General features: G+C 39.4%; 3 protein-coding genes across 6 annotated transcripts in view; 2 read left to right on the top strand and 1 right to left on the bottom strand.

Annotated features, from left to right (window-relative positions):
* Positions 1–941: 941 nt before the first annotated feature.
* On the top strand, positions 942–40,130 carry zbtb20 (zinc finger and BTB domain containing 20). 3 transcript variants are annotated; one of them, XM_061898385.1, is made up of 5 exons: positions 942–1,551; positions 34,209–34,279; positions 34,395–34,529; positions 35,832–37,349; positions 39,322–40,130. In XM_061898385.1, the coding sequence occupies exons 4-5, from the start codon at positions 35,852–35,854 to the stop codon at positions 39,882–39,884; spliced, it is 2,061 nt and encodes a 686-aa protein (XP_061754369.1). In that variant the 5' UTR covers positions 942–1,551; positions 34,209–34,279; positions 34,395–34,529; positions 35,832–35,851; the 3' UTR covers positions 39,885–40,130. The 3 variants fall into 3 exon arrangements, with proteins under 3 accessions (XP_061754369.1, XP_061754371.1, XP_061754368.1); XM_061898387.1 differs by lacking the exon at positions 34,209–34,279 and having other exon boundaries at positions 35,808–37,349; XM_061898384.1 differs by lacking the exon at positions 34,209–34,279.
* A 16,917-nt stretch (positions 40,131–57,047) lies between these two features.
* si:dkey-251i10.1 (uncharacterized protein LOC100038774 homolog) lies at positions 57,048–59,654 on the bottom strand. Its single transcript, XM_061898390.1, has 4 exons — positions 59,438–59,654; positions 58,282–58,768; positions 58,069–58,209; positions 57,048–57,981 (listed from the first exon to the last, which is right to left on the bottom strand). The coding sequence occupies exons 1-4, from the start codon at positions 59,546–59,548 to the stop codon at positions 57,824–57,826; spliced, it is 897 nt and encodes a 298-aa protein (XP_061754374.1). The 5' UTR covers positions 59,549–59,654; the 3' UTR covers positions 57,048–57,823.
* Positions 59,655–59,752: 98 nt separating this feature from the next.
* LOC133551560 (GDNF family receptor alpha-4-like) overlaps positions 59,753–72,089 on the top strand; it is a 90,372-nt gene continuing 78,035 nt past the window's right edge. Inside the window, exons 1-3 of one of the 2 annotated variants that reach the window (XM_061898388.1) lie at positions 59,753–60,362; positions 60,432–60,497; positions 64,594–64,652. The gene's annotated coding sequence lies outside the window, so the exon portion shown is untranslated. The remainder of the gene's footprint in view (positions 60,363–60,431; positions 60,498–64,593; positions 64,653–72,089) is intronic. The other variant, XM_061898389.1, reaches the window with a different exon arrangement.

The raw sequence follows: 72,089 nt of genomic DNA on the forward strand, positions 1-72,089 counted from the left end.
ACAGCCGCGTGCAAACACATCCCAAATTGGACCCCCCCCCCCATACTGTGGAGATGGCGATTGTCTCGAGCTCACCTCTTCTTACCTTTCTGTTGATTGTTAAAGTGGATTTTACTATTATATATATTTTTTGCACATCTAGACAGTGGCGCGCCTGGAGAGAAGGCGAGTAACCTCAGATGACCTCTGTCAGGAAGCCATTTATTTTTTATTTTTTTTTGCGTGCGAGCACAGTCTATATGGCACGTTTTTACACATATGCATATTGCATGGTCATTATTAACACCACCCATTATTCCGATGGCGACCACACACACACACACACACACACGCACACACACACACACACACACACACACACACACACACACACACACACACACCTGTCACTGTCTAGACAGCGAGGGAGGGGGGACATTAAGACGGGTGAGGGGGGAGGGGGGGGGGTTGGTCCCACATGACCCATTTGCTTCATTCTATGCCAGCCAAAATCTATCTCAAGGCGTTGGATAATAACGAGAAGTGGGCGAATCCCCCCCCCCCAAACAACAACACGAAAGGTGGGTAAAAAAATAAAATCAAATCAAATCCTTCCACTGAATCTGATTGGGCAGCCGAACCGGCACCGTTTGTTCCCCCCTGCTCCCAAACTCGAGGTCAGCTCGGGACGTTAAAAAATAAATAAATGAGAAAATAGAAATGCGTAGAAAGTGGAAGACACCGCAGACAATCTAGCTTGTTTGGTGCCCGCGGCGTGACGGGCGGGGGCACCGGCCAATAGGAAACCCGGGCGAGGGCGCCACGCGTGACTGACGGCCCTAGCGTCCAATAGGAAGTTAGAACGCGTGATGGACACATGACTCCGGGCTCCCTCCCGCCCACCGTCCTTGGTGATGTAGACGAGAGGAGGGCATAAGGAGAGTTCATTCACATTTGTGGACGCTATCGTTTCTATCGTTTTTTTACACCACGACGCCGGCCTACCTTCAGTATTTTGCTGACAACTATCCTAAAAAGTGCTTCTGTTTATTGGCGGCTTGCCGTGTCGCCGCGTCTATTTGTAAATAGTGCCTCGTGAAGAGAGTAGGAGGCACATTACTACTAGTAGTAGTAGTACTATAACAACTCCCACTGCTTGCACATAATGGAGCCCCTCTCTCTCTCTCTCCCTCCCTCTCGCTCGCCTCGCTCTCCCTTTCTTCCATGGGGGGCTCACTAATAATAAGTGCAAGACGGCGCACTGTTCTCCCCCAATGGCAGCTTTAAGTGAAAAGGCGTGCCTGCACCCCCCTCCTCCGGCTCCCCTCCTCTCCCAAACTACTCGATGTATAGTTAAAAAATGGGAGGGCACATTCGAAGCGAGCTGCTTCTATGAAGGTAGGCTGCAGCGTGTGTTTATTGATGAGATGAAAAGAAGATGGAAGTGAGAAATGAAACAAAGTGAAAGCGACACTTTGACATATTCCAGCTTCAGACCTTTTTTTCGTCTTGGGTAGGGGGGGGAGATCTACGACACTTTTTTTTCTCCCAAAGCCAAGCTTCGAAGTGGAGGTAAGACATTTTTTTTTTTTTGAAATGCATGTTATATTTAAAAAAAAAAAAAAAAAGTCGGGACGTGACGGTACTGTTTTGTGTCCGTTGAGTTGTGTGCTTCTTTTTGATGTGTGTGTTGATTCAATGGATGGCGGAACTGGAGCGTCCCTCCGTGCGAGGAGTGAAGCCCTCAGTCAGTCAGTCCACGCTGCCACGGCGCTTTCGTTGTCCATTTATATTGGGGGACAAAAAAAACAAGCTGGACATGACGCAAGTTTCCCATCCGTCATTATTGTCAACCTGCCCCCCCCCCCCCCCCCCCAGCACCACCACAACCCCCCCCCCCCCCCCCCAACGCCACCCCTACCGTCTTACTTTTTTCAGCATAATGGTGCGTTCAAGTGTCTTGTCAGCGATGCTCGTATTTTACAACACTGGAACAAGTGTCCGCGTGTCCGTCACTTTCCTTCTACTTTCTCCAATCGTCTATTACTTCTTCTTCTTTTCTTCTTCGTCTTCTGTAGTGGAACTTGCCTAAATCCCAACCAAGCACATGTTCAGCTCACTTTTTAAAATTGTTTTATTATAATCAATTGTACTTGTCAGTGCTACATGGCAACACTACTGGAAATACTCAATTTCTTTGAGTGTCACAAGTTCAATTGAGCACACTTTTATTATAAGCCAGCTATACGTTGCTGTTTTTTGGTGGGTTTTTTTTCGGCTGAGGGTGGCCTAGATTTGGAGCCGTGCATGATTAAAGTTGCAAGAGGAGCTTCTCAGTGGGCCCTTTTATTTCAGATCTAAAAGCCGTATTGATACATAAGATGTGACGTGTTATATAAGACGTGCTCAAATAGTCTGTTTTTCGGGCTTCATCCAGGAGAAAGACTGAGAGTGTGCGTGCGACTATGAGTTGCAAACAGATGTCGTCCCATACTGCAATTGTCTCGGCAGTTTAACGCACCACGCCATGTATTCCACACACCTTGTTTGTATTGGGGTCAGGTCAGGTTGTCACTGAAAAAACACAGGTTACAGTTGCGGCTTTGGTTCTAGTTTTGGATCAGAGCACATCATGCACACTCTTGTTCAGCAGTTGTGTGATTCTTCTTCTGTAATACGTCAACGCTAACATGAATGAGTTACAACCCCTCGTTGCAAATTGACACATGCGCTGGTCTGATGTGGCACATGTGATGTGAGGTCATCCCAAATGTGATTTTATTGATCGACTGGCTGGCATGTGGGGGAATGCATGTTGAAATGTTCAATGTGGGATGGAGGAGTCCTTTTATCGGCAAAGACTAAACTCAACACCTGTATTTTTGGACCTTTTATTGTTTGATGAATTGGAGGGTACTTGTGTTGTATGTTTGAGTGTGCATGTGTGAGTGTGTGAGAGCTCTCGCAGCAGCTTTATGTCCAAAACTGATTTCATCAGCCTAGAGGAGACGAGATAAGGCCTCAGTGTGACTTGTTTCATCTCGCTGAAATCACTATTTATTATATGCATATATTCCACATGTACATTAATATGCACAGTGTTTGTGCATCAGCCTGTGCCCGCTTTTTGTGTGACTGCTTAAATCCCACCCATGACTAATGAATATTTAAGAGCATGTCTGCAGACCAAGGAAACTCATTATTATATGAAGGAGAAACTGGAGAGCTAGGTGTGTGTGTGTGTGTGCGCGTGTGTATGTGTGTGCGTGTTTTTGCATGTGTGTGTGTGTGTGCGTGTGTGAAGAGCGTGCTAATCCACACCCAGCAATCAATCCCAATTTTCTTTTTGGTGACACAATTCTTCTCTTGTCCTCTTTAGCTTGTCAGCCATTTTTCACATCCTCAAATGTATTTTCACCCTCAAAAATACAAATCGTACCATACCCCCATTTTATAGCACATTTAATATTCCAACTTGTCTTGTGAATGTGTTTAATTAGTGCCATGCTGCACCCTACCACCCAAAATTCAGCTTTTATTAGACATGCACACAGAATGCGGGTCAATATTCATAATTATTTCAAGTCACTGCTGCCTAAAAAGAAAAAAAGATTAAGCCTACAGATTATGCACTCATTAAATAGTAGTTTTCTTTTTACCCAAATGTGTTCAAGATTGGTGCAAAGATGGAGAAGCAAAGGGTATAACTAAATAAAAATATATCAAAGTGGAGTACACATTTAAAAACAACATATTCTAATGTAGTCCATATATTGTCATATTTTCATTATTAAAAAGAATATCCAAATTTCAGCATACCTGCCGTACCGCATATATTACAATTAGACATTTCAAACGATTGCTTTCTGAAAAGAACATTGCAATGATGATAGTAATAATACCAATAACAGACCTTGTATTCAAATCACACTCCAGAGTCCAGTCTGGTTCTGAACCACCATTTTAGTAATGAAGTACAAATTTGTGAGTGGAACAAATGTTACACACCAAATATAATTTATTTTATTTGTCTTTATGCGCACATTTCTTCCATTTGTCTCGGTAGAATAAGAAATTTGTGGTTCAAGTTTTAAAACTCAGCAGAGCAAGGAAATGGCAACTTCAGTTAAAATGGACACCAAATGCATGCCACTATAAGGCTCTATAGCAGTGGTTCTCAACCTTTTTTCGGAGATGTACCCCCTGTAAAAATGTTTTTAATTCAACTACCTCCTAATCCGAGCAAAGCATTTTTGGTTGAAAAAAAGAGATAAAGAAGTAAAATACAGCACTATGTCATCAGTTTCTGATTTATTAAATTGTATTACAGTGCAAAATATTGCTGATTTGTAGTGGTGTTTCTTGAACTATATACTTATTCGGAAAAAAAGATATAAAAATAACTAAAACTTGTTGAAAAATAAACAAGTGATTCAATTGTAAATACAGATTTCTACACATAGAAGTAATCATCAACTTAAAGTGGGTGTGAGTTTTCCTTGCCCTTGTGTGGGCTCTACCGAGGATGTCGTTGTGGTTTGTGTTGTGGTTTGTGCAGCTCTTTGAGACACTAGTGATTTAGGGCTATATAAATAATCATTGATTGATTGATTGATTGATCCATCTGGATTCATGAACTTAATTCTAAACATTTCTTCACAAAAGAAGAAATCTTTAACATCAATATTTATGGAACATGTCCACAAAATATCCAGCTGTCAACACTGAATATTGCATTGTTGCATTTTTTTTTCACACTTTATGAACTTACATTCATATTTTGTTGAAGTATTATTCAATAAATATATTTATAAGAATCTTTGAATTGTTTCTATTTTTTATAATATTAAAAAAAAAATCTCACGTACTCTTTGGCATACCTTCAAGTACCCCCAGGGGTATGCGTACCCCCAGGGGTACGCGTACCCCCATTTGAGAACCACTGCTCTATAGGACCATGTGACCTCTTGTAGCCAATCGGTGAAGAAAGCCATCTGTAGTATTGGGAGAAGTCATAATACAAGTATTACTAACTGATTAACTCCATAATGACATAGGGTAAGGTGCATGTTTTTTTTTTTTTTAATTGAGCATCTTATCTATTTTTTCATTTTATCTGCCAATAGTATTTTACGGCAGTTACAGCTGTAAAAAAGCTTTCGTAGTTACTATAGCAACAAGGTCAAAACATCCTATTTCAAACAATGTTATGCTCTCTGGCATTATAGTATGACAACAAACGCGTTTTTTATACAAAATAAATGACTGTAAAATATTCTTAAAATTTTCGATTAAAAGTCAATGTTTTCCAACATTCAATAATAATCTGGTTTGATGCCATGACACGATTTTAGATTTTAGTGTACTTTGTTGGACACGCAGCTTTGTCCCATACCAGTAACACAACTGGTGAATGTGGTGCCCCATCATGTAATTAATGAGAGTTGTTTCCAGCGCATGCTTTCATGCAACAGAAAAATGCCGTTACATGAATTTTTGGTGATTTTCCTCGCAGCAGCAGCAATAAATTAATCTGCCTGATTTTGAGAGGGTGCGGGGAGTTATTTTTTGTAATTTCAATCAAGATCAAATCTAATTTTGCACCACTTTTACGCATACTACAGTACCTTGGTTAAAGTTTTGTAACTAGTATTCTAAGAATTGAAATATCTCCCCGCCCCCAGCTCCCAATCCTTTGCCTTCCAGAGCAAAAATGTCTTGATCCGAAACTAAAAGGCATATTTTTCAGTTTCTTTTTGCTTTGGAATCTCCCCTCCTTGCTCGTATCACAGGAATGCATGAAAGCACACATTGAGGCCCAATTTGTGAACGTTGTTGTCAAAAGGCTTTTGTCCCCATGCAATACTGTCTAAATGTCAGTCTTATGAAGCACAATGTAATTTCCAAGGCTCCGTGTGACAATAAATGCCGTGTTTCTTAGATTGTATTGTTTGACATTTTCTAAAATGATGAATACAAAGCCAACATTCCAACATGGGACGGGATGCGGACATGCTCTCCTGTGTTGCACGTCCTAAATTAACACAGCAGAAGACTCTGCTAGGTTTACAGCTCTGCCTATAATAAAAACATGGAAGTCAAGGGAAAACACATGTATTTATTATTATATAATCAAAATACCATCCATAAATATTGTATGCCGGAAGGGGCGAGGAGTGGGTGGGGTCCAAAGTGCGGCCCGGGTTCCACTCGTTTTGTATGGCTGAGTATGTTACTATTCAAAAGTTGTATAGGAGAAAAAGCGAAAATGTTGAATGTTACCAGGACTGGAATGTATTTAGAGGCTGCGCTAAATTATATCATGGTTTCATTTGCGTAATTGGCCATGACACAAAACTCAGTGTTGGTGTGTGGAAAGTTTTATCTTGGAAGAAATTGCAATGTTATATCGTTTTACAAACACAAAATTAAGATAATGACTTAGAGGTATTGGTTTAATTTTGTGTAATGGTAAACGCTTTTGTGTGCGTCTTATGATAAGCACAAATATATTAATTATGTTTCCAAGGCTACATGTACTGTTAGTGTGCAATTATTTTAAAAATACATTTATCACTATGTTGATGAACTCATGATGTAAGTCAGCTGTGGTATGTGCATGTGAGGTGTGTTAAGAAGCAGCTACAATGCCATATACTGTACAGAGTTGGAGCAACAAGCTACATGTACAGTCCTATTATAATGTGGTAATAAATCTAAAAAATAACCAGAATTGTTTGTGGTGGTCAAAGTTTTTTATAAGTTAATTTAATTCCAATAAATTAATAGCTATCTAAATATTAGTAAGGTGATTTGCATATTTAGGCATACTTACTTAAAAAAAATAAAGTTGCCTCCTCATTAATACATTTTTCTGTATGCAACCTTTGACAATCTTTCTCTACAGCTTGTTATATGTAATAATATTTCATCTTAAAAACAAGGACCAATCAGCGGAGACAGTACAAAGAAACACAGTAGTATTTAAATAATAAAAAAAACAACATATTTTTTTGTTTATTCACACCAAAGCAATGTCACGCTCAATGAAAAGATTTTACATCATGTGTTCCAGTCATTAATGCCTTCATGTCCAATAATGTCTGTATTTTTCTCATGGTTTTGTAATACTTTTCAACGTCAAACACAGTGACTCATTTTACAGTTATTAAGAGTGTTTATCAGATTCTATTGAAGTGTGTGACCGGTGTTTTTTTTTACATTACCTTGACTAAAACGTGTTTGCATTTTATTACCATGGTTTGACTATAAAAAAATAAAATGAATATATTTTACAAAAATAAAAGATCTTTATAAAATGCAGCTAGGGCTAATAATGTGAGTTTTTGCCCCCCACCCAGAAAAAAAACAAGTGTTTTTTTTTGCATGTGTAAGAAAGATGAGCATTTTTACTACATTTGTGTTTTCCCTATTTGAACACACAAGCAGGTCCTGGCATTCATATCATGTAAAAAATGTATCCTGGATTCTAATAGTGAAGTGGTGTGTTTGCCAAGAGGCATGTGTGTCCTCAGTTCACCCTGCTACCCATATGGTTTGCTACAAGTCATGGTGAGCTGAGCCTGGCTGCATGGGAAAAGAATCTAAGCAGAGGTTGAGAATTTTTTTTTCCAAGTACAAGAGAATTTGGTAACTTTTCAAACTAATATACTGTCTTCTTTTTGTTGTATTTCATGCTTCTATCTTGGCTCGAAAAATTGCTTTTTTTTTTGTTCTCCAATTGCCTTGAGCCAGTAAACAGAAGCCAGAGCAGCCAAAATGTGAAGGTTCTGCACAGCCTTGGTGTGCAGGTTTGCTTGTATGCACTGTGAAATGACTAAGCTATATCCACACTCGTGTTTACATTGTGGCACCGTCTTAAAATGAAGACTTTTTCGGACGTGTTTACATTGAATTTGAACCATTTTTTCTCTATTCACCCTGAATACAGCCAAAAGAAGACATGTGATCTTTTGAAAGAAGTTCTTTGGCAGATATGTTTCTTTTTTTTATTGGGACTGCAATGTAATCTCTCTCCAAATGTCTTTCTTGGATACTGCCTCGAATGTTTATTGCCCCAAAGTCAACCTTGATAAAGACACAGGAAAAACTAGATCCCTCCCTCCTGGAGACTCTTTGTTAATTTGGCTGCATTTAACGGCAAACTGCAAACTGAAAGTTTTTTTTTTTCTCTTCCTGGTGTTTCTTGCCAACGTGTTAGGCAAATGATAAAAGGAAAGGTATGCAGTACCTGTTTCTCAACTACCAAATGGTAAAATCTATTTAAAGTTGCGTCCAAGGCAATGAGTGTTTTGCAGTACTGTTTGACTTTGTTGATAGATGCAATACAAAGAAACCGATCTGATCATACTGGTAGCTTCAGGATAGTGGAAGATTTTCCGCTCCTGCTGCACATACGCTTTTTATTTTCTCCTGGAAGTACACGCAAAACATATGGTTGCCATGTAAATATACATAAGCTTGTCTCTTCACAAATCCAACGGTACATTTTTAGAGAAACTTTTACAAAAACTTTTAAAACACAATATTTTAAATAGTGAGCATGCACTACATAACATTAAATTGACAAGAAGCCACTTGCCAAACGTCCTTGCCATTGTTCTTTTCTCTTTCAGGCAAAGTCCACACCTACACAGGTGCACGTTTTCTGGCTCCCAATCACTTATTTGCCATCAGAATTTTGGGGAAAAAAGCAGTAATAACATGCACATTCAGTGTTTCTCATTCATTTATTTACTTGTGGCGGATCCCCACAAGTAAAAAATAAATAAATCGAGAAATATTTTCGTTAACAGGATGGTAATCATGTTCTACAAAATCCTTGACTACATTAGTTGTGTTATATTAAGAGTTTTAGGTTTGAGCAACAGGCGTTGTAAGTTAGTCAGCACACACAAACAGAGACCAGCAGACTGGCCAGGTAATAGAAAATTAGCGCTCAATGTTCGTTTTCATGGAGTTTGATGAATATATGCCTGTATGTAGAAATGTATGTTTTATCAATCTGTTTAGTTAAAATCTCATTTGTTAAATTCCAACATTCATGGACACCAAAATAACATATATAATTAAAACAGGGGTGTACAAAGTGCAAATTGTTACAACGTAGTAATAAAATAAGCAGCAACATTTGAAAAATAGAGCAAAACAATATATTTTAATAAGAAAAAAGGAGTAAGGTAAAAATAACCAAGGGTACACATAAAAGGTGTGATAAAACAGAAAATGCAGACATAAGGTGCGGAGAGGACACAGTTAACACTAAACAGCAGAGGCAGAAATCGCAGAAATCACAGAAAATCATGAAGCGTGAGTGGAGCCAAAGCAGAGGAGATGTACACGACTGGAAGGGTGAAACATGAGGAAACTACTGGTGCCGAGTAAAAGAATTGGAGAGCTTAAGTAGCAAGGAGAAATTGAGTATCAGGTGTGTGCGCAGGTGGCTCTGCCTTGTGACCCAGAAACCAGGCACTGCAACAAAAGGCAGACAGGCGGCAGCAAAACTGCCAAATGATGAAAGAAACACTGACATTGAGATCTCCCTCTACAGTGGACATTTATGTATGGGCTATTTCATTTGTCAGAGTTACACATTTCAGGGGAGAAAATCCTGGTTTTGCGAAACATCCACATTCGCCGCAGAGGATAATATACATATGGTATAACGATTATAATTGTAACTCTTCTACTTATAAATTGGTGCACACAAAACAGCACTAATTTGTCAATCCATGCACCCCAACTCTGTTTCCTGTGCTGGGTTTTTTCGGACAATACGCCACAAGGTAGCGGTAATATAAAAGGCCCAAAGTTTGATCCCATTAGTCCAAGTGACTTGAAATTTCTCACACAGCTCAGCACACTCTATAAAGCATATTTTTGCAAAAAATTTGCAAGGTTAGTTGGAAATGGAACATCTTTGCAGTAATATTGTCCACAATTAATTGTGGACAATGATTATACAACGGAAGATATGTAGTGTACATATACTAGTACGTCTTTCAAAGCAGTGTTCTGACTGTTGTATGTTGAACGTTCTCTAAGCATGTTTGAAATCCCTTCAAAAACGGATTTAATAATTAATAATATGATAAAGAATTGTTTCATATTTTTGAAGAATCGCGCCTATAGCAGCAAAATGAAACGCACTACTCGGTGTCCTTTTGATTAGGCTCAACCTGTTTACTAAAACATGATCTCAGTTATTGGAAGTTGATCTTCCTACACGTAGACATCCAATGTGACACATTAGTCTGCTAAATATGAAGCTGCCATAGAAACAGGAGTTCACAACATCCAGAGATCCTATTGCATTGAAACAAACATTTTGGTGAATTAAATTATCCCTCAAAATTCTATTATGGAAATGCATCCCGAAATTGTATGTCTGATGTTGGTGATATTTTTATGGTAATAGTTGTACATTTTCTTCAGTCAAAGTTAAATATCTAATTCATTCCAGTTAAATGATAAACAGTTGTGACATTATTTGTTGCGGCTTGGCAGTATTAGCTGTTGTCAACATTTACCGTACGTGCATATTCTTAGTTTTTAGCAAGTCTCCACCCTTTCCAAGCATTTTCTCTTTTCTCTCTGCACAAAAGTCTTAACAAAAATATTGTTTTGAAATATGTTTTTTGTGTTTCTCATGTGAAGAAATCTTCAGCTAAACTTGCGACTGTTGCTTCTCACTTCTGGCACCTTCCAATATTACAGAGGTCAGACTTGGTTTGTCCAAAGTGCAGCTTATTTGTTGTTTTTGTTGTTGTTGTTTTTTATCAGCTCACAATAACATTACACAAAAAAATAAAATACACATTTTGCCATAGTTTCTGTGTCTTGTCATCGTAAACATATGTACACATTTCTTTGAGGTATTGTAGGTTTTTGAGTGTGCTAAAGCCAATAAACAGTTTTAATAGGCGGAATAACAATAATATTAGCAGTGTTTCCCACAGGTCAGGCATCTATTTGTGGTGGTGTGGTCGGGCGGCGGGTGGGTGTGGTGGGGTGGTTCGGGGTAGAGGCAGCGGCGGCGGCGATGACCAAGAAGAACGCGGAGTTGGAATATAATTACAACACTTTATGTACATATTTATATAATATTTACATATTTATATGATATGTAACTACAAGCTCCATTCACAGACAGAGTCCCATTGCTTTTATGAGTGGTCGAGCGAGTCAAAAGCCGAAAAAAAAAAAATATATATATTTTTTTCTTTTTATTTGTGGCGGCCGTAATTCTTTCGTGGCGGGCCGCCACAAATAAATGAATGTGTGGGAAACCCTGATTAGTAAAGAATAACAATAAAAATATACTTTAAAGAGGCAAGATTAGATATTACACTAATTTTCTTTGTTACCTATTACACACACAGTAGAGGAGGGATTCATATGGTCCCATTCTTGAGTGGATCTTGTGTGAAAGGAAGAGTGGCGGTTAATCATTTTGCAATGTAGTCCGCTGAAAATGGTAGACAGCACCACTCTACATAGCAATTGACATTGTGGTCAATTTAAGATATTCAACATTATACTTCCATCTGGTGGCTAAAGTGGGTAGTTCACCTCTCAATTTGTCACGTTTCATGTTTTAGCTAAACCGCAACAAATGGGGCCATAGAAATTTCCTTCCTACTGTAGCTAAGATGTGGATATTGTGTTCAGATTCTTCAGCATGATGATTGACCTACATTGTATTAGTTTTAGTATCTAACATATTTAGCTTTTTCAGATTTTTCTGTATGCGGACATTAATGGAAAACATTTGGACACTACTACAGTGTGTGTCATAGCGCCACCATCAGTCAATGGATTTCACAATCATTATGACAGACATGATTTTTTTTTTAATGCATTCTAAATAGGAAATAAACGTAAATAAAAGTCCGCCGACCAATAGGAGGTCCTCTATTCGCCCATAAAATCTAATAAATAACCATTTAAAAAGCACCAGCAATACTCTAATAATATTTAACATGAATGATTTACGTGGACCCCAACTTAAACAAGTTGAAAAAGTTATTCGGGTGTTACCATTTAGTGGTCAATTGTACGTAACATGTACTGTACTGTGCAGTCTACTAATAAAAGTTTCAATCAATCAAACTCTATTTACATTCTGTGACTTGAATAGATCGATAGTACTTTATTGATTCCTTCAGGAGAGTTCCCTCAGGAAAAAAAATAAAAAATAGGTTAATAAATAATTTAACCAATTATTACTTACATTGTTATCATAAGCGCTAACGTCGATATTCATAGCGGTGATGTGATCACTACCGTGTGTCCCTATGTGTACATCATCGAGTGATCTTGCTCCTTGGAAGTTTATCGAGATCATAAATCATGCCTCTCATCTGGAAAGTAGATGGCTGAGGATGTAATCCGGCAAGTTGGTACACTTTGACAGCCATTTAAGACCTGGAACTGGCGAGAACGACACAAACTAACGGAGTGGGCTGCACCTCCACTCGGATTATGAACCATCCGCTCATCCATCCATTTTCGACCGTTAGTCCCTCTCGGGGTCGCAGGGATATTCTTTATCTAAATGGGAATATAAGAATATCCTAGCAGTCTGCATCCTAATGACAACAGACCTTGTACAGTAAGTGATATTTTACTATGTTTGCTGGCTCTCATGATGTTTTGAGTGAGTAATAATCAGTGATTGGGGGGGTAAGCAAATGTCGTGACGCGTTTTTGAAATTAATGCGCCGCCTATGCTTAAAAATATTAACATACGTAAATATCAAATGTTATTATAGATGTTACACATTACATATATACTTACATCATGTACATACAACCCTAATGAAGGTGCTTGGATGTTTTTAAGGGCTTTATAGGCAGAATTTAGCAGCTCCCCTAGGCTCCATTGTAAGCAGACTTTTGATCGCATTTATTTAACATTTATAGAATGCATGAAAACCATAAACATCTGTTGTCATGTCTCTCAAAATTATGGTGAAAGTGCAGTCCCCCCTTTGAGCACAAAAAGTGCATATCGTTCTTGTCGGTGATGCTATTATTTTTATTTTTTTTATCTCAAACTGTTAGCTATACTTTTGGTTTTAATTTAGAATGTATGATGTTGACCCAATGGCTTTGCCAGTAAGGCTTGAGCGTCCAATCGGATTGCTTTGATATTATCCCTATGCTGCCCATCTGGCTGTTATAATATGCTGTGATGGACCATATTTGCTCAATGACAACATCTCCCAGCATCCACACACTATTTTGCTTTCTTTTTTGTTAGTTTTCTTCCATCTGTGCAGGGTTAAGTCCTGTGTATCCCAACATGCATTTAGAAAAAGCCAGGATAAACTTCACTAACACATAGGCAGAATAAAAACACTCCCATTGAAGTGGCACTAGGTAGTCATTAAAGGGTTGTTTTTAGTTTAACCTAAACCTTGTGTTGGACAAAAATGAAAAATCCCAAGTTAATGTTACGCGAAAACCCGCCTCTGCGGCCTTACGGTAATGAGCCAGATAGCGTCAAAGTAACACAGCCAGGCCAACGGTATCACGTGGCGTGATCTTTGGCAGAATGTTACCAGAACCAGCTGATGTGCTGACCAGCCATTCATGTGCATTAGCCAGGACGGTGATTACCATGGGCCGAGCTGAGGGGGTGATCATGTGCTGTGAGGCGAATCTGTAGTGACTCACAACAACCCTACATTGACAGGGAATCTGTGAAGTGTAGCGCCGGGGAAGGCAGCGTGTTTTGTGGTGTCAGTAGTATCCTGATCCACTGCATCTCTTAGCAACAAACAATGTTAGCCAAGTAAGATGCTGGAAACAAATGCAAACAAAGTGGGCTCTCAGCTTTGTACAGCTAGACCGGATTTTCTCGTTGGAAACAGTGAACTGCAAAGTATGTACATAGCTTTCATCCGATACATTTTTAGTGTGTACTTTGGTAGACTTTGCAGCTGCAGGCTTGTAATACATTAAGCAGAAAACAACCAATCAGATCCCGCGAGTCCCCTCGAAACGGTTAGAAAACATGAACATCCCCGTTACTCATTTGGCATCTCACCTAAAAAAAACAAAGTTTTGGCAGCAGAGCGTGTGATCAGTATAATGTGTGCTCAGCAACTTATAAGCAATACAACTTGTATAACCACACCAACTGGTGACCTCAACATTTTGTTCCTGGAGTCATTCCTGAGCAATTATGACAAAGTCGCACATAGGTGATCTTTTACCAAGACAAACCACACCAACGCCATTCCTAATAATAAAATGTTTGTTAAATATTGTTGGAAGCACTACGCAGTGTGTGAAAGAGGACCAATTTCATTCCTGTTGGTACCTATTTGGGATCTGCATGAGTCCTGAAAGTTTGAAATCCAACCATAGAAACTTAGCCAAGATATAAATAAAACAATTGTGCCTTATTCCTAACTTATTCTGAACGAGCCTTTAAAAAAATGGAGTCTTTAGTTACTTATTTTGCCTAAGTTACGTCAGTGGACATCTCCATGTATGATAGAGGTTTAACCGAGGAGCTTTGTGCAAGTGCGCCATTTTTGTTCAATTGTAGTCAAAAGTTGTAGTCATTAAATTCCTTATTTTCCTCTATCATCTTGTTGTGGGGCGGACTAGCTAATACTAAGTAGCGTATAGGTGTAATTTACATCTGTCATTAGACTCAATATAGGAGTGCTTAATACTACAACATGGCTGACAAGGTGGAGAGGCAGCCGAAGGGATCTTGGCCTGATGGAGGGCTTCGGCACGTAAATAAGACCGCCGACAAAACAGAAAGCGGCTTGACGATAGTCTGTAAAACATAATCTATGCAACATTTTGACCAAAGAACCACCATTACATGTTAAGCAGACCACAAGAAAGTGTTTTAAATGTTAAAAAAAAAAATATATATATAATCCCTTTAAATTTGGGTGTAAATACATGAATGCCTGTGTTCATCAGATTATGCTACTAGATTAGGTGAGGCAGGAATGGACCGGATTTTTCCAAAATGTTAAGTAACAGTGTGTCATGTAATATTCTTGGAAACAGATCTCCTGATGTTGTCTTGTGTTATTAAAAGTAGTAATGTATAATTCCTCTTAAACTTGCTTTTATCTGTATCATCTTTTTAGATGATGGATCATTATTCTCCTGGTCACTGTGCTAAATAATGGGGGTTTCAAATCAACTGCAGTCCAACTTTAGCACGATATGATACACAATGTTGCAAAACACTGTTATCTTGTGAAATAAAGGAGCAAGCTTGCTTAACAGGACTGGCATTGCAACACTATAGTATGGATAATGTTTCCTAATGTGCTCCGATTGTAGCACTGCCTCCCAAATGACAAAATGTATACCTTTGCAACACTGGGTTTTAGCATAGGATTGAAGTTGTATTACATAAGGACAACTGCTCAGCTGGCTGGCAGATCACTTGGTTAGAGTGCACGAGGCGTCACGTGATTGGGTGCGTTTCAGTGTGTCAGCATGACAATTTTAGATGGGTCATATGTCAAGTGAGGTATGTAGTATATGTATGTATTTACCACACAAAGGCTTGCCAAACTATAAATACACCTCCAAGTGCTTGAATTCATGTATCTGCCATTCATGTATATGCCAAAAGCAGTTGATCGATGACGCAATATTGACATTTAGCCATCTTCATATAGTTAATTTTACCTGTTCTATTTCGCAACGTGTCCGTTTTTTTTATTTTTTGCCAGCGCGTGTCGAGCCTGGCCACCTTCTACAAGAGGGGCTCGATTGCGGCCCCTTGAAGCACAGGCCAACTGACAAAAAGTGCAGGGTCAAGCTGAACAGCTTAAAGCACCCTTGTGCATATACCCAACATGCAGCTGCCCACCTCCTGCTAAAACACACCCCGACAACAAAACCCAGTTGAATTCCTCTCATCTAACGTTACATTTAGCATGCATTTGATTTTTTTTTAACCATACTGTATATCATTTGCATTTATTCTCAGCAGCTAAGACTGCTATTTTAGACATTCTGCCTTTAAAAAGATTAGTAATAACCAGTTTTGATTGACGCTGGCATTTGTTTTTTATATGGCTGCACTGGTGTTTCAACTACCAGTATCCTTCATCGTATGCAAAGTACAATCGATAGTAAACATTTCCTTTTGTTACCATCTATCAAAACCAAGCAAATGATCTCTGTGATACATTTATGATGCATTCCTTGTATTATATTGCTTTAGATCGTGTCCAGTAATAAAATACTCAAATGTGAAAGGATTCATTGTCGCAGTCCATGTAAGGAGGAAGAATGTTGCTTTTGTGTGCTTAAATGCACAGATGGATGGAACATGTAGGTCACAGTGCTGCAAGTCTTTTAACCGTTCAGGGGACACACGCAAATGTCACTACATACAGTAGGGTGCACACACACAACACTGTAACGTGCACCACGCATATGCACCCTCACTAATACATTGCAGTCACGCAAATTTTTTTGGGAGGAGCACTTTTTGAGTTACTACACAAAGGATATATGTCATGTTTGTTGTTAAATCTTCAATTTAATCCATACATCAATCAAATGTTGTGTTTTTCTGATAGTGCATGTTTACAAAATGCAACAAATGAGAGAAAAATGCATTATTATGAAAATAATATACGGTTGATATTTTGCGAAAACAGTCGTACTTCTACATGAAATTGGGTTAGATACATTTGCAATATTTTTTTTTATAATTGTAATTGAAAGTTTACTTGGGATGTTTTCCTGATTTTTCTTTGTTTTTTTTCTAATAATAATAATAATAACTTAGATTTATATCGCGCTTTTCTAGACACACAAAGCGCTCACGGAGAAGTGGGAACTCCTCATACATTCACACCTGGTGGTGGTAAGCTACATCAGTAGCCACAGCTGCCCTGGGGTAGACTGACGGAAGCGTGGCTGCCAGTTTGCGCCTACGGCCCCTCCGACCACCACCTATCATTCATTCATCAGTGTGAGCGGCACCGGGGGCAATGGTGAAGTGTCCTGCCCAATCACACAACGGCAACGATTTTTTGGATGTCAATGGGTGGGAAGCGAACCTGCAACCCTCAGGTTTCTGGCCAGCCACTCTACCCACTAGGCCATGCAGCCCCTATCTGTATGTATGTTTTGTGTGGTGTGACTACTTTCAAAGGTGCCTGCCAATAAAAATATATTAAGTATGTTATTATTATTATGAATGAAGTCAAAATATAATAAGTGCTGATTATAAAGAATAAAGTTGTAATTTTGGGAGGATTATTAATTTAGCAAATATAAATAAGTAAGATAACAAAAATAAAGTTGTGATACTAGACAGATGTCTATCTGTGTTGGCCCTGCGATGATGTGGCGACTTGGTGTACGCCGCCTTCCGCCAAATTGTAGCTGAGATAGGCGCCAGCGACCCCCGCCACCCCAAAAGGGAATGAGCGGTAGGAAATGGATGGATGGATGGATATTAGACAGATTTGTGTTATACCTCTGTATGTGTCAATATATGTAATTTTAATTAAACTTAGTCGTTTTCCTTTTTTCTTTTCTTAACTTAGGTTTGGTTGGGTGTCCTTGAGTCTTCACAAAGGTGCCTGTCAATAAAATGTAATAATTATTTCATTATTTTTAGGAAATAGTCAGAGTCCATCCATCCATTTGTTACCGCGTGTCCCTTTTGGGGTCGCGGGGGGTGCTGGAGCCTATCTCAGCTGCATTCGGGCGGAAGGCAGTGTACACCCTGGACAAGTCGCCACCTCATCGCAGCGCCAACACAGATAGACAGACAACTTTCACACTCACATTCACACACTAGGGCCAATTTAGTGTTGCCATTCAACCTATCCCTAGGTGCATGTTTTTGGAGGTGGGAGGAAGCCGGAGTACCCGCAGGGAACCTACCCAGTCACGGAGAGAACATGCAAACTCCACACAGAAAGATCCCAAGCCTGTGATTGAACTCAGGACTACTCAGGACCTTTGTATTGTGAGGCACAAGCACTAACCCCTGTTTCACCGTGCTGCCAAGAGTCATAGTATTATTTAAAAAAAAGAAAAAAAAGTACTGATTTTAAAGAATACATTTGTAATTTTAAGAGAAATAAGTATTGATGTAGCAAACAAATAGGTAATATAACAAAAATAAAGTTGTGATTTTACATAGAGTTGTATCATACCTGTGTAGCTGTCAATATGTAATTTTAATATGAACTTAGCCATTTTCTTTATTTTTCATTATACATACTTGGTTTGATCTCCTCGAGTCTTCACAAAGGTGCCTGTCAATAAAATCAATATTATTGTAATACCATTGAGATTTGCACAAAAAAAAACACTGTCAGCACCAAACACAGACTTCCTCCAGACTTTATCTCCCAAGCACTTGTTCCTTATTACATTTCTGATATTTCCTGAATAGTTTCATCAACATTCGCCTGCAACTTTTCGAGCTATGTTGCTAATTGACTAATAGACGGACAGACCCTAGCGAATACATAACTTTCTGGCAAATGTAATGGAATAAAACAATATATAGTCATCAAACATTAGAGCATGATTAAAAAAACTTTGAGCAATAAGGAAACTAAGAGATTGTAAAAAAATTGCATTCATGTTATTAGGGGGGACTTGGTTTCTGCCCAGTTAAGTTCAGAGTTAGGACAGCTGCTAAACAGACTGGAAGTACTCATTCAGCCTGAGAAAAAATCAAAGGAATTGCCATATCCATTTGTATGTTTTATTTGTCTGTCGCATCCAAACAGGCTGTAAAAAGGGTTCACTCTTTGAAATGGTGTTTGCATCTAGGCGCTTTTGTTCTATAGCGTAATTAGATAAATGGATGATCCATCCATCCATTTTCTACCGCTTATTCCCTTTTGGGGTCGCGGGGGGCGCTGGCGCCTATCTCAGCTACAATCGGGCGGAAGGCGGGGTACACCCTGGACAAGTCGCCACCTCATCACAGGGCCAACACAGATAGACAGACAACATTCACACTCACATTCACACACTAGGGCCAATTTAGTGTTGCCAATCAACCTATTCCCAGGTGCATGTCTTTGGAGGTGGGAGGAAGCCGGAGTACCCGGAGGGAACCCACGCAGTCACGGGGAGAACATGCAAACTCCACACAGAAAGATCCCGAGCCTGGATTTGAACCCAGGACTGCAGGACCTTCGTATTGTGAGGCAGATGTATACATATAATATACGTTTATATATATATATATATATATATATATATATATATATATATATATATATATATATATATATATATATATATATATATATATGTATATATATACATATATATATATATATATATGTATATGTATATATATATATATATACATACATATATATATATATATATATTAGGGCTGGGCGATGTGGCCTTTTTTTAATATCGCGATATTTTTAAGCCATATCACGATATACGATATATATCTCGGTATTTTGCCTTAGCCTTGAATGAACACTTGATACATATAATCACAGCAGTATGATGATTCTATGTGTCTACATTAAAACATTCTTGTTCATACTGCATTAATATATGCTCATTTTAAACTTTCATGCAGAGAGGGAAATCACAACTAAGTCATTTTACCAAAATGTATTTATTAAAGTTATTAGCAGGTGACTTTTCAAATGTTGCTACATATTAGCAGTAATGCTACTTTTGGTACCAACGCTTGTGCCCCACACTTCACAAATTAAAGTTGTTTATTCGACATATTCCCACTTGAAGCTGAACCACTGCCAGACGATGGACCCCGTTCTGTTTTTCTTGGGAATTAATTCTTCCTTAATTTGTTACCAGATTCGCATTTTCTTTCGCACCTTCGCAACACTCCGCTAGCATCACGGCTAACGTTAGCCACGCTGCTAATTCTCTGCTGGGCGAGTGGGTATACATACGTATGTGATGTTTGAGGTGACAGTTTGTGACATGTGTAAGAACCTGCGCTTACAGTCTGTGAGAAGGAGACACAATAGGGAGTGGGAAGAGCCTGTAGTAATGCCCGCAGCTAAAAACAACTGCGTGAGAATGTATACTCGAATACTACCATATAGTCATTTTCTATATCACCCAGAGACAAACCCGCGATATATCGATATATCGCCCAGCCCTAATATATATACACAGTATATGTATATATATATATATATATATATATATATATATATATATATATATATATATATATATATATATATATATATATATATATATAGTTATATATATATGTATATATATATACATATATATATATATATATATAGTTATATATATATGTATATATATATCTATATATATATATATATATATATATATATGTGTATATATATATATATATATATATATATACACGATATGTAAACGTTTATATATACAGTATATACACGGATATATATCTATATATATATATATATATATATATATATATATGTATATATACATATATATATATATATATATATATATATATATATATATATATTAGGGCTGCAAATCTTTGGGTGTCCAACGATGAGATTCAATATCGATTCTTGGGGGCGCGATTCGATAATATATCGATTTTTTCAATTCAACGCGATTCTCGATTCAAAAACAATATTTTTCCGATTCAAAACGATTCTGTATTCATTCAATACATAGGATTTCACCAGGATCTACCCAAGTCTGCTGACATGCTAGCAAAGTAGTACATTTATTTAAAAAAGCTTTAATAATTGTAAAGGACAATGTTTTATCATCTGATTGCAATAATGTAAATTTGTTTTAACTAATAAAAAAATATATATATATGACTTATTTTATCTTTGTGAAAATATTAGACACAATGTGTTGTCAAGCTTATGAGATGCGATGCAAGTGTAAGCCACTGTGACACTATTGTTCTTTTTTTTATTTTTTTATAAATATCTAATGATAATGTCAATGAGGGATTTTTAATCACTGCTATGTTGAAATTATAACTAATATTGATACTGTTGTTGATAACATTCATTTTTGGTTCACTAATTTTGGTTTGTTCTGTGTCGTGTTTGTGTCTCCTCAACTGCTCTTTTTATTGCAGTTCTGAGTGTTGCTCGGTCAGGTTTAGTTTTGGAATTGGATTGCATTGTTATGGTATTGCTGTGTATTGGTTTGTTGGATTGATACAAAAACAAACAAAAAAATAAACAAAAAAAATAAAAATAAAATACGAAGGTCCGGGGTTCGATCCTGTGCTTGGGATCTTTCTGTATGGAGTTTGCATTTTCTTCCCGTTACTGCCACCTCCAAAAACATGGACCTGGGGATAGGTTGATTGGCAACACTAATTTGGCCCTCATGTGTGAATGTGAGTGTGAATGTTTTGAGTCTATTTCTGTTGCCCCTGTGATAATGGGGCGACTTGTCCAGGGTGTACCCTGCCTTCCAAGAGCTGAGATAGGCTCCAGCGACTCCTAAGGGGGAAAGCGGTAGAAAATGGATGGATGGATATATATTAAACACCTGCTGGAAAAAATAAAAACAAAATATATATGTATATATATATATATATATACATATATATATATATATATATATATATATATATAAATATATATATATATGTGTGTGTGTATTTATATATATATAGATGTATTTATTCATATATATTATATATATATTTATATATGTATTTATATATATATATATATAGATGTATTTATTTATATATATATATTTTATTTATATATATATATATATATATATATATATATATATATATATATATATATATATATATATATATATATATATAGAGAGAGAGAGAGAGAGAGACAGAGAGAAATGTAGAGATGTGTGACGATTGCGTGGCATTGTGGTGATGCAGGTCGTTCTCTCAGGGATGCAGTCGGGCTCGAACACAGCGTGAAGTTAAGAAATAATTGATTTATTTAACAAATAAAAACAGACTTAGTCAAAACAAACAGAACTAGCATGGGAGCTAGAAAAAAACCAAAAGCGCTAGCATGGGAACTAGAGAAATAACAGAAAAACTTGCGCAAGGCACAAAATGCAAAACAAAACTACTAGCATGGGAGCTAGAGGAGCAAAATACAGATTTGTAATCAGAATCGAGGATCCAGGTCGTCGCTGTTGTGCGAACACAAATTAGGAGGCAAGACTGAATGAACAGAAAAGGCAGGCTTAAATAAAGACAGTAATAAGGAGGCAGGTGCGCGTCAAAAACAAGAGGCAGGTGAATCTACTGAGTAACTATGGAAACAGAACAAACCAGGAACTAAGAAAGTCGAACACTAACTGAATATAATACAAAAACGATTAAAAACCAGAACATGATGTGAGCCGAGCAGCGGATCATAACATAGATGTATATATATATATATATATATATATATATATATATATATATATATATATATATATATATATATATATATATATACACACAACACAGCTGGATGTAAAATCCCTCCAGCTACTATACTATTCACTTATTTACCCTTACTTTAGTTACTGTGCAGAAATTTAAAACGGCTGGATGGAAAATCCCTCGAGCTACTATACTATTAGCTCATTTACCCTTACTTTAGTTACTGTGCAGAAATTTTGGGATGTAATGATAAAACCAACATACATCCTTTAACAATCTTACAAAAACAGGTACCGTATTTTTCGGATTATAAATCGCTCCGGAGTATACGTCGCACCGGCTGAAAATGCATAATAAAGAAAGAAAAAAACATATATACGTCGCACTGGAGTATAAGTCACATTTTGGGGGGAAATTTATTTGATAAAATCCAACACCAAGACTAGACATTTGAAAGGCATTTTAAAATAAATAAAGAATAGTGAACAACAGGCTGAATAAGTGTACGTTATATGACGCATAAATAACCAACTGAAAACGTGCCTGGTATGTTCAAGTAAAATATTATGGTAAGAGTCATTCAAATAACTATAACATATAGAACATGCTATACGTTTACCAAACAATATGTCACTCATAATTGATAAATCCGATGAAATCTTCTTCCTCGATGTCGCTTCTAAACAACTCTTCCAACTCCAAAGGTATGCACCACTTCCTCTTGTCGTTTTCTGCTGCATATTTCACTACGTCCAGCTTGTAATCTGCAGTACATGATTTCCTTTTTGGTGCCATTTTTGTTCAGCCCTTCTCAGTTTTTATAAGTTACCGCCAACGATGAAATGATCCATTTTAGTAGCAACGGCAGCAGCATATAGCATATAGCAGTTAGCATTCCATGACCCACAATGCACTTCTGCCATGACCCTCCCCCGCCGAATTCTTACTGGTTGACGGGTATGTGACGATTTCTGACGTGTGTGTGACGATTGCTGACATTTTCTTCGTCTCTTCCGCGAATGAGATGAATAATATTATTTGATATTTTACGGTAATGTGTTAATAATTTCACACATAAGTCGTTGCGGAGTATATGTCGCACCACCGGCCAAACTATGAAAAAAACTGCGATTTATAGTCCGAAAAATAGGGTAATTAGGATTATCCATAATGTGGGGTTCAGGGAGCACACACATATATTTTTTTCAAGGTCAAAACTGTTCAAATGTTCTGATTTGGTATTGGACAAGGTTTATTATGTTTAAAGCAATACGTTGTCAATTGGCTGCATATATTCAAAGGTTATTCAGAGAAGGAGATGTGAGGTACAATCTCAGAGGAACGGCAACATATAAACACACTTTAGCACTTACCACAAAGAAAAGTTTTTATTATTCAGTCTTTAGGGTGAAAATATGGACAGCATGAGTGACGAGCTTAAACGCTGTTTAAACATTAAGCACTTTAAGAAATTGTGTAAATATAGTATTTTGGTTCGGTATAGTGAGGTCTTGGCTTGTTTTGATTGTGATTTGAGTACTTTGTCATATATTGAGTTATTGTGAACAGGATAATCTGAGAAAATTGAGTTATGAAAATCCAGTTAAATGCAGTCCAGAGGAAACTAGAGGTTATTAGTTAAAGTTTAACTATGGAAAAAAGATGCAAAAAAAAGTTTATACTTCTTCCCATCACTCTTTGGAGATACAGTATGTTTAATATTCTTGTTTTGTGAAACAACAATAATAATATTGTTGTTGAGCACTAGATTGTTCTCTAGCTATATGTATGTATATTATATTACGTATATTATAACATACATGTATGTACTACATGTATGTTATGGAACTGACTGTAACATACTTGATACAAATAGTCATCATCATCATTATCATCATCAGGGTTAATCAATACCACGGTACTATACTGCTTCTGAAAAATACAGGTTCTTTTTTTACCAACATGTCGGCATGCTCATTTCTGTTAATACGAGCAAAGGTGCATATTTAGTCAATACACACGCACACTTGCAAGCCGAAACAGTGTTGAGACAGAAATGTATACCAAAATATTGGTATATATCAATCCATCCATCCATTTTCTACCGCTTGTCCCTTTTGGAGTTGCAGGGGGTGCTGGAGCCTATCTCAGCTGCATTCAGGCGATAGGCGGGGTACACCCTGGACAAGTCGCCAGTCAACAGACAACATTCACACTCACGTTTACACACTTGGGCCAATTTACTGTTGCCCGTTAACCTTTCCGCAGGTGCATGTTTTTGGAGGTGGGAGAAAGCCGGAGTACCCAGAGGGAACCAACGTAGTCACGGGGAGAACTTGCAAACTTCACATAGAAATATCGCGAACCCGGGGATCAAACCTACGACCTTTGTATTGAGAGGCACATTCAGTAACCCCTGTTTTACCGTGCTGCTTATTGATATCCATCCATCTTCTACCGCTTGTCCCTTTCGGAGTCGCAGGGGGTGCGGGAGCCCATCTCAGCTGCATTCAGGCGGAGGGCGGGCTACACCCTGGATAAGTCGCCATCTATTAGTGTCTATATATATATATATATATATATATATATATATATGTATATATATATATATATTTTTTTTTTTTTTTTTTTTTGCAGCGGCTGTGTATAAACTATGTCAGCATATTTAAAGTTCCGGGCACAATTAAAGGATCAATCAAGGTAACAGAATACACATTGAATCTTTTTTTAAATTGAATGCAATGATTTAATGGCTGTATCATTGCAGCCCAAGTACTTTACAAAGTTGATGTGAATCTATGACTTTATCCTTAAAATATTCAATATATTTTTATTAAAAGTTTAATTTTTTGGTCTTTGGCCTTATAATTAATATACAGTAAGTCAGCTATATTTGTTCATAAATTAATCCCATTGTCTTTTTTTTCATGTGTTCTTTTTTTGGAGGTGCAAATTATCCTTGACAGCAATGTAGCTGTGGTGTGGAAAGGCAGCCGCTGCGGATGCTTGCCTCTTAAAGATGACTTTTGAATTCAGTATTATACCCTCTTAAGTACAGTCGAAAAACATGTTGCCTCTATATTGAAGGTATTATCATATACTGTATGTCTGATTCATGACCCCAAAATACTTCCAAAGTTTGCCATTAAATAGATATGATAAAAATAGTATCAATCTCACGGAGACTCCCGAGCCATTTGGAGATTCGAGGAAGCCAATCACGTGATCGTATGAACTCACGCTAGGAACCAAAGAATCCTTCCCTATCAACAACAATACTAATCAAGCAGATTTAGCTAGGACCAACAACTATTTCTTTGGAAAAAATTATGATGCCTGCCTTCCGCCCGAAACGCAGATGAGATAGGCTCCAGCGACCTCCCGCTACCCCGAAAGGGACAAGCAGTAGAAATTGGATGGATGGATGATACAAGACCTTATATTTTTGAGCCCGAACACAAAGAGGATGAGCAATAACTTTTAGAAGCTGAGTGATAGATGCAGTTTCATTGTGACAGTAGCATTCTCAGCGTAGCTCAGTGCTAAACATACAAACTAACAATAACAAACCAGAATAAAACAAACACTTACTGTAATACTTCCACTCTTGCTGGGATGCGGACCGACCAGACGCTCACATTATTCCGTTTGGATGAAGATTCAATCGCAATCCTCACGAAGACTTAAAAAAAAAAAGTCCCTGCAGGAAACGTCTTGTGGGGTCTATTTGGCCGTCTCGGGGGATATGAAAGTCGACCAGGCTGTCAGACCATGGCCACATTTGTCTACTACCAGGTGAGAGATGCATGAATTATAACTTAAAAATTATAGGCTCCAGCATCCCCCTCGACCCCGTAAGGGACAAGCAGTAGAAAATGGATGAATGGATGGAATTTACTTTGGGCAAGTTTGAGACGAAGCAAAAGCAGCCATCGGCTCAGTGTGCCAAAAATAGCAGCGTAAGCTAGCATTAGCTCACCGCTATCAATGCGCCGCTAAAAAAGCCTGTCTGCGTTGGTGCTTATAATAACAATATCACTCATATTTGGTTCATTTTCAGGTCACGACATGTAAATGTAATACTGTTGGCGGTTTCTGGATGTTTTTAGAGAGAGTATAATGAGCGTAACAGATGACCCTCAATCTGTTGAATAAATTGTTGGCTTATTATTTAGGAATTCAAATGCATGAAAAAGCCAAGCATATGTGTTCTTGTCTTACATAAGGATTGTGAATGATAAACACCACCTATATTTCCAATCTTTGCATATTTTCAGTATGACTGATCTAATAACATGGTCAGAATGTAGAAGCGTTACTTCCGAAAATAGCCAAACGTATTCAGAGCGCAATATTCAAATTGGCTGACTGAATTTATGGCATTTTTTGATGTTAAAAGGTTTTTTTTTTTTTACATTCTTTGCGGATTGTATAAACAATTGGATATGGTTTAATGGATACATTGAAACACAAATAAGCATATAAAGTCCACTCATTAGATGCTTGTTAGATGTTAGATGCTTGTATTTGGTCAAACGCTCTTTAACTAAAGCGTGGCTCATAGACACATTTTTTTTCTTTATTTAATGAGTGCCTGCACTGTGACATGTTGCCATAGAATGGAATACTTTGCCTGAGAAAAAAAGAAATAAAGAGCGAGAAAAAATTTTGTGTAGATTTTGCTCCCATCTGTAACTGGACAAAGGATCTGCTATGGTTAACGGGTGGTGGTGGTGGGTGTGTTTTTGACAGAAAGTTATGCAAGCTGTCCTATCAAAAAAAATATTTAGACTGTCCTGCACTTGTACAAAGCTTTTGCAGTGTTGCATGTTGTTCCCTGCAGGGATTTATTTCATTGCACCACATTTTAATGCTTTTTTTTCCTCCCGCTGTTGTTGGACTGAAAGTCTTAACACATTCATCTTCTGTGTTATTATTCATTCCTAACTTACTTATTAGCTCACTTTAGTTCACCAAACAAGAGTTATTCAAGAAATCCAGGCAGTGAAACGTTGAAGCACTTTGTTACTTTACATTTGCGTGACTAAGCAAGAAGGCATTGCCAAGAAAACATTCATGCTCTTGCGTTTCCAAAAGGAGGAATGCACATTACTTTAGCCAGTCCAAAGTTACGAACAGGGTCTATTGAGTGGATTCTAAGAAACCAAATGTAATTCAAACATTCCATAATGATCACAAGACATCGTGACTCACTTAAAACACATGAAATCGCTGTGCTTGTGTTACACTTCGCATATTCCAAACAAAGTCACCAAAAAAATGTTTCCCTAGCAGCAACTGTTACCTCGACGCCGTGCGATGCCTCACCTGTTAATCGCGCCGCGCAATATGGGCGAACACTTAATGAATTCTTTCATACTTTGATGAGCGGCTCGGTGAGAGAGAGGAGAGGAACACGAGACCTCCTCCATTGAGCTTATTTCCAACCTGTCTGATCAACACCGTTTCATTCGCCATTGTTCTCGCTTCAGCGTTTGCATTGTGGCGCCTAATTAAAGTCGACACATATCCGCGCATGCCAGCCATACCCCCTGTTTTAAAATAAATCATTACAGCGCCGGATGGTGTTCATCAATCAGTCGCAGCTTCAAACAAAACAATTGTTTTCTCACTGGCTCCCATAGATATTGTTTGCACGTGCGCGGGTCCACAATGCTCCGTGGCCTTTTGTCTCCACATGTAAATGTGGCAAATGTAGCAAAGGGCCCTGAATGTGTGCTGTAAGCACTATTAGCATATTCAAGATCTATATTATTCACATGGCTGATACTGCTCCTTTTATACGCGTGCCTCTTGTGTCTTGTGTTCTCAACCCCCATCCCCCAGTCTCGCCACTACAGCCCGGTCCCCCGCCCTTTCTGCCGCCACCGCCACCTCCTTATTAACTGATGTCCAATTTGATGCAGCATATTTCATGAGCTTGTCACGTAATACAGGCAGCTGGTTAACCTGGAGTCTGGCTGGCTGCACGGTGGAGGCTTTTTTTTTTTTTTTTTTGAGCCCTCCCGACCACCCTTCCCCTCCTTTCTCTCCACCCCTGAGCCCTCCTCAGTCTTTGTTGTGGCGGTTGCAGCATCGCATTGGCGGTCTGGAGCATTGTGTCTGATTTCCAGCAGACAAACTGACCTCTGGGGATTTATTGACAGCAAACTCCACAGAGGCAGACACAGAGCTGGGAGCATGGAAGCAGCCAGCGAGGGGCGGGGTGGGTGCTAGGAGAGGAGAGGAGTTGTGGGTGATTGTTACAGACAGGACGACAGACAGATGGAGGGGGAAGGCGGCGAGAGGGATGATGAAACAGGAAACAGGTAGAGACACAGAGAAAGGGTCGGGGAATGGGCCGCCCAAATTTTGGGGGTGAAAATTGGGGTTTTGGTGGAGCATGCGGATGTGGAACGAAAATGGCTGCCTCCTACGAGGATCTAATTAATTTTGAAGGATCATCAGGCCCTTTAGTGCGAGGAAGGGTACAGGAGAGAGGGAGGGGGGTTGTGAGGCAGACCCCTGGGCTGATTAGAATTCACTGCAGGTAGGCGCTGGCTGCTGCTCACCCACTGTGTCACGGCTAAAACGGAATCACTGTTGGTGAGTGGCAGTCTGGGCAAGTGAAGCCTACCTCCCTTGGCCTGCTCCCTTTTGTTGGCGCCATTCACCTCAACCTACCCCTGAGGCAGGTGGATTTCCATTTCTGCATGGGCGAGGATGGAGGGCGAGAAAGGCAGATATATGTACAGTGTGTTTGCACTGTCTAACCGTAGCGCCCGTGGCAACAGGCTCGCCTCACTTATAATATTTGCCATGGTGATGGCAAATAAAGTTTTGGCACATGCATGTATGTTATTCCGTTTTAAAGCAGTTTTCTGTTGTTGTTTTTTTATCTCACTGAGTCTAATCAGAATATCCAGTGACACAAGTTAGCTGAGAACACTAGCACTTTTTTTAGTTTCCGGCATTTCATTTGCAAGCTATTTCAAGACGTTAGTAAAAGGGACTTTTAGACCGAGGTGGCTAATTGTCTAAATTCATTCTGCTCTAATATGTCCTTTTCAAGTCACCATTGTCAGTTCCCACTCAGACCTTTGAATACTGCAAGTGTTATTGTAACCTTCCAGACCCTAGTCTTTTTGTGGCCCTAAACAAGATTTTGTGTGTGGGGCCCATTTTCGTCTTTAATGTTACTCGCTACAAGGCTGACTGCAGCCTTGTGAGTATTGTAATCGCGCTTTGAAGTTTGCGGCTTGCAAAGGTGACTATGTGGGTGTTACTTCATGTCTGGAGGGCTTTCATAATGTTATAAATGGTAAACTGTTTTTGATGCTTTAGCTATGAAAATATTCCATTTATGAATAATGATACCTTCTTTACAGAAATTAATTTACCACGGTTGGACCCAGAAACAATTAATAGTGTCTATACTGTATATTACTCTTGGCGACCAGAAGTGGATTTGGCTATGGCAGGGGTCGGCCACCCAAAATGTTGAAAGACCCATATTGGACCAAAAATACAAAAAAAAAATCTGTCTGTAGCCGCAAAAAATGAAAAGCCGTGTTTCAGTGTTATAATAAAGGCAACACATGGCGTGAGTGTCTATATTAGCTATGTTAGCCTACTATCAAAATAAGTGTGTCGCAGGCTGACATAAATCTTTGTTGACAGAAATGTTGAAATATAATATTTATTTTCCCCATTTCTACAAAATTGGAAAACATTAGTAAAACAGAGGCTTCTTAGAGGATGAGACAATGTTTAGATACAGTATTACTGGCTTAGAATGGCCAAAGGTCCAAGTTAAAGAAAATGGCGGGCTGTGTTCTTTGAATGGATTTATAACAATCTACGCAAGCTGGGTAATGTTTGCTGTGGTCTGGAACAACATGGAACACAAACAACTATCAGACATGTAGCCAATATTACATACAGAAAATATGTCACGAGGAATGCAGATATAAATTAAATGGACAGAGGTCATAGGAAATTAAATGAGCTCAAATATACATACAAGTAAGGCATAATGATGCAATATGTACATAAAACTATCCTAAATAGCATGTTAGCATTGATTTGTTTGAAGTCCTGCACTCCACACAAGTCAATAACTTCAACAAAGCTCACATTTGTGCATTCACTCACAGCATAAATACTTTGGTGGACAAAATGAGACAAAGAAAGAGTGGCATAAATCAAGAAAATTGTACATGCAAACAAACTTCGGTGAGTTCAAAGACTGCCAAAATTAGTAGGCCAAAACGGCACTAGCCAAATACTCTCATCAGAAAAGCATGTTTAATATAAATAGTGGGATTGTCCTCCTAGAGAAACCTTGTGAAAACAAAAATATATTTTTCCCCATCTTTTTCTATTTTCATACATTTTTGAAAAGCTCCAGGGAGCCACTAAAGAGCCGCATGCGTGGACATCGGGGGCGGTACCTCTGGATTGGCAGACCGGGGTGGTGGTCCCTCTCTTTAAGAAGGGGGACCGGAGGGTGTGTTCCAACTATCGTGGGATCACACTCCTCAGCCTTCCCGGTAAGGTTTATTCAGGTGTACTGGAGAGGAGGCTTTGCCGGATAGTCGAACCTCGGATTCAGGAGGAACAGTGTGGTTTTCATCCTGGTCGTGGAACTGTGGACCAGCTCTATACTCTCGGCAGGGTTCTTGAGGGTGCATGGGAGTTTGCCCAACCAGTCTACATGTGCTTTGTGGACTTGGAGAAGGCATTCGACCGTGTCCCTCGGGAAGTCCTGTGGGGAGTGCTCAGAGAGTATGGGGTATCGGAATGTCTTATTGTGGCAGTCCGCTCCCTGTATGATCAGTGTCAGAGCTTGGTCCGCATTGCTGGCAGTAAATCGGACACGTTTCCAGTGAAGGTTGGACTCCGCCAAGGCTGTCCTTTGTCACCGATTCTGTTCAGAACTTTTATGGACAGAATTTCTAGGCGCAGCCAAGGCGTTGAGGGGTTCTGGTTTGGTGGCCACGGGATTAGGTCTCTGCTTTTTGCAGATGATGTAGTCCTGATGGCTTCATCTGGCCGGGATCTTCAGCTCTCACTGGATCGGTTCGCAGCCGAGTGTGAAGCGACCGGAATGAGAATCAGCACCTCCAAGTCCGAGTCCATGGTTCTCGCCCGGAAAAGGGTGGAGTGCCATCTCCGGGTTGGGGAGGAGACCCTGCCCCAAGTGGAGGAGTTCAAGTACCTAGGAGTCTTGTTCACGAGTGGGGGAAGAGTGGATTGTGAGATCGACAGGCGGATCGGTGCGGCGTCTTCAGTAATGCGGACGTTTTATCGATCCGTTGTGGTGAAGAAGGAGCTGAGCCGGAAGGCAAAGCTCTCAATTTACCGGTCGATCTACGTTCCCATCCTCACCTATGGTCATGAGCTTTGGGTCATGACCGAAAGGATAAGATCACGGGTACAAGCGGCCGAAATGAGTTTCCTCCGCCGGGTGGCGGGGCTCTCCCTTAGAGATAGGGTGAGAAGCTCTGCCATCCGGGAGGAGCTCAACGTAAAGCCGCTGCTCCTCCACATCGAGAGGAGCCAGATGAGGTGGTTCGGGCATCTGGTCAGGATGCCACCCGAACGCCTCCCTAGGGATGTGTTTAGGGCACGTCCAGCTGGTAGGAGGCCACGGGGAAGACCCAGGACACGTTGGAAAGACTATGTCTCCCGGCTGGCCTGGGAACGCCTCGGGATCCCCCGGGAAGAGCTAGACGAAGTGGCTGGAGATAGGGAAGTCTTGGCTTCCCTGCTTAGGCTGCTGCCCCCGCGACCCGACCTCGGATAAGCGGAAGATGATGGATGGATGGATACATTTTTGAAAAGCTCCAGGGAGCCACTAAAGAGCCGCATGCGGCTCTAGAGCCGCAGGTTGCAGACCCCTGGGCTATTGGAACCTGAGTGTGTCCATAAGACACAATCAACAAAAATGCAGTTCAAGTACGTTTATAATTAGATATTAGTAAATAATATTTTATCTTTATTTTACAAGTTATATAAAGATTTGTAATCTCAGGGCATTTAATCGATCGCAACTGGACTGTTTGGTTTGTCTTAGAAGATGTTTTGCCGCTCATCCGATTAAGCTTAATCAGTTTGTGCTGATAGACTTAGATAGGTCAGATTGATCTGGAAGCAATGTTGGCTCACTGCTGAATAGAAGTTTAGCAGAGTCAAAATATAATTGTATATAATAAGGCAGTTCAGTCCATCACAGTAGAACAAGCCAACACCTGCAGAGCACAACCACTACGTTGATGATCAGCTACTGAAGTCACCTGTTGCCATAATCATTTGGCCCCCACCAACGGTTGTGGCTTTTGCCCGTTCCAGACTGTATTGTATGGTTAGAATGCCCGAGTCCAGGACTTCTGCTTCCAGGCTGTGGTGTTCGGCTGCTCAGGGTTTTGCTGCCATTGGGAAATGTCTTTAAAGTTTCTGTTTTAATGCAGATGATACCCAAATTACTCAGTTTGGATGACAAACTGCCCCAAGGACATTCATTTTTACAATGATGACCTAAATTACTCTCAACCCCCCCCCAAAAAAATACATTGCTCACTGTTGGGTCAATCTTTCATACAATGTCCGCTGTAATAAAATATTTTAAAAAATTCAGTCAACCCCCAAAAAAAGCTCAATTTATAGTTTTCATCACATCTGTATTATTCCAACTCCCTTCCACCTATCTTCAGTTAAAATATTCTATTGTCAGTACAATTAACCTAAAACGAAGACGCCAGGGTTTTAATGGGTACTTGAAAAAGAGCAAATTGCACCTTTGTTTTCAACTCTGCACTGTCTATTCATTTTACAATTATTTTACATTTCCACTTATAATCTTAAACCTGCTGAAATGTGCATCACAAAGTTATATATTTATGACCTATTTTTCTTTTTGCCTATTCACTATCTCTAATGTGTGTCCAAAGGTGGTTCTCCTCAGTATCAAGTAATCACCCAGCTCCAATTAACACACCATTATTACGTAAAAAAATATACATTAAAAAATAGCAAAAAAAAATGCATCAACTCCTCTATAAGGGTTTTAGTCACAGTATTTGGCACACATGCTAAAAATGACAAAGGTATTTGACACACTCATGACTGGCTCAGTACAGAGGTCATATGAGTTAAACTGGATACTTTCCATCTGCGGGTTTTAACTGGTTTCAAAGCGAGGATGGTGTGTCGAGAAGGGTAGACTTCTCTTGCTTTTGCCGGCGTTAATCAGAAAATTTTAAAATCGGTATACTTTATTGTGAGTAAATTTGACAGAGAGACAGACATTTTACACTGGTTTAAATGTTTTCCCACTTTAGTATAGTAGGATGTGTGACCTGAAATGACACCATTTCACTCCATGTGGTCTGCTTTTTTTCTTCTTTTCTTTTTGACACGGCTTTTGTGTCCAAACTTCAGCAGACGACCGTGCACGTACAGTATAATAGCTGCCGTTTAAAAAAGCTTGCCTTAGAATCACCAAAAGCAGCCGATCACATGCTTGACGGCACTGAATGCCCGTGGTTGTGTTTTGCAATGAATGTCTTGTGTGTTTAATATATTTTTTAAATTGTATTACAACATGTAAGAACCGCGGGACGTCTTTGTGTTGTTTGAGCTTTTGGAGACGACACACACAAAAAAGAAAAAGCGCGCGCACACACACACACACACAGAGTGCATTAATTAATGTAGAATCGAGATAATTTTTTATAAGGGTGTGGTTTTGTTTCCCCGTGACTCAGATAACTGTTGAGAGAAGAGCTTTTTTCCGATTCCAATATATTTTTTGTTCTGGAATTGCACACAGGACCGTCCATTTTTTTGGGGCTTTAAGCTGGCGTGGAAAACTCTTCACACATCTGTTGCAGCATGTCGGAGGTAGACATTCATGTTGCTTCGGGTCCATCAAGGGAGTGGCAATATCGATGTGATCTAAAGATTTGTCTTTGTCTTTTTTTTCTTCTTATTCTCTCCCCTGCGAACACTTTGGCAGAGCAACACATGATTTGGGAAGAGAGGACTGACAGCCTTGCCTAGCGCCCGGCCTCCGTTGAGCCATCTCCTGACGCTTGACCCGCACTTTATCACCAGCCACACTAGCATCTCGGAAACACAGCGTCACCTAACTGTGAGTAGATTTTACAGAATACTTCAAATCCTGCATTCATACGCTCTCTTTGCAAATAGCAATGTTATTAGATTGAAATCCTGCATAATAAGATGTTTGCAAATAGCAATATTATTGGATTGTAATTTTGTCCTTTAGATCGTGCTAGTGCATGGGAAATTTAAAGCAGTTCTTAAGAGCTTTTTTTTTTATTTTTTGTTTTTTTCAGCGTAATGTTTTACCAAATTTTAATTTTGGACTTTATTTTATATGTTGCATTTCACAGACTGATTTTCTTTAAAAGATTGTATTTAGTATACAATGCATGCTCCATCATAGTGAAAATTAATTAATTCTATTTCATGAAAGCACTTTTTTATTTATTTTTTTTTTTTTTACAGTTAATTCACGTTACTGCATATGCAATTTAAAATTAATTGTATAGCAAAACTGAAAGAAAAAAAAAATGCATTCTTAGTAATCCAAACACACTTACCAGTGTGTTTTCTTTTCTTGAGATTTGGAAGCGCCATCCTACTGAGCACATGACCGACAAAAGAGTCGTCTTGTCCTCTGAGCATAGGGCGCCACCCACTGGCCACTAATGGAGATTCAGAAAACATTTTATTTCCCCGTGGATTTTTTTTGTAATTATTGGAACGACAGTTAAAATTTCAGGTGTGGAAAAAAATTACTTCACCACCACTATTATTATTGTTATTAATATTTTAATTTTCTTTACTTACTAAAATTGCATACACCCGCACAATGGAATGATATCAAATAGAAGAAATCTTTCCCTATAAATAATAATGATAATAACGCTTTTATGTCCTATTGCCATTGTGGTTGTAACGGCATCCTTTCAAGAGGGTGCGTCTAATATTGTGCAACCACAACAATGACTAGCTCGTGACATTTTCCGAGTGTCAATCAAATCTTTGGAAAGGTGAAATTTCTGATACAGACTGGGCAGGTCATCATACTGCATAATGCCGTGATAATGTAAAGTAGTTCAAAGATATGATACACTTATTAATAGTTCAGTTGTTTTTAAAAGTAGTAATAAACATATATATATTTTTTGTATTAATATTATATATTTAAACTGTGTCCTTTATGCTTCATTGTATAGGTTGTTTAATCTTACCTTTAGATGTGCAGTAGTTGTGATGCATGACTATGACGCTGCGCGTTGCTACTTATTGCAAGTTAGCGATGCCGACGTGGTATCAGTTCAAGTGTGCCATGTGAAGTGTGGCTAACGCGGCTGAATAATGCAGCGTCTCTCTAAACTAGGTGTGTTGCTGCCCCCGGTTTCAGGTCACATCAGTTGCAAGGGGATGACCGAGCGCATTCATAACATCAATCTCCACAACTTCAGCAATTCTGTACTTGAGACCCTCAATGAGCAGCGCAACCGTGGGCACTTCTGTGATGTGACCGTCCGGATCCATGGAAGTATGCTGCGAGCTCACCGCTGCGTGCTGGCCGCTGGAAGCCCCTTCTTTCAGGACAAGCTGCTTTTGGGCTACAGCGACATTGAGATCCCCTCTGTGGTCTCGGTGCAATCCATCCAAAAGTTGATTGACTTTATGTACAGCGGGATTCTGCGAGTGTCTCAGTCGGAGGCCCTGCAGATATTAACTGCTGCCAGCATCTTGCAGATCAAGACCGTCATCGATGAGTGTACCCGAATCGTGTCGCAGAATGTGGGCCTGGCCGGCCCAGGAGCCTTCTCTGTTATACCGGGAGACTCTGGTCAGGACACCCCTCGGGGCACGCCGGAGTCTGGCACCTCCGGGCCCAGCAGCGATGCCGAGTCGGGCTGTATGCAAGGCACAACGCAGCAGAACATGGATCGGCCGTACACGTCTCTCTACCCCTACACCGGCATCTCCAATGGTACCCGCGACCGCCCCCATTACGTCAACCCCATGGCGACAAATTACGACCCCAGTGCCGGCGCTCAGAAGGACCAGCAGTCGGAGGATCCCCCCTGGATGAACCGTATCCAGGATAGAACCCAGCCGGTGGACCGCTTCATCTCCACGGCCGAGTCCACCACTCACTGTCGCAAGCAACCCCGCCCGGTGCGCCTGCAAACAGGTGGGATGCACATCAAGCAGGAGGCCGACGACGAGTACAGCTGCTACAACACGGGCGACTGCCAGGATGAGACCGAGCACGCTGAGAGCGAGTCCAAAGTGGAGAGTTTCGACTCAGGGGTCAGCTCCTCCATCAGTACCGAGCCAGATGCCATGGAGCAGCAGCCCTACCTGAGTGGCTTTAACCGGGAGGGGCCGGGCGAAGGCCACCAAGGGAATTTGGGTCCGGTGCATATCGAGGTCAACGACTCGTCCCCGGAGCAAGCGCAAGAGCCCGACGAGGGCCACGGCGGCCACAGCACTAGTGAGAGTAGCATGATGCACCCACTGCCCAATCCCATCATGTCCCACTCCCTGTCCAGCACGCCGCATTACCTGCGGCCGGTCGAGACGCACACCAGCAATCTGAGGATGCCGCACGCCATGACCAGCAATTCCCAATTGATCGGCGGCGTCGGGAGCACCTTCTTGCCCACACTCTTCCCCCCGCAGCCGGCCAGAGACAACAAGTCTTTCCTTTACCTTTCCGGCCAACAGCAGGCCCAGTTTGTAACGGTGCCCACCGCCATGTCATCGTTCCCCAATGCCATGGCTGTTCCGCCGGGGTCCGCCCAGTCGCAGCAGTCCGCCGGAGCAATGAGTCAGGGGGAGAAGAAGCCCTATGCATGCACTCTCTGCTGTAAAACCTTTACTGCAAAACAGAACTACGTCAAACACATGTTTGTGCATACCGGTAAGTCACATTTTTTTAATACATGACTAGCCAAAACATTTTTTCCTGAATTTTGCTTACGCTGATTATAAGAAACATTAGTCGTACAATTACGCCCACTTTTATTGACCGCATTACTATCTAGCACTTGGCCAAAAAACTTTTATGCAATATATTTAATACAGGCGTTCCTCTTCTATCGCTATAGTTGGTTACAGACATTTCCGCGAAGTTCGAATCCTTATTTATCATTTAGAAATTAAACATTTTCATTTAAAAAAAACTGTTGACAACCCTCTAAACAAATGTTTCAACATAATGAGAGCCCTTTAAACATGAAATAACACCATCTACTCACCTTTACAATATTTTAATCCAATATAGTAATGCTGCCTGAGGCTGAACCAGTCAGTGGCCAGAGCGTGCTCTAATTGGTTTGGTCTCCTATAGTGGCCAATACCACTTTAGTAGTAATGTTTATAGTTAATTTTGCTTTATTCATGCCAAAAAATATTTTATTTCGGACCCAAAATATTTTAGTATACGCTTTAAAAAACAAATGCCAAAGAAGCTGCAATATTTAAAATGCGATGTGGTGATTGAAGACTAGTTTCCAAATAAAATTCCGCTTATGCTAGGGGCCAAATCTAGTCTGCTCTGGTGACTTCTTCCAAAATGTTTATACTTATTTTAAAATACTGATAATATCCCGCTGAGGACCACACTGTTATAAAAATGTTGTAATTTCACTGCAGACTGGTGATTTTACGGTTAATTACAATAAAATTACAACTATATGCTGTAACTTCACAATTGTAATTTTATAATCAATTACAATAACATGAAAACTGTATGCTGTAACTTCACAATTGTAATTTTACAATTAATTACAATAAAATTACAACCATATGCTGTAAGTTCACAACTGTAAATGTTATAGTTAATTACTCTCTCGGTTAAAAAAAAATACCTCTTTTTACTGTACAAGAGTGCACAACGTACACGAGACAAATCAGTTTGAATTTGCAGTCATTTGTTGTGACAGTACAGAGGACTATGATTACTGTATTGTAATGTAAATAACAATTATTGCAGTGAAATATAAGATATCCTAATTTTTACAGTTAAAGGTTGGAATGTTACAGTACATTTTTAATTACAGTATTTTTACTGTGAATAAATGCTGTGAAATCCAGGTGAATATTTACAGTGCAGCGTCCTCGGTACTTGTTTTTGTCAGAGTGACACATTTGGAAAAAACAAATAGCCCTGTTATGCTAAACCCAAATGCATTAAAATCCCCATAATAAAAAAAAAAAAAATCCCATTTACCCCCCGCCCCCACCCCCTGCGCCCATAAGCAGCTGTCGTCACCCTTGAAATTGTCCTAACTGTCCCCGCCATACAAAGATGTGGAGGACGCAGGAGGATATCTTACTTGTCTCCATCTTTAATTGATATTGTAAAATGTTATTTATCTGATTAAGTGTTACAGAATCGAGAACAATCACAATTTCCGTACGCACGTCTAGACACAAGTGTCTCGCAGAAAGAAAAAAAAAGAAAAAGCGCGTCTCCATGATTGCCCGCCAGTGGCCTTGAGGCGTCCAGCAGATGAAGTCAGCAGGAGCGTTTAACTTTCAATCGTCAGCTGCTGACGAGCTCATATTCTTTTAATGAAACGAGGACCGGACGCCTTCTGTTTGTCTCTGAGTGGCGACGACATGCACAGTGCTGCACATTTGTGTAAATGACCGGCGTTGGCTTCTCCATGTCTTTGTTGATGCCATTAACAGATGGAGCGGATTTAGCCTCAGATAAGGAACGGAAAAAAAAAAAATGTTACATTCATGAGTTTTTATTTTCTCTCTCTCAGCTGATGGCTCAATCGGCTCCAATAGTTGTTTTGACGTCTTTGTGACCGGTTGTCTCGGTCCTTTTGTGATTATCTTGTTTGTCCTCTGTCTTCCGATTGTCTTGCATGCCCACGCAGGAGAGAAGCCTCACCAGTGCAGCATCTGCTGGCGCTCGTTCTCCCTGAAGGATTACTTAATCAAACACATGGTGACGCACACGGGGGTGCGGGCATACCAGTGCAGCATCTGCAACAAGCGTTTCACCCAGAAGAGCTCCCTCAACGTCCACATGCGGCTGCACCGTGGCGAGAAGTCCTACGAGTGCCCTATCTGCAAGAAGAAGTTCTCCCACAAAACCCTGCTGGAGCGTCACATGGCCCTGCACAGCACGGGCAGCGCCATCACGGGGCTGGCCGACGCCATCACCGGGCTGGCCGGCGTCACCTGCCCCCCTTGCCCGGTCTCCATTCCCATCACTCTACCCATGACCGTCCCTGAGCCCGGTGCCGGGGTGGTGGCCCTCGCCATGCCCGTGAGCGGCGGTGCGGGAGATGGGTCCGTGGTGGGGCCCGGAGTGGGCGCGGCCGCAGAGGCTAGCTGCCAAGAAGGGACCACCTACATGTGTTCCGTCTGCCCCGTCAAGTTCGAGCAAATGGAGCACTTCAACGACCACATGCGAATGCATGTCTCTGACGGATAAGTACAACTAGACACACTTCTCCAAAAGAATGACAAACAAGATGGCACTAGATTTTCCTTTTCTTATTTTGAGGTATGAAGAGTAATGAGTATAGACACTGGCACATTAAGTTTCCCAAAAAAAAAAAAATTCTTTTTTGTTATTTTAAATAAACAAAAAGATGGTGGCCTTAAGGCTTAGTAGTTTGATATTGATCTACTGGATGGATCCTAACTACAGGCCTCTAAATGTATGATTTCCTAAAAATACTGATTTATGTGTTGAACACTACCGAAAGGCCTACGAAAGAAACACATACACACAAACACACTTTTAGTGTAGAGCTGTGTGAGCGCATACACGTGTGCATTGTGTGTGGATTTGCATGTGTCCCAGTGCGTGTGTGTATGTGTGTGTGAGTGAGAGATGCCATTAAAAAATGGCACTTGTGAACCCATACTGACCAGTTTGGAAACGATATGGATGTCCAAACGTACTGTGGTATAATTTGCAACAACAATAACAACAAAAATCATCCTGGGTGGGTCTTGCATATTCCCTCTAAAATACTGACCGCCGCACGATTGCCTTCTAAAGACAATTAAAAAAAAAGGAGAGTAGTAAATTTGTGACTGGGTTTTGTAGATTCCTGTGGTATTAAGGGATTTTAACGCAGCTGTTGATGAGGTACAAATTTCACTTCCTGATTTGCTATGTTTTGTAACAGTTGCATTTTGGAGGGTTTAGTTTACTAAATTAGACGGTTGTTGTTGTTGGTGAGACATGCAAAAAAACAAATCTAAAGTGATTAGCAAACACTGCCACTAATCTCCTAAAAGACTGTTAAGGCTGCTCCAATCACAAAAGACAAATCTGTTTTTCTTTTTTGGATATTTTTTTCTTCTCCAGCCTGTTTCCATTCACAGTTAGAGCAGCAACTAAAACCTCTCCATTATTTTTTTTTGCTGCTCCTCCACTTACATCCGACTGTTATGGGCTGTAGAATTAAAAACAAAACAAACAAAAAAAACAACAATATTTGTCTCTCCAACTGTTGTTATTGATTAGTCTACATGGTTTCTTGTTTTCTGCTTCAATTATGGATTTGGGGCTTTAGGCTGGCTGTTGATTAGAACAGTGTTAAAGAGAGGGAGAAATTCAATTTGTTTTGAAAATAATTGCCATCACAAATGCAGACTACAACCTGTTTGGGACTTTTTGTTTCAGTGATGGGAGCTAAATGCAAACGCTCTCAGCCTGCAACATTTTGAAAGGAAACATCAGAGTAGCACCAGTAGCTCTCCAACTTATGTATATATATATATATATATATATATATATATATATATATATATATATATATATATATATATATATATATATATATATATATATATGTATATATATATATATGTATATATATGTATATATATATACATATATACATGGATATATATGCATATATACATATATATTATACAAGTATTTATATATGTATATATACATATATATGTACTGTATACATATATATGTATACACAGTATATATATATATATATATATATATATATGTATATGTATATATATATATATATATATATATATATATATATATATATATATATATATATATATATATATATACACATTTATATACATACACAATACACACACACATATTCATGTACCACAACTTGTGGGTCAACTTTCTACACGATAGTATACATTCCTGTGTTGTTTTTTTCCCCCCCGAAAAACATAGACACACATGTACAGATTAAATTTGGATGTCATTCATGCATCATCACATTGGATTTTAGTGTTTCACCAGAATACAACACACAAACAAACACACACATACATACAGTATATATACACACTGTGTGCAACTGCTCCTTTAGTAGTTGTGTTGCTAAAAAAAAAAAAAAACTGCTCAAAGTGCTGCAGATAAAAAAATCACACATTTCTTTTATTCAATTTTAAAGGCGGAAAAAAACATTTATAAAAAACCTTGATAAGCGGACTGCATTATTTTCTTGCATATATGTTGCACTGCTTAAACCAATAAGTGCACTACTGTTAACAGAGATATAGTTTTAGAAAAGAGGATTTTTTAAAAGAAAAAATCTAACATTTGGTTGTCGAGTTCACGTGTATTAGCATAGCTTTGTTTCAATTCTAAAGTAATTCAGCGGTTCTTGGCTTTTGTTATTGCTTGCAGTTACAGTATATCAACACATATACTGTTTGTACAGTACGTGTGCCATTTTCTTGCAAGCATTTATTTAAGACTTGTGCTCATATATGTTTTTTATTTTAATCCTTTTGGAGTAATTTCCTTAATAATTAATTTCATTGAGACAGACTTTTCCTACAAGCCAAACAGTGAACAGTAATAATAACGGCAACTTCTGTCTTGACTTGGAAGTGGAATTGATAATACCTATTAGCTGTTATCACGCTATTAATGATAATACATTTATCGTGTGTAACATAGCTGATATACGTGTCCTAGTAGAACTTTTGGGTGGTTGTGGAAAGGTGGTGGAATGCAGCTTCTTTGATAATACGTGTTTGTGGGTTTGTGCACCGTCGTGTCCTTTCCTTCCTGTAGTAAGTGTCGTTGTGTGTGGGTGTGTGTGTGTATGTGTGTGTGTATGTGTGTGTGCAATTTTAGCCGAATCAAACTGTTGATAAGCGAACTATCTTGACCTTGTAGGGCTTCCTTTGCAATATGCAGCGCAGGTACAACACGAGGAGCAACTCTTTGTTGAGCTCATATGACCAGGGCCGGCTCATGGCATAAATGCGGTAGTTTAGACGATGAAACACATTCAAGTCATTTCAGATGGGCACAGGTTTATATGTTCGATGACTAGTGACATTCGGCGCATTGGATGGTTTAATTTGATTAGCAACTTGTATCAAGAACCGAAGAGGGCCATGAACATAATCTTGTTTAGGGCCACAAAAATCCTATTTTTGAGCTCATAAGACCAGGGCCGGCTCATGGCATAAACACGTATATGCGGTTGTTTGGACTCTGAACACATTCAAGTTAATTTAGATGTGCACTGTTTATAGTCCCGATGACTAGTGACATTTAGAGCCTTGGACGGTTTATTTAATGAGCAACTTATATTTAAAACCGAATGGGGCCATGAACACAATTTTGTTGAGAGCCACAAAAGCCTGTTTTGAGCTCATGTGACTTTAGAAAGACCACGTTCAAGTCCGTTTAGATGTGCACTGTTTTTATCTTTGATAACTACTGACATCCAGGGTTTAGGCTGATTAGCAACTAAAATAAAAAAATAAACAAAAGCCTATTTTGAGGGCCATCTCATGGCATAAACACTTAAACGTGGTTGTTTAGAAAGGCTTTGACCACATTCAAGTCAATTTAAATGTGCACTGTTTATATTTTGGATAACGTGTGACATCCGGAGCTCTGGAACGTTTCATCTGATTAGGGACTTAAATAAGAAATGAACAAAATCGTGTTCAGGGCCATAAAAAGCCTATTTCAAGCTCTACGACCATGACGTAAATGCGGTTGTTTAGAAAGCCACAAAAATCCTAGGCAAAGATCAATTTTGTCCAAATGCAAGCTCCTTGATGATGTGCATTTCAGTGTAAAAAACACCCGGTATGGTCCCCGTTTTGTAGTTGTCGCTGCCAGGATGGCAAATGTGCTGCATGCTAGTGCTCTACTTGTCTCGACACAGCACGTGGAGGTCATCTCTTGCCTTAACAGACAATGCACTAAAGTCTATGTAAGCAAACTGCCGAGTTCTCCTTTTTTCCAACAGTATTGCCACATTTTTTGGCACACAGCTTACGGTGTTTTGTCAAGTCTAGCACCAACACTGCCAAACTAACATCATCTTTCTGCGCAGAGGCAGACGCATTTTTTTTTTTTTTTTTTCCCGTGTAATGTACGTATTCAGTGATTTAGCATTCCTTGCTTTTTTTCCTGCATATTTTTGTGTATTCACATATATCCAATGCACTATAGACTGTAGCTAGATGAGTACAACCAGCTTTGTGGTATCAATGGTCTAAATAGTAGGTTAAGTAGCTTGTTGTTGGCTTTGGACAATATTTCATTTCAGAATTACACTATAAGAATTTTTTTGTTGTCGTCGTCATTGTGGTTTTCTGGACGAGTAGCCGATGTCCGCGGATGAGGGCTAATAACTCATCCCGTCGTTTGTTGACTTGTTGTATGATAAGGAGGGAAAGGAGCCCTCTTCTTCTTCTTCTTCTTCTTCACTTTCACTGTCCATAGTTAAACTGTATATTCTGCTTCAAATATTCGTGGTGGTGCTTCACAATCTTTTCTTGGTGTTGCAACACACAAGGAAAAAAAGGGTTTAAAAAAAGTGTTTTTTTTAAGAGTTGCAGCCCTGGTCAGAAAAGAAGGTCCTTTCCTCATTTCTTTCTCGTTCAAGGAGATTTTCTGTCTTTATTTTGGCAAATATTTTCCCAGGACAAACCCCTATTGAATATTAGATACTAGCCTTGAGTCTGTAGCTGTTTGTATTGTTCTCCAAATATATGACATGTTTTGTTTATCTTAGCGTAGCGACGCAGGGTCTACAGTATACGTTGTTGTCCTTGCAGTACTCCTTCATTCTTTACTTTATCCTTACTCCTGTTTCTTTTTGTTTTTGTTCCCACAGTATAGCGACGTAGTTAATTCATGCATAGAGCTTCAATCAGCTGGGTGGAGGGTAGTCGCGGTATTGAGTATAATTCTTCACAGTGTACATGTATTATATGTAAGCATACAGGACAGGACAGTATATGCTTTGCATCGAGGAGAGGAACGGTGAGGCTTTGTTATGGTCATGTTCCGTCTTCCTGGTTCGTCTATCAGTCCCATCAGTTTTTTTTATTTTTTTTTATCTTCAAGCTTGAATTAAGTCACAGAATAGTTAAGAATAGAACCACTCAGATGATACATAGCGGCTTTTTTATTTGCTTTATCTTTCTACAACGCACACCAGTGCAAAACAGATACCTTCTTACGAATATATATAATATAAGTGTATATAGAAGAATCACCATCTCCACACAGTATAATAATAACTTTAACCTTGTGGGATATAGGGAATATGCCTATCAAGTGCCTGTCGTTCAGCAACTATACAGAGTTTTCATAGTTTTTCTCTCCTACATTGCACAGATACAATATATACACAATGGTCTATTTACTTAAAAAATATACTATTTATACTAGTTAAACCAGGTGGTTGTGAGTGCATCCGAACCCTTTGAAAAATACCTGAAATGTTCTATCCATATGCAGCAAAGACAGGCTTTTGTTATTTACCACGTAAGCCATGTGGAGGATTCAAAGACATCAAATACGCACAATCACTTTTTTCCAAGCCTTTTCTTTTTGTACGTGACCAGCAGAGGGAGCTGCATGAATGTAAAGAGTTGTTGGTAAATACCAACCAACTCCAGATGTTGTTTATACCTGCTAACGCAGACCCCTTAAGCAGATTTTCAGGCCCTCTTTGGGCGTTGCTGTCAAAGTCCACCAGGTGACCTTCCGCTTGCAAGCCTAAATGATAATTAATGCTTTATCTTATCCGACAGCATTATTGCTCAGTACGGTCGAGCAATGAAGTCACGTGCAAAAAGAAACTGGCACAGATACTTTTTTATAAACCCTCTATTTTGGAGGCCAGGTCTTGTAATCTGATTACAATTTGAATGTTTTGGATACAGATTAACGCACATGCACGCACGCACACACACAGACACAATACAGGATTATTGCACAAAGGTCTCTAAAGTGCTTTGTGTCAGGAAACAAATGCACACAAAGTAAATGTGGCAGACATGTCGTTTTAGGACTGAGAGGATGTGAGATTAAAGGTTTTGGATCCGCTCGTTATTTGTGTCCCTTGTGGACTAATTACCACACCTCTAATTACCCAACCTTCTCCAGCCTGGTCAACCGCCAAGTTTAAGCGGAAACACTTTAAACAAAAGCCACTATTGTTATTTAGTAGTAGCGAGTATCAAAAATGCCCTGAAAATAAAAACAATACATGTTTATTTGTACGACATTAAAATGCCAGAAAATTTCGGTAAAAAAGTTTGAATTTTAGTAGAATAAAGCCGCAATTGTTGTAGAGTACAAATGTAATGTTATAAGGGGGAAAAAGTTTTAATGATCAGTAAAAACAGTAATTTCTGTGGGAGGATGTTGAAAATTGTTTGTAAACTTACAAAAAAAACCAACCCTTTTTTAATGTTGTGAAACTGGTGAAAATAATCTTAATTTCACAATAAAAGTCTTATAATTTTCCTGCAAACATTTTTTTAATATTGCAGGACCAAAGTTGTAACAAACCATAATAATAAAGTGTTAGGGGAAAACAAGTGAGACTTCAACTTTTGAAACAAAAGTCTTATAAGAATGTAATCGTCGTTTTTTGTGGGGTGCAATATTACGGAATAAAGTTCTAATGTCGAAATGAAAAAAGTCGTAATAATAAGTGAAATCTCTGGGGGGTTTTTCCCTGGAAAAAAAGTTGTAATTCGATAAAAATAGAGAGTTCTTTTGAGAATAAAAGTTTTACAATACTAATACTACGCAGATAAAAAGTATTAGAGAATAAGAATGGTAATGTTAAAGATAGAAAAAAAATAGGAATCTTTAGAAGAATAGTCACATTTTTTGAAAGAACAACTTCATCCTGCGACAATAGTCATTTCAAAGAAAAAATACATAATATTAAGATAAAAAGTTTTCATGTTGTCAGAAAATAGTTAAATAAATAAAAATTGTTTTTTATTTTCGAGAAAAAAATATATGTTCTTAAGAAAGTAGTGAAATGTTTTTGAGACGAAATACTTTTCTGTGTTTTTAGTCACATTCTAGAATATAATTAAGTCATAACGTTATGATTAGAAACGTAGTAGAAAATTAGAAAAGTCTCCTTTTCACAATGTTAAATTTTTTGGGGGTGGGGGATTGTGTAAAAAAAGAATACCTTATGTAAAGAAAAAAAGGTGTCATATTCTGACAAATAAAACATTCCTAACAGGAAGCAACTGATTTGTTCTCAGAAAAAGTGACAAAAAAAGACCTTCTGACACCAGCAACTGTTAATACCATTTCTGTCTCGTAAAATATCTTAATTATGTTATTCTTGTACGATTGCCACTTTCTCCTGAAAAATTACCACTTTATTCCCGTAAAAATAAATATACGTTAAACGTCTATTTTCAGTGTGTCTTTGATACTCCCTATTAGCAAATTAGATTTGAAAAAAAAACAAGACAAATGAAAGAGTATATTCATATTACGATACAGCAGGTCATACCAAAAAAATAAGGTGATTGTCTACAGTTTGATTCTTTAAGTCCTCCGTGATGCATGGTTTTGCTACTACTAGGAGAAAACAGCTATGATTAGAACAGATACATTCTTCTTTGGAAAGCTTGTTGTCATAGACGTCGAAAATAATCATCAGTGAAATAGGCAACGTGATACAGCTGATCCCTGTCATCCACCACCTGTCAATCACACACACACACACACACACACACACACACACACACACACACACACACACACACACACACACACACACACTCATATTTAAATGTCACTCATATTTTTCTCCATTTTAACACAATAGTGCATGCAGTCTTTCATTGAACTCCACAATGTGGCCATTTTGGTTCAGCTCACCTGCATGGCAGCATTCCGCCTCAGTCCAGAACATTCCGACTTCAGCAACAATATTTTTTTCAAAGTTTACCGATTTAGCTGCAAAATACATTACATTTATATTATTTTATTGTATTTATTTTTTGTCCGGGACACACGTTATAAAAAAAAACTGTGTAGCTCTTTTATGCTTATTGACATTTGGCCACAAAGAGAAAGATGTAAAGTTTGTTCAAACAAACCAAAGAAGGTATTATGGAGAAAATAACATTTATTTTCTTATGTTTGCTTTTAGTGGGAAGGAGCTTGTAATGTTTGTTTTGTCCTTATTTGTAGACCAAATTAGATTTATTTGGTAAAAAAAATCCAACAAAAACCTAAACATGTACACACACACACCCCCCCCTATGGAAACAGGCGTTCTTCCTCTTCTATCCCCACATTCAAATCAATTCAGACACTTTCACTTCATTTCAGTGCTAATTTATTTTGTCTTGTACACTTCAAAGTTATCCCGGAAATAACAAAAGCAGCAACTTTGAAATATTTTTTAGTCATTTATACTTGAGATGGACCAAGATGTTAAGTTTGCACATATTTGTAGGTCTAACAAGCCAAAAATAATTTAGATAATTATAATAGGAAGTTAGGAAAAAAAAAGACAATTCAAACCAATGTGGTCCAAAATTGTAATCATTATAAGACTGTCTATTTTTCTAAGAAAACAACTTCAAATATTTTTGTTTACTTTGTTAAATATCCCTTTGAGTGCCAGTGTCCTTTGTGTTGGACGTTTGTGTTTTGCACACCTATTTTTGAGCGAAAGATAGACCAAAACCAAATGTCCAAAGCAGAGGATGTCGGTTCCCAGGTGGATTTAATTTCATCAAGGGTAAATAATTGCTGTAATTGGTGCAAAGCTGAAAAGAAAACATTGCTCCAATTAGACGCTTTTTAGACGTGCACCTTCATCTTTTTTTGTTATTGTGGTGGTTTTTTGGCTTTTTTGCCGCCATCTTGTTTGTAGAAACGCTTTTTTTGGAAACATGTACTTGACTTGGACTGAGATGTTGCTATTAAATGTGTGTATTTGTTTCTGTTGAAATTTGCTTGCTATCTTTTTATTAATATTCAATCATTTGTCCCCCGTTGTAAAAACAAAAGCAAAACTTGGCAAAAGTGAGTAGAGCTGTTGTAGTAAAAGGTAGTCGAACATCAAACTAAGCAACCCTGAGATAATGCTGCAGTAACGTCTTTGTTTTTGATAATTTATCCTTCAACTTTGTATGATGTTCTTTTTATTGTTGTCGTGAAACGACTGCTGTTGTTGAAATAGGGGAAAACATTTTTGAAAGTATGTGCAAGGGCGTTTTTTTTATTTTATTTTGTATTATTATGATTTGTCAAACACTGTACTGGAGTGAGTTTTCCAACATTTCCAAGTTGAGTGATGTATTTGACGGACGTAACTGCACAGGCGGCGTCCAACATGGGAGACAAAGTTTAGTTAACGTAAGACGTCAAGACATTTCTTGTGAATATTGCGCATTGTTTGGATTAAGGGGTTTAATTGTTGGCTAGTGATTAGGGGTGGGCATTTTTGTGGACACATTCATTGATTATGTGCAATTCTGTTTTGCAGAGTGTACTAGTTGGCTGCAGCCAGCAGGGGGCTGTTGAGTCAATATCAACAAGTTTGCTATCTTGAAAAAAAAAAACGTAAAATAAGCACTTTATTCTTATCTGCTACAATTAAAATGATAATTTCCAAATATTTTAAATATTTTGTTGATAGAAAGTTTTTAAAACAATTAATGCACTTCTTGGCGCCAACAAGCAGATGCGCTGTTGAGTACATACATCTAAAAACAAACAAACAACGAAAATAAGGACTTTATTCTTATCTGCTACCATTTGAATTGTAGTTGTACAAATATTCAGTAAAAAAAAAATTTGTGGATAGAAAAAAAAAAATTAATTGAGTGCCTTTCTGGACATCAACCAGCAGAGACGCTGTTAAGTACATACCAACTAGTTGGCCATCTAAAAAAACAACGAAAAAAAGGAATTTTATTTTTGTCCACTACCATTTAAATAGTAGTTGAACAAATATTCAGGAAAACAATTGTGCATTTCTTGGCATCAACCAGCAGAGGCGCTTTTGACTCCATATCAACTAGTTTACCATCTAAATAACAACACAAAATAAGAAATGTATTCTTATCTACTACCATTAATTTTTTTGTTTAACAACCAATTAAAAAATGATTTTAATAGAAACAAAAACGAGTGCACTTCTCAGCATCAACCAGCAAAGGCGCTGTTGGGTCAATATCAATTCAAATGAAATCTAAAAAAAACACGCAAAATAAGAGCTTTATTCTTATCAGCTACGACAAAAATTGTAGTTTAAACAATATCCATTTAAAAACATTGTGGATAAAAATGTTTAAAAAAAATGAGTGCGCTTCTTGGCGTCAACCAGCAGAGGTGCTGTTGAGTTTATACGTTTTTTTCCCAGCTAAAGAAAAACAACGTGAAATAGGACCATCCCATTAAAAAATAATACAAAATGATTTATAACAATGGTTTGATAATGAGAAGTTACGTTGCTAAAATGTCAAAATTGAGTGCACTACCTGGAGGTAAACAAGAGAAGCACTGTTGAGTCCGTCTCACCTGGCTTTCTGCCTAAAGAACGTCAAAAAGGAACATCAATCAATCAATGTTTACTTATATAGCCCTTAATCACTAGTGTCTCAAAGGGCTGCACAAACCACAACACAAACCATTACGACATCCTCGGTAGGCCCACATAAGGGTAAGGAAAACTCACACCCAGTGGGACGTCGGTGACAATCCAATCAAAAGCAATACTCAATTTAAAAAAAAAATAGATTAATAATCACAAATGATGTTAATTAAAATGTTAAGAGTGCGTGTACTACTTGGTGGCCACCAGCAGAGACACTGTTGAGTCCACCTCAGCTAGCTTGCTGTCTAAAGAACATGAAACAAAAACAGCCAGCAATTCTATTCAAAATATTGAGAACTTCTGTTGATAAAATGTTTAACTTTGCTGCTACCAGAGGAGGCGCTATTGAGTCCGCCTCAGCTAGCTTGCAGTCTGTTTTGTAAACTCCAGACACCCCCCCGTGACCCCGAGAGGGACAAGCGGTGGATTCAATGGATGTTGATCAAACGTTCAACTACAGTGCACTACTTAGCTGCAACCAGCAGAGGTGCTGTTGAATCTTGCTCTGCTTCCTATAGAGCAGGGGTCGGGAACCTTTTTGGCTGAGAGAGCCATGAAAGCCAAATATTTTAAAATGTATTTCCGTGAGAGCCGTACAATATTTTATAACACTAAAATGTTGGTCTTTCTTAAAAATGCACACCTTTAGTTGTATTTAGAGTATAAGTCTCTTATTCTTTTTAATAACATTGTTATTCTGAAGTTAACCAATAATAAATAAAATACTTCTTACTATTAATGAACAGGTGCGGAAGAAAACGGATGGATGGATTAAGGTGCATGAGATTGTTTTATATTCTGAACGTTATTTTTAACACTGAATATCACCGGTATTATTCATTACTTATCGTGTTAAGCAATGTCAGCTAAGATTTATCGGAGAGCCGGATGCAGTCATCAAAAGGGCCACATCTGGCTCTAGAGCCATATGTTCCCTACCCCTGCTATAGAGGAACACCATGGCAATAGGACTGTGAATGAATGAATGAATGTTGTCCACGATGAAATGCTCAGCCCTGCTGGTGACAGCTCGCACTTGGAAGAGACGATAAAGGGATAAATTCCACGTAACAGACACCTTCTTGCTATGGTAACACCGATACGACTCCTTGTCTCATTGTTCCACTTTCTCACACCAGAAAAGACATTTGCACTATAGACTCTTTTGGGTCTTCTTCTAAAAAAAAAAAAAAAATGTTTTTTTCTAGTTTTTTTTAACACAAGCAATATCATCCACTTAACACCTTTTTGAAACCATAGCAAGTGTGGCTTGTTTTGATGGCGTCCATGGTACAGAGTGTTGGCATTTTGGGGGGGGTCCTTTCCTAGGGGATGGTTTGTTTGGGACAAATGGGAACAGGTGAAGCGAAGGGATGTAATGAGGGAAGAAGGGAGTCTTCGTCAACATAACCCCACAAAAAAAAATGGCTTATTTGGTATTTTCGTTTTGTATCTAGACTATTCCAAAAACGACATAGCACCTTTTTTGTGATATATCACCAAATGTTTTTTTTTTGTTTTTGTTTTTGGTCCCGCATTGACGCAAATAAAACATTTTTAAATGTACAAAAAAAAAAAAAAAAATCGGGCGTACATAGTAGCTTTTACCCCCCCCCCCCTCCCCCACCGCTATTTGTGGCGTTGCAGTTTGTCGAAATATGTTGCGTGTTCGAGGAAGCATAAGTATGTGCCTTCTTGTAATCTCCTTGTTATTATTGAGAAGCTGAAGCCAGCCAATTGTGTTTGCACTAAAAACCAAATTGCTTCGTTTTTGTTTTTTTCCATGTGCGATGTAGACTATTTAAAGCGAGCTTGTTGCGTCACTTTTAAACCGTACAGTATGCATGAGGGTGGATTGGCTCATCTGTCGACCTGTAAAAAACAAAAGCAGCTTCTCGATGATCTTGTGCGTATATCTCGGCTTTTTCAAGTTCCATCGACTTTTTATTCATCCGGTTTCAAATGTAAGACAAAAAAAAAAAAAAAAGGGTTGTGTTGCAACAAAAAAAAAAAAACTCCTACAATACAGCTTTTACTTTCACATGCCACATTAAGAGAGTTACACCTTCATTTTTTTCCTCAATCCACAAGGTCGCCTCAAGCCTATTGGTCAATTGAATTTTTATTTTGCTTGTATTTATTTCATATTTTTGTTGAATAGGAAAAAAAAATGTGTGAGTCTTAAAAATGCACCTTGTTCATGTCGGTCCTTGCGTGGTAAGCAAAAAAAAAATGCTTGCAATGTAATATCTCTAATTTAGCACCTTACTACACAGCATGTTTTTCACTTTATGCCAGTTTAGTGCTTCTTTCCATTTGGACTCTCCGTGGGATGTGCCAAAGTTTGGAGGCAATCACCCCCAAGTCTTGACGCTTATCATTTTTTTTTTTTTTTCCCCCCCCTCGTCCTTTTTCCTCCTGCTTTGGTTTATCGCAAACTTTCCTATAACAAGTGTGTGGAATCAATTTATCTCAGCAAACAGTATCATAACTTGCCATTTTACAATAAGCCCTGTATTTCACATATATTTACCAGTGATGTGTATTTGTTATTATAAAGAAAAATAGCCGTAAAAGCTTCATTATGTTACACAATATTGTGACTTTTTTCGAAAAACTGTGAAGACTTATCTTGCATATACTTTATACAGAAGTATTAAGCCTTAATACAAAAGACTAAAAAAAAGTGTGGAAGAATAAACTGATTGTTGCTAAGTAAGGATGATTTTTGTAAATGTTACCAGCACTTTTTTTTGTAATTTTCACTCTCTGAGGTATTGTACAAGTTCAAGCTGTTTGTGAAGTTTGATTATGAAGGAATAAAAACTAGTACTTTGTTGTACTTCACACAATGTCTTGGTGCCCTTTTATTGGTATAGTTATGGTATTATCTGTTTTTTTTCCCACATGAGTTACAACAGGGGTGTCCAGAGTATTTTTGGCCCGTGTCACTAATTAGCATGTTAGATTTGAGCTAATTATGCAAATATTTTGTTACTTGACGAATTACGACTTTTAGCATGTAAACATTAGTTTGCTAGTGTTTTTTAAAGTTAATTTTGAAGGTATACACCTTAATCATATTTTGGTACATGATGCATGCTAACATTAGCATGCCAGCATTTAAACAGTTTTTCAGCTACACACTTTAAAGTAATATATTTGCGTACTTGACATGTTTATTATGCTAACATTACCATGCTAGCTTTTAAAAAAAAATACACCTCAGTGTCATATATTTTTGTATTTCACTAATGCTAACTGTAAGCATGCTAATGTTAGCACAATACTGTTAGCATGCTAGCTTTTTCAGCTCATGTCACGCACGCAAAATTTCTTCCCCCCCTACAAAAACCTTCCCCCCGGAAGAAATTTGGAGTGACAGCCCCTCTAATGCTTGAAGGACCCCAATGAGGGTCAAAGGACCTTAAAGCAGCCCACACAGCTGCCTGTTTTAAAAGCATTATAATTAGCTGATTGTCATTGGTGGAAAAAAAACGGTGAGGAAAAAATATTAGCATTCCAGCATGCTAACCTTCTAAGCTACTTTTGCTTCGCTAATTTTGCAGCTGTAATCCTTAACGGTGAGGAAAAAATATCAGCATTCCAGCATGCTAACCTTTCCAGCTATTTTTGCTTCGCTAATTTTGCAACTGTAACCCTTAAGAGTCATATAACTTGGTATTGTCACGCCCTCATTGGGGTCCTTCAGGCAATTACCAAATGTAATTTTGGTAGAGATGTAGTGTGACTAATGAAGAGCCAAAACTAAACTTAAATGCTAACAGTTAGCATGCTGGCCATATAGCATTAGGTAACAAACATGTGAGTGTCACGCCAAATTTCTTCCGAGGGAAGGTTTTTGTAAGGGGGAAGAAATTTGGCGTGACACTCACATGTTTGTTACCTAATGCTATATGGCCAGCATGCTAACTGTTAGCTTTTAAGTTTAGTTTTGGCTCTTCATTAGTCACACTACATTTCTACCAAAATTACATTTTTTAGTTATATCGTACTGGATTTGAAGGTGAAAATTATCAAAATGGCCCTTGAATTCTTTGATTTGTCAGTCTGTGGCACCCCTGAGCGACAATATGCTTCAATGTCCGAAAAATAGCAGTAAGAAGCACAGCACATCTGCCTACCATTTCTCACAAATACACTAAAAGACAGTAAACATTCCTATACGACAATATGTAGATTAAATTAATATGTTGCCATTATAAAACCTTAAACTGCGCAGGCTTTATTCCAAGTAGCTGAAACAATGCGGCCAGCGGGTGGCTAGGTCGCTAATGCTAATTTTCTGTTGATTTCCTAATTTGCAAATTAGTAATTTACTCATGCAGTAGATGCTCACCTTTTAAGTAGTATAAAGTATAATTCACACAATGAGCTGTCCATAGATAATAGACTTCCTGCGATTGGTCGGTATCCCAGAATGCATTTGGCAAAAGAAGAACATCCTTAATGAGACTGCCAATACTTTATCACACGCTATTAAATGTACATATAGCTTTATATACTTATCCAATTAACTCTTGTGTTATTGGAAAGAGGCACAAAGTAAATGATTATCTAGGAATTCATACTATATATATTTATTTTGTTAGTTTTTTTTTGTTGCCAATTTTTATTTACTGTAGATAATTGCTGTGGCAACCATGCATTCTACCATATTCTACCAGTGGTTTTGCCCAGTTCTTAAAGGCATACTGAAATTAGATTTTCTTATTTAAACGGGGATAGCAGGTCCATTCTATGTGTCATACTAGATCATTTTCGCGATATTGCCATATTTTTGCAGAAAGGATTCAATAGAGAACATCCACGATAATGTTCGAAACTTTTAAGTCGCTAATAGAAAAGTCCTGCCTTTACCGGAAGTCGCAGACAATGACGTAACCCGTTGATGGCTCCTCACATCCTCACATTGTTTTTAATGGGAGCCTCCAACAAAAAGAGCTATTTGTCACCGAGAAAACGACAACTTCCCCATTCATTTGAGAGAGGATGAAAGATTTGTGTTTGAGGATATTGATAGCGGCGGACTAGAAAAAAAAAAAAAAAATCAAGTTAAAAAAAAAAAAACGAGATTGCTTTGGGACGGATTCAGATGTTTTAGACACATTTACTAGGATAATTGTGGAAAATCCCTTATCTTTCTATTGTGTTGCTAGTGTTTTAGTGAGTTTAATAGTACCTGATAGTCGGAGGGGTTTGTCCACGGGTGTCTTGAAGCCAGTGTCTGAGGGAAGTCGACAGCAGCTGTATGGACGGCACAAGCTCAGCTGATCTCCGGTAAGTGGCGACTTTTTACCACAATTTTCTCACTGAAAACAGCTGGTTGACATTTGGTCGGGATCCATGTTCGCTTCACCGCTCTGATGCATAGGAAAGCTTCACCTCCGGGAATTTTAAACAAGGAATCACCGTGTGTTTGTGTGGCTAAAGGCCAAAGCTTCCCAACTCCATCTTTCTACTTTGACTTCTCCTGTATAATTATGCGGTTAAAACAGACGACTATTAGTTGAGTGTGTGCGCAGCGCTAATATTTCCTAACAGTCCGTGACGTCACACGTACAGATCATTCCGTGACGTTTTCAACAAGAAACTCCGGGGAAATTTAAAATTGGAATTAAGTAAACTAAAAAGGCCGTATTGGCGTGTGTTGCAATGTTAATATTTCATCATTGATATATAAGACTGCGTGGTGGGTAGTAGTGGGTTTCAGTAGGCCTTTAATGAGACTGCCAATACTTTATCACACGCTATTAAATTTACATACAGCTTTATATACTTATCCAATTAACTCTTGTTATTGGAAAGAGGCACAAAGTAAATGACAATTATCTAGGAATTCATATATATTTGTTAGTTTTTTTTGTTGCCAATATTTATTTACTGTAGATAATTAATTGCTGTGGAAACCATGCATTCTGCCATACTCTACCAGTGGTTTTGCCCAATTCTTAAGATAACCACCTTAGATGTATTTTTTTGTACATTCAAATATGAAATGCTACATTTGCATTAGATATTGTCTCCATTTCAATATTTTCTTTGCAAGTAAAACTAAAACTATTATAGACCCGCATTTTAGCCGTGCGTCACGTGTCCAAGCAAGTACGGAAGCCCCAAAGGCTTTTTTTTTGTTTACGACTCTGTTCTTCTAGCCTCTAGTGTCCCCTAGACTTGTATAAATTGAGGGCTGAATTACACATCGGTACATACATACGTGTGTGATGTAAAATTTACTGAAAAACCTTCGAACTTCAATTACCTTTAAGGTGAAGTTTATTTCATTCCCTCGCATTAGTTGACTGGGCTGATCCAATATGGCGGAAACGCTCACATACTGCAGCAACCGTCTTGACTGAATTGTTACTAAAAACGAAACCCCACCTCCATATTTGATGCATTCAACTTCTTGAAAGTGCAGTGGTAATAGTCCAAGTCCTTTTTCGAAGGTCATAAAAGGCGAAAGAGTCGCATTTTAAAAAGGTGTCATGTGACACAGAAGCAAGTACAGGACCATAAACCAAAGTTAGACTCTGGAGCCCCCTACTGACAACTTTCAGGACTTCAGGTAAACTACAACCCTGAATTTTGGAATGTACATGTTGGCTCTAAAATAGTCTTTCCCGGATATCCCAGATTGTATTGTTCTAACTGCTCTGCATACTTGTATGTATTCATGTTAGTGTCTGCATTGGAATGAATGGAAATGCGAGATTTAGAACAGTTTAATTTCATGTTTCAATATGTACTTACAGTTTCACATCTACTTTTATTCTGGAGTTATATTGGCAGTTATTTTATAACGACTGGAGCCATCCCAAAGAAATACACACTAACATGAGAAACATTTTGACTTTAATGTCCCAAAAAACAAGAATATGTCATAGATGTATTTACTGGTGTCATTTTTCTACTAAAATAGCATTGCTGGATCATGTACCTTAGGTTTCAACCAAGACAAAATTGAATCATAAAATCCAGCCTGCTAACCCAAAATGTGTTTTAATAGTTTAAAATAACGGAGAAACAGTCACATGGTTTTAGTCTACAAGTCTAGCAGTGACCACAAACCAGGGAAGGGAGGCTCAGGAGGAGATAAGCATTGGTAAATATAGTAGTTGGTATAATCCACTTTTTCATGACCCGGTGTGCTCATCTCATACTATGACAGTGGACGAAGACAGTGAACATCCATGTTTTTATCGTTTGTTCCCCAGAATAAGTTTTATTCACATTGGGACTGTACAAACCTAGTGAATGACAGGAGGTATTACACTTGCTGAAGGAATGACATTGGTAGAGAGGGTTGTGGTGTAGAACGCTTTTTTAAAATCAAGATGCACAACGAACGTATAGCCATTGCCCACAGCGTGGTGGAGAGACACTATAGTTTTGTTCCCATAAATAAGGCAGAACGCAGAGTCCATAAGAAATGGAAAGTTATGACATTTAGCCGAATTGGACAGTGATGTGACAACATGACAATCTACATGACCTTCTTCAGCTCATCGTACAACACCAGCACGAAGGCGCCGCCCATGCCGCGCAGCACGTTGGACCACGCGCCCTTGAAGAAGGCCTTGCCGCCCTCGTCGCGGGCGATCTTGCGCCAGCAGTCGATGGTTCCGGTGTACATGATGTCAGCTAGGGAGGATGGAAAAAAAAAAAAAAAAGACATCAGGTCAGTGTTGTCTTGCTGAGTTTAAAGGTTTCAAATGGAAATGAACACACCTCCTTTGCGTCCGGACTGCATCATCATACGCCTACGGACAGTGTCGAAGGGGTAGGAGGTGAGGCCGGCAACAGCCGTCACACTCTGGGCGATCATCCAGCTCACCAAAATGCTAGTATTCTTAGAGTCGGGGAGCATACCTGTGGATAACAGAACACTCGTAAATCACCGGGACTTTAGTAGTGTTCATAGAACGAAAAGCTTGAACCTACCCTTAGCTGTGTCATAGATGCCAAAGTAAGCCGCCCTGTAGATGATGATGCCCTGCACAGACACGTTGAAGCCCTGATACAACCCCCGCAGACCATCCGACTTGAAGATCTTCGCCAGACAGTCTCCGAGACCGTTGAACTCTCTTCCCGCTCCCGCCTTTCCTACGTCGGCGGCCAGACGAGTACGGGCAAAGTCGAGGGGGTACACAAAGCATAGGGAGGTGGCACCGGCGGCACCGCCTGACGCCAAGTTGCCGGCGAAGTACCTCCAGAACTGGGTGCGCTTGTCGACGCCATCAAGGAAGACCTTCTTGTACTTGTCCTTGAAGGCAAAGTTGAGGGCCTGGGTGGGGAAATACCTGATGACATTGGCAAGGTTACCTCTCCAGAAGGAAAGGAAGCCCTGCTCCTTGGGGATACGGACAACACAGTCCATAATTCCCTTATACTGCTTGTCTGCTGTGATTTGCTTGCTGGCATGTTGCACCTGGAATAAGTGGAAAAACAAAAGAAAGGCAGGTTAGATAAGCCAATTAGGTGAGGATCATGTGACATCAGGAGAACTCCTTGTCAGGACCTTGGCACCAACTTGATAGGCCTGATTAATAACTCACTCATTGATGTGCAATCAAAAACGTCAGTATTAAAGCAGGAGAAATGTGAATTCAGAACATATTTGTGAGAAAAAGCAATTGCAGATTTCCCCAAGACTCAATGCATATTCAAACCCATACAGGGCGGTTTCAAAAAACAGCTCTAATAAAGAAATGTCATGCAAATACATGGAAGGAGTGTTGATGAACCGCATTCTGGTAAAGTAATGATTGAACACGGCGTCCTAATGTCACTGCGAGGTTTGTCCTTTGTTAGCTAGCCGGCTAAGGTTATCGCGGGGGGGATTTGGCATTAGCATTAGCATTAGCAGCCGGCTGGTGTAGGTCATTCACAATTCGGCGGTGACCTTACATCCTGCGGGCGACTAGACGACTTGTATCACACGAGTCAAGCTTCAGTAAGGTTTACTTGACGAAAATTGTGAAATGGCAAACTCTGTTGTGATCAGAAGTGTGCTTTGCCGCATTTAGCGAGACGGCGCTAGCAGGAAAGCTAACGAGTTAGCTCGGAAATCTATGCGGAAGAGTTTTTTTTGTCCAACCTGAAGCAGAAGCTTGACTCTCTCGATGGGAGCGACGGCCGTCTTGGAAATGGCGGCGGAGATGCCGCCGGCCAAGAAGTCCTTGGCGAAGGACAGAGCTGTCTCGTTCATGGTGAGATGTTCTTGACGTGCCTCTCAGATAGTCAGTATAACGCCCGGTTTCCCCGTTGCCCTTTACGGATAGATGGCCTGCACCGACGAAATGGCCGATTGAAAAGCCGCGTTGCGGATTTATTCGTGCGAGACCTCGCGATACAAGGCGAGAACTCCACGTGACGTCACATACACCACTGCTTACGTAACATGACCGGAAAGCGATGACGAGGGCGTAGGTGTTCCGTTCTACTAGAAAACTCAAATGATTAACGGCACAAGTATGTGGAGTACTTTGATCTCTACGGTAGTTTGTTGTAGACTTTTTTTTTAGTTGACGTTTTGGGAAATAGTGACCCTCAAAGGCCTACTGAAACCCACTACTACCCACCACGCAGTCTGATAGTTTATATATCAATGATGAAAAATAACATTGCAACACATGCCAATACGGCCTTTTTAGTTTACTAAATTACAATTTTAAATTTCCCAGGAGTTTCGTCTTCGAAACGTCGTGTAATGATGACGTGTATGCAAGACGTCACGGGTTTTTTGGAAGTATGAGCGCTGCGCACACACAGCTAAATTTTGTCTACTTTAACTGCATAATTATACAGTTTTTTGGACATCTGTGTTGCTGAATCTTTTGCAATTTGTTCAATTAATATTGGAGAAGTCACAGTAGAAAGATGGAGTTGGGAAGCTTTAGCCTTTAGCCACACAAACACACTGTGATTCCTTGTTTAAAATTCCTGGAGGTGAAACTTTCCTATGGATCAGAGTGCGGTCAAGAGAACATGGAAACCAACCACATGTCAACCAGCAGGTTTCGGTGAAAAAATTGTGGTTAAAAAGTCAGTTTTTACTGGAGAAAAGCTGAGCTTGTGCTGTCTGTCCATAGCTGCCGTCGACTCCCCTGAGACACTGCGCGTCAAGACACCCGTGGAGACACCCTTCCGACTATCAGGTAATATTAAACTCACTAAAACACTAGCAAAACAATAGAAAGATAAGGGATTTCCCAGAATTATCCTAGTAATTGTCTCTAAAAACATCCGAATCCGTCCCAATGCAATCGTATTTTTTTCTTTTTTTTTTCTAGTCCTTCGCTATCAATATCCTCAAACACGAATCTTTCATCCTCGCTAAAACAATGGGGAAATTGTCGTTTTCTCGGTCGAATAGCACTTTTTGTTGGAGGCTCCCATTAAAAACAAAGTGAATATGTGAGGAGCCATCAAACATGTGACGTCATCGTCTGCGACTTCCGGTAGAGGCAGAGCTTTTCTCTTAGCACCGAAAGTTGCGAACTTCATCGTGGATGTTCTCTACTAAATCCTTTCAGCAGAAATATGGCAATATTGTGAAATGATCAAGTATGACACATAGAATGGACCTGCTATCCCCGTTTAAATAAGAAAATCTCATTTCAGTAGGCCTTCAAACCTGCGTTGACAGATGGGAATTTACACGTTATCAGACCGGAAGTGTAACATTTTTGAGCAATTATCCTACATACCAAAACTTGACGCTGTACGACTTAGAGACTTAGACTTCCTTTTTATTGTCATTCAAATTTGAACTTGTTCACGAGTGGGGGAAGAGTGGATCGTGAGATCGACAAGCGGATCGGTGCGACGTCTTCAGTAATGCGGACGTTGTATCGATCCGTTGTGGTGAAGAAGGAGCTGAGCCGGAAGGCAAAGCTCTCAATTTACCGGTTGATCTACGTTCCCATCCCACGGCGTGGCGCAGTGGGAGAGTGGCCGTGCGCAACCCGAGGGTCCCTGGTTCAATCCCCACCTAGTACCAACCTCGTCACGTCCGTTATGTCCTGAGCAAGACACTTCAACCTTGCTCCTGATGGGTGTTGGTTAGCGCCTTGCAAGGCAGCTCCCTCCATCAGTGTGTGAATGTGTGTGTGAATGGGTAAATGTGGAAGTAGTGTCAAAGCGCTTTGAGTACCTTGAAGGTAGAAAAGCGCTATACAAGTACAACCCATTTATCATTATCCTCACCTTTGGGCATGAGCTTTGGGTCATGACCGAAAGGATAAGATCACGAGTACAAGCGGCCGACATGAGTTTCCTCCGCCGTGTGGCGGGGCTCTCCCTTAGAGATAGGGTGAGAAGCTCTGTCATCCGGGAGGAACTCAAAGTAAAGCCGCTGCTCCTCCACATCAAGAGGAGCCAGATGAGGTGGTTCGGGGGTCTGGTCAGGATGCCGCCCGAACGCCTCCCTCGAGTGTTGTTTAGGAGACATCCAACCGGTAGGAGGCCACGGGGAAGACCCAGGACACGTTGGGAATACTGTGTCTCCCGGCTGGCCTGGGAACGCCTCGGGATCCCCTGGGAAGAGCTGAACGAAGTGGCTGGGGAGAGGAAGTCTGGGCTTCCCTGCTTAGGTTGCTGCCCCCGCGACCCGACCTCGGATAAGCGGAAGAAGATGGATGGATGGATGGAAATTTGAACTTTACAGTACAAATAAGAACAACATTTTGTTGCATTAGCTCTTGGTAGTGCAGGATAAAAATTAGAAAATATAAAAAAACAATAAGGTGCAGATATAAATACATACATTACTGTACAGATAAATACACTGCACTCTTTCACATGCGTCTATGTTTATGGATGTATGTTATATTGTCTTTTTATTCCAGCGAGTTAATCCATTTTGGGGGGGGTTGAGGGGATAATTTAATTATGATGCGTTCAAAAGTCTTACGGCCTGAGGGAAGAAGCTGTTACAGAACCTGGTCCTATAGTCCAGCAGTGAAAACAGTCCTTGGTGGGGGTGTTTGCACATTTTCTGAGCCCTGGTCAGGCAGCGGCTTTTTGCGATCTCCTGGATAGGAGGTAAGGCAGAGGTGTCAAACTCATTTTATATCCGGGGCCAAATGGAGGAAAATCAACTCCAAAGTGGGCCGGACTGATAAAATTATGGCACGATAACTTCAAAATAAAGACAACTTCAGATTGTTTTCTGTGTTTAAAAGTAGAACAAGCACATTGTGAAAATGTACAAATCATAATGTTGTTGTTTTGTTGTTTTACCCTTACATGTTGCGGTTAATAGTCTTCTATCTTTATTTGTTGCTATTTATACTTTCTGAATAAATTACAGTATTTCCTTGAATTGCCGCATGTCATATAGTTTTGCGCCTGCCTTGAATTACTGCCGGGTCAAACTCGCTTCCCAAAATAATTAGTGCATGCTTAGTATTACCGCCTGGTCAAACTTGTGACGTCACGAGTGACACTTCCCCTGTCATCATTTTCAAAATGGAGGAGGCTGATTTCAATACCGGTAATTTGAAATCGCATAAAGGGTAGAAGATTAAGAGCTATTCAGTAGGATTTAAGGTCCAAGCTTACATCACACTCAATTTTTCACTACATACCTTTGGTAAGTGCCGGAGTGAGAAGAGGTTTTAAAATAATTAGCGCATGCTTACTTTTACCGCATGCCTTTGGTAAGTGCAGGAGTGAGAAGAGGTTTTAAATTAATTAGCGCCCCGGCGGCAATTCAAGGAAATACGGTATGTGATAATGTTCAACTCATTGGTGTAAATTTTCAATCCATCAAGACGAAAACATTATATCAAAATCAAATGACAGTATGTTATTTATGTAGTTTGCTCATTTTCCTCGACTGGAGCACTAACATCGTGGGGTTTATTTTTATTTTTTACATATGTAGCCTCATCTACAACGATACAAAGAATTGCTATTGCGACATCTAGTGGATACATTTAAAACTGCAGTTTCTTTCATTAAAAAGTTTTGGCTCATTATTTTACTCAGCAAACTCATCCCGCGGGCCGGATAAAACCTGTTGGCGGGCCTGTCCCGGCCCTTGGGCCGTACGTTTGACACCCCTGCTGTAAGGATTCACGTGAGAGGATGCACAACAACCATGCATTAAAAGGGTCAAATTATCGTACATTGTGGGATATTTAGAACAATTAATTGTACAAAGGTCATACAAATATATCATACGTCTGGCAACATTGTCCAAAACTTATAATTCAATCACCTGTATCGTCCTCAATGTATATACATACGTGATGCAGTTGTAAAGCTATCTTTAATCAGAACCAGTACAACAATTCTGCCTTTACAAAAGTATAAATGCAAATTTTTTTATGTCACTTGTATTAAGTTAACAATAATGTATATGTTTTCATTCTGAGGGCATATTGTTCGATGAAGTGGCCACTGAGGGCAGATTTTCCAATGCCTGATCAAAATGAAATTATGAAAGCAATTACTTGAGAACGGTCCCTTATTAAATAGTCTTATTTATGGCAAATTCCAATGGTTTAGGCTAAACAAGTACACATGTAAGGTTATACATGCACAGTATATGTCCCTAAGAATGTGTTGACACAGAAATAAGTTAAGCAAATGTCACGAGTGTCACCTTCAGGGTGTCATGTCTGCACCCAGGAAGGGACACATTCAGAGTCCAGAAGCAACTTTACTGTATGTGCTTTTTTTGTGAGCAAACAAGTGTACTCATTTTTGCAAAAGTTGTATTCATTTTATCATATTGTCATGAAATGCAAATTAATGTGCACTATGCATTCTGTACATAGTTTTGTTTACTATTCCTCTATCCATCTATCTATCTATCAATCTATCCATCCATCTATCTATCCATCTATCTATCTATCTATCTATCTATCTATCTATCTATCTATCTATCTATCTATCTATCTATCTATCTATCTATCTATCTATCTATCTATCCATCCATCCATCCATCCATCCATCCATCCATCCATCCATCCATCCATCCATCCATCCATCCATCCATCCATCCATCCATCCATCCATCCATCCATCCATCCATCCATCCATCCATCTATCTATCTATCTATCTATCTATCCATTAGTGTGATTTAAAAAGTTCATCCTATGACACACACACACACACACATTTATATATATATATATATATATATATATATATATATATATATATATATATATATAATATGTGTGTGTATTTTTATATTCACAATTTCACACATAACACTTTTTACTATTTTGTCCTTGCAGTTTGTTTGCAGTGAACTTTTTCCAAGGTCGACTGAAGATCGTGTTCTTCCAGAAGCCTTGTAAGTGAATAAATGATAAATGGGTTGCACTTGTATAGCGCTTTTAAGTACAATATATTCAAAATATATTTACCTCCTATATTTCATTTATCATACTGGGCTTCATATTTGACTGATCTGACTAATTATTGTTCATGTATGTGTGAACTCAATTATTGTTTGAGTTATAGCCTGCATCCTTATCATGTAACGCATAAAGTTGACCACATGGGGGCAGTGCTGTGATGACATAGATACAGAGTCATTACATGAAGCTATACATTTTCATGAGCGATTCGAGTGGTGGATTGTGTGGTATAATTGTGACATAAATGATCTTTAATATGATTTTACTGTGGATTGTGTTGGATTGGTGTAATGTGTGGATTACCCTTAGCTGTAATTATCTGCTTGTCACTAGTATATGTGCAGTTCATTAGGATATCAATCAATCAATGTTTATTTATATAGATCTAAATCACCAGTTTCTGAAAGTGCTGCACAAACCACAACACAAACCACAACACAAACCAGAACGACATCCTCGGTAGACCCCACTTAAGGGCAAGGAAAACTTACCCCAGTGGGACGTCGTTGACGGTGACAATGATGACTATGAGAAACCTTGGAGAAGACCGCATAGCCGCAAGCAATGGATGTCGAGCGGGTCTAACATAATACTGTGAAAGTTCAATAGGATACAGGATATGTAAATTCAGGAGACAAAAAAGATACAGACACAACAAGTTATTTGGTTTCTTTGCTTTGTGCAGGAAACCACACATGCATGGTAGATGTTAAAGCACTTTTTTCTGATTAGTAGTATTCATTTTTATATATTTTTTGTTTGCTGTCCTCGACCTTTAAAAACTATCTAATCAGATCCAATTCAAACTGTCTGCACAATCATCGTCTTCGTAGGTGAGCAGCATGAAAAATATGGCAAAAATGTCACAGTGCAGTGCATTTCTATTCTTCCCGGGCTGTTGACAAAAAAAAATACACCATCCCACAGGCCGGCAGCAGCAGTGGAACAAGTGAAGATTTCACAGTCCCAATCCTGCCGCAAGCAGATATGAAAGGACCACGTTTGCAGGGTCTGACATTGATGCAGGAGAGGGACTATATTTCATTTAGTATTTAACAATTGCAACCAGCATACATGTCAAATGTAAAGAACATGACAACAGGATTTGTTGTGTGCAGTACATATTTCAGTTAGTTTTTGATTATGTTTACCTTTTGTGAGTAGGCCCACATTATTATTTTTTCTCCACTTTCCTAGCAGTTCTGTTAAAGGGTTAACTCAACTGTAATTAGCCTGCTCAGTGGTCTTGTGGTTAGAGTGTCTGCCCTGAGATCGGTAGGTCATGAGTTCAAACCCCAGCCGAGTCATACCAATGAGTATAAAAATGGGACACATTACCTCCCTGCTTGGCACTCAGCGTCAAGGGTTGGAATTGGGGGTTAAATCACCAAAATGATTTCCGAGTGTGGCCCCTGCTGCTGCTCACTGCTCCCCTCACCTCCCAGGGAGTGGAACAAGGGGATGGGTCAAATGCAGAGTGTAATTTCACCACACCTACTGTGTGTGTGACTATCAGTGGTACTTTACCTTTAATCCATATATTTTGCCACTAGGTAGCGCTACTACATCTTGTAGTGTTTTCATCCACTTGCGTAATGGGGTGAATAAGAACATGCAGATGGGGGGCGGTATAGCTCGGTTGATAGAGCGGCCGTGCCAGCAACTTGAGGGTTGCAGGTTCAATCCCCGCTTCTGCCATCCTAGTCACTGCCGTTGTGTCCTTGGGCAAGACACTTTACCCCCCTGCTCCCAGTGCCACCCACACTGGTTTAAATGTAAAAAATACATATTGGGTTTCACTATGTTAAGCGCTTTGAGTCACTAGAGAAAAAGCACTATATAAATACAATTCACAGATGCAGAAGATACTTACTTTCAATGTCTAGTTTTATTTTTTTTATTTGCTAGAGATGCACAAACATTAATTACCATATTTTCCACAATTCCTATAATTTGTCTTTTGATTATTTATTGGAATTTGGGTAAAGATCAACATTATCTATTCATAAATTAGTGTGTAATTAAGACATATATGACTAAGTAGCTATTTTACAACATCTATTTTTAAATAATGTATATAACAATAATTAAATAATAATTATATAAAAATACATATACAGACACACAGGCACGTGTGTATATATATATATATATATATATATATATATATATATATATATATATATATATATATATATATATATACACAAACCCCGTTTCCGTATGAGTTGGGAAATTGTGTTAGATAAAACGGAATACAATGATTGGCAAATCATTTTCAACCCATATTCAGTTGAATATGCTACAAAGAGAACATATTTGATGTTCAAACTGATAAACATTTTTTTTTTTGCAAATAATCATTAACTTGATGCCAGCAACACGTGACAAAGAAGTTGGGAAAGGTGGCAATAAATACTGATAAAGTTGAGGAATGCCCATCAAACACTTATTTGGAACATCCCACAGGTGTGTAGGCTAATTGGGAAAAGGTGGCTGCCATGATTGGGTATAAAAGCAGCTTCCCTGAAATGCTAAGTCATTCACAAACAAGGATGAGGCGACGGTCACCAATTTGTAAGCAAATTGTCAAACAGTTTTAGAACAACATTTCACAACGAGCTATTTAATGGCGGGTTTTAAACTCAAGTTCTGTAGTCTCGTGAACTGCCTGCTTAATTTGGCCCTTCCCCATTAGCATCATTGAAACATCCAACCATTTTCTACCTCTTGTCCCTTTCGAGTCGCGGGGGGTGCTGGAGCCTGTCTTAGCTGCATTCGAACAATGTTAATTTAATCAAGGGCATTTCAATTTTGAAAAATCCTCATCTATACATTGATTCAACAGCCATCTTTCAATAGTTGACATGGTACCTGTAAATAAACAATAATTCAACATCGTTTTTTTCACGTAAACTAAAAATAACTAAAGATAACCATCCATCCACCCATTTTCTACCGCTTATCCTTCTCGTGGTCGCTGGTCGCCGCTTCCTTCTTAGTACATCTTAGTACAAGTTATTTCTAGAATTCCATATTGCTCCAGCACGGTGTGACATGGGTTAGTGCATGTGCCTCACAATACGAAGGCCCTGGGTTCGATCCCCGGGCTTGGGGTCTTTCTGTGTGGAGTTTGCATGTTCTCCCTGTGACTGCGCGGTTTTCCCTCCGGCTTCCTCTAAAAACATGCACCTGGGGATAGGCTGATTGGCAACACTAAATTGGCCCTAGTGTGTGAATGTGAGTGTGAATGATTTGTGTTGGCCCTGCGATGAGGTGGCGACTTGTCCAGGGTGTACACCGCCTACCGCCCGAATGTAGCCTGAGATAGGCTCCGGCCATCACTCGCAACCCCAAAAGGGACAAGCAGTAGAAGATGAATGGATGGAATATTGTTGCTCACCTTTTTTATCAAAGTGGTCTCACTCATTTCTTTGGCATTATTGTGGATTATTTTGCAGCCATGCTCAATCCAAAAAACGCACATGCAGAGACTGAGTACAATTATTTGTTTGGGCACTCAGGCCCGCAGAACAATTCGCGGGAAAACATATCAGTTTGTAACGCGCAATGTTGTGGCAGTACGATAACTGAGACATCACACAAAAGTATTAGTGAGGATTTTCAAAAACGAATGTATTTACAGTCATAGGCGCCGATTTCCGTGGGTGCCCGAAACACCCACGTGGGATAGATGGCAACTTTCAATCTTTAAAATCCATCCATCCATCCATCCATTTCCTACCGCTTATTCCGTTTGGGGTCGCGGGAGGTGCTGGTGCCCATCTCAGCTACAATCGGGCGGAAGGCGGAGTACACCCTGGTCAAGTCGCCACCTCATCGCAGGGCCAACACAGATAGACAGACAACATTCACACTCACATTCACACACTAGGGACCATTTAGTGTTGCCAATCAACCTATCCCCAGGTGCATGTCTTTGGAGGTGGGAGAAAGCCGGAGTACCCGGAGGGAACCCACGCAGTCACGGGGAGAACATGCAAACTCCACTCAGAAAGATCCTGAGCCCGGGATTGTACCCAGGACTACTCAGGACCTTCGTATTGTGAGGCAGACGCACTAACTCCTCTGCTGGCGAGTTTGGTCCGTTTTACAAAATAATAAAGCCACAAATCAAATGGGATATTAACTTCGCTGAATGTCTATTATTCTTTTTATATACACACACACACCGAGCAGCCACAGGCGGAAATGTAGATCGCGCCTATTTCTACAGTAACAGAAACAAAACAAAAACAAAAAACATTTGGCTTTCCATGCATGACAACATGGGGGCTACATGGTGGTTGTCTACAACAGTGTTTTTCGACCTTTTTTGAGCCAAGGCACATTTTTTTCATTCAAAAAATCCTGAGGCACACCACTAGCAGAAAACATTAAAAAAATGCAACTCAGCAGCCGATATTGACAGTAAAAATGTGTTCTTGCAATTGTCGGATATGCATTTAAACCATAACCAAGCATGGATCACTATAGCTCGTCTCAAAGTAGGTGTACTGTCACGACCTGTCACAACTCGCTGTGACTTATTTTGAGTTTTTTGCTTTTTTCCTGTGTGTAGTGTTTAAGTCATTGTCTTGCGCTCCAATTTTGTTTTTTTTTTCCTGTTTTGTTGGTATTTTCCTGTTGCAGTTTCATGTCTTCCTTGAGCGCTATTCCCCGCACCTGCTTTGTTTTTGCAATCCAGACTATTTAAATTTAGCGGACACTTTCCTTCTTTGTGGGGACATTGTTGATTGTCATTTCAATCAAGGATTTACTTTGTGGACGCCGTCTCTGCTCCACACGCTGTAAGTCTTTGCTGTCATCCAGCATTTTGTGTTTTGTTTACTTTGCAGTCAGTTCAGTTTTAGTTTCGTTTTGCATAGCCATGCCTTAGCTTCAATGCCTTTTTCTGTGGTATAGCTCGGTTGGTAGAGTGGCCGTGCCAGCAACTTGAGGGTTCCAGGTTCGATCCCCGCTTCCGCCATAGTCACTATTGTTGTGTCCTTGGGCAAGACACTTTACCCACCTGCTCCTAGTGCCACACACACTGGTTTAAATATTACTTAGATCAGTGTTTTTCGACCTTTTTTGAGCCAAGGCTCATTTTTTTCATTCAAAAAATCCTGAGGCACACCACTAGCAGAAAACATAAAAAAAATGCAACTCAGCAGCCGAAATTGACAGTAAAAGTGTGTTCTTGCAATTGTCGGATATGCATTTAAACCATAACCAAGCATGCATCATTATAGCTTGTCTCAAAGTAGGTGTACAGTGCCCTGACCTCTCACATCCCGCCGTGACTTATTTAGACTTTTTTGCTGTTTTCCTGTGTATAGTGTTTAAGTCATTGTCTTGCGCTCCAATTTTGTTGTTTTTTTCCTGTTTTGTTGGTATTTTCCTGTTGCAGTTTCATGTCTTCCTTGAGCGCTATTCCCCGCACCTGCTTTGTTTTTGCAATCCAGACTATTTAAATTGTGCGGACACTTTCCTTCTTTGTGGGGACATTGTTGATTGTCATTTCAATAAAGGATGTACTTTGTGGACGCCGTCTCTGCTCCACACGCTGTAAGTCTTTGCTGTCATCCAGCATTTTGTGTTTTGTTTACTTTGCAGTCAGTTCAGTTTTAGTTTCGTTTTGCATAGCCATGCCTTAGCTTCAATGCCTTTTTCTGTGGTATACCTCGGTTGGTAGAGTGGCCGTGCCAGCAACTTGAGGGGTCCAGGTTCGATCCCTGCTTCCGCCATAGTCACTATTGTTGTGTCCTTGGGCAATACACTTTACCCACCTGCGCCCAGTGCCACACAAACTGGTTTAAATATTACTTAGATCAGTGTTTTTTGACCTTTTTTGAGCCTAGGCTCATTTTTTTCATTCAAAAAGTCCTGGGGCACACCACTAGCACAAAACATAAAAAAAGGCAACTCAGCAGCCGATATTGACAATAAAAATGTATTCTTGCAATTGTCGGATATGCATTTAAACCATAACCAAGCATGCATCACTATAGCTCGTCTCAAAGTAGGTGTACTGTCACGACCTGTCACATCCCGCCGTGACTTATTTTGACTTTTTTGCTGTTTTCCTGTGTGTAGTGTTTAAGTCATTGTCTTGCGCTCCAATTTTGTTGTTTTTTTCCTGTTTTGTTGGTATTTTCCTGTTGGAGTTTCATGCCTTCCTTGAGCGCTATTCCCCGCACCTGCTTTCTTTTCGCAATCCAGACTATTTAAGTTGTGCGGACACTGTCCTTCTTTGTGGGGACATTGTTGATTGTCATTTCAATCAAGGATGTACTTTGCGGACGCCGTCTCTGCTCCACACGCTGTAAGTCTTTGCTATCGTCCAGCATTTTGTGTTTTGTTTACTCTGCAGTCAGTTCAGTTTTAGTTGTGTTTTGCATAGCCATGCCTTAGCTTCAATGCCTTTTTCTGTGGTAAGCTCGGTTGGTAGAGTGGCCGTGCCAGCAACTTGAGGGTTCCAGGTTCGATCCCTGCTTCCGCCATAGTCACTATCGTTGTGTCCTTCGGCAAGACACTTTACCCACCTGCGCCCAGTGCCACACACACTGGTTTAAATATTACTTAGATATTGGGTTTCACTATGATAAAGCTCTTTGAGTCACTAGAGAAAAGCGCTATATAAATATACTTCACTTCACTTCTTAGCGGCACTCACCTTTGGTTTATTTTTGGTTTACGCATGAGATACCTAGCACCTGCACGCTGCCTCCCGCTGTCGTCTGCATATTGTGATCACGACACAACGTGTTTCCGACATCTACAAAGCAATTAGCTACCTGCTGCCACCTACTGATATGGAAGAGCATCACACGGTTACTCTGCCGAGCTCTAGACAGCACAGCAGCTCAAAGCACATTATTTACGGATTATAATTAAAGTTAAAGTACCAATGATTGTCACACACACATTAGGTGTGGTGAAATTTGTCCTCTGCATTTGACCCATCCCCTTGATCACCCCCTGGGAAGTGAGGGGAGCAGTGGGCAGCAGCGGTGCCGCGCCCGGGAATCATTTATGGTGATTTAACCCCAAGCCTCCATGGGGCCCTAAGCAACATTTGATTTTGGGGCCCTATTTCTGCCAATAATATTGATTGTTGATCATTCACACACCTACTATAAACTCATTCCGGCTCTGGCAGTGTAGTTTACATTATCCTATTGTCAGCCTGGCATGTCTTTAGAAATGACATGTCATTTATAAAGATATGGGAGTGGACCAGTTAAGAACATAAATGATACCAATGAATGAGCGAATGATGTCCAGAGTGCCACATATGGTTCCTAATCTTAAAATGTAGAAAACATTAAATCAACCCCCAATTCCAACCGTTGATGCTGATCTCA

This window comes from Nerophis ophidion, linkage group LG04 (assembly GCF_033978795.1).
Source record: "Nerophis ophidion isolate RoL-2023_Sa linkage group LG04, RoL_Noph_v1.0, whole genome shotgun sequence".
NCBI classification, from domain to species: Eukaryota; Metazoa; Chordata; class Actinopteri; order Syngnathiformes; family Syngnathidae; genus Nerophis; species Nerophis ophidion.

What these genes read in the sequence shown, in the direction of transcription:
- zbtb20 (XM_061898385.1), top strand. Translation starts at nt 35,852, where the DNA reads ATGACCGAGCGCATTCATAACATCAATCTCCACAACTTCAGCAATTCT. An exon ending in ACACATGTTTGTGCATACCG is followed by an intron (nt 37,350 to 39,321) that starts GTAAGTCACATT and finishes ATGCCCACGCAG; the next exon opens with GAGAGAAGCCTCACCAGTGC.
- si:dkey-251i10.1 (XM_061898390.1), bottom strand. Translation starts at nt 59,548, where the DNA reads ATGAACGAGACAGCTCTGTCCTTCGCCAAGGACTTCTTGGCCGGCGGC. An exon ending in GAGTCAAGCTTCTGCTTCAG is followed by an intron (nt 58,769 to 59,437) that starts GTTGGACAAAAA and finishes CACTTATTCCAG; the next exon opens with GTGCAACATGCCAGCAAGCA. An exon ending in GCAGTCCGGACGCAAAGGAG is followed by an intron (nt 57,982 to 58,068) that starts GTGTGTTCATTT and finishes CATCCTCCCTAG; the next exon opens with CTGACATCATGTACACCGGA.